This window comes from Xenia sp. Carnegie-2017, unplaced genomic scaffold, assembly GCF_021976095.1.
Source record: "Xenia sp. Carnegie-2017 unplaced genomic scaffold, XeniaSp_v1 HiC_scaffold_14, whole genome shotgun sequence".
In the NCBI taxonomy this organism is placed as follows: Eukaryota; Metazoa; Cnidaria; class Anthozoa; order Malacalcyonacea; family Xeniidae; genus Xenia; species Xenia sp. Carnegie-2017.
Window position 1 is genome coordinate 10,397,079 of NW_025813447.1, and position 69,131 is coordinate 10,466,209.

Sequence of the window (69,131 nt, forward strand, 5' to 3'; positions counted from 1 at the left end):
AATAACGACGAAACGCGAGATGAACATGTTTGAGAGAAACTTTTGAGTGAATAGCTCGAGGAAGTAGAACGCCTCGTAAAACATCAATGAATTAAGATTCTATATGGAAAGACAAATAATTAAAGATTTTGATAAAGCTTCGCAATGAGTTCTTAGACAAGTATGTCATACAACACGTCATGTAGCTTTAGCCGTTTCTGTTTTGTTCTTCATCAATTTTATGTTATCCTGTTCTAGGCAAAATTGTGGTCAAGAAATACGTCAGGAAATATTGCTGTTTTGAAATACAGAAATGATTTTGCTGCATGGATTAAATCAGACAAATATAGAGACTGTGAAATATGACTCTCTACAATCGTTTCTAAGTTTATTTATAATCATTTTGAGCCTGTAATAGAGTGCTTGTTAAGGTTGTTCAATACAAAGTTTATTTGCATACAGTAGAAAGTTCGTCCAATACAAAGTTTATTTCCATACAGTAGAAAGTTCAATCATCACAAAGTTTATTCCATAGCCAGTAGAAAGTTCGTCCAATACAAAGTTTATTTCCCCACAGTAGAAAGTCTGTCCATCACAAAGCTTATTTCCATGTAGTAGAAAGTTCGTCCATCACAAAGTTTATTTCTTTACAGTAGAAAGTTCGTCCATCACAAAGCTTATTTCCATGCAGTAGAAAGTCTGTCCAATACAAAGTTTATTTCCTTACAGGTAGAAAGTTCGTCCTCTATACAAAGTTTATCGAATAAAGTTTAGATGGCATATATTATTGTTATAGCGAATGTGTCTTTAATTTCTATCTTGACCACTGGAAATCCAAGTTTGTTATATATCCAGAAGAAATAAATAAAAATAAGCATGTAGCAGATTACAGAGGTGTGTCTATAATTCCCAAGAGGACAAACGGAGATTCACAAGCTAGCCCCAAATGCGAGATACCAGGAAAACATAGTAATATCAGTACGCCGATATTAATTTTGTTAGATTTAATTGTACTAGTACCCATAATTTTTTCTGCGTTTACGGAGCACGTCACAACTAATTCAATCTTCTTGTGGGTCATTCCCTGTGTCTGCATCGATTTTTGTATTGATGACTCAATTCTGGTTCTCTGCTGTATTCTTCATTTCTTTTGATTTGTGTCTTTTCAGCATTCTATTAAACCATTTCTCTTGATCATGGCTCTTGACGTCCCTCTTTGGCAGTCTTCTGCACTCCCCCTTTATTCTTTTCCACGAAGTCAACAACAAATACATTATCTTTTTACGGACAAACACAAATTGCAGCCCAGAATAAGTATGGAAATGAGGATACCCAGAGGGTTAAAGCAGCAAACACTGGCTTTAGGTGTGATTTGATGTATGAACAATCCTTTATTTAACAAAATGTTTGATATCTGCTCAGGAAGAAATTCTTAATAGGAATGAAATAATAAAAGAGAATGATGAAAACACACATAAATGCAAGTGTGTATTGAGAAGGCATAATTTTAAGTGATGAATATAACTTTGCGTAGTTTTCTTTTTCTTACAAGTATATCATAGAGATTCATACCTTCATCATTTCCCTTTGATGTTTATTCAAACTTTGTGATTTCCAAGTGTTTAATATAACAGCTGTGCAATTGCTATCGGTTTGTGATTGCGTGATGGGCTCCAAGGATTGCAAGATGTATGTCTTATGATCTTTTAAAATGCTTTATATAGCCATTTTGAGTTTCGTACTAACATTGAGAATGTTCTCTGTTGCTTTTGCAAACCAGGCAGGCATTGTTTGAATGTATGAAGAGTTGATCTATATTAACTGCCATGGGTTCACTGTGTGTACTACTAAAACGTGGCTGTTGATTCCTGCAGTAGTCATTGGCATTCTCCTCACGTTTAGTGGATTGTATTTAACCTAGGATTTTAAATTCTGTTTCCGTTAACTGTAAGAACAAATGAAGTTTTAAGTTAAGCTGTGGTTATTCAATCATTCTCACATTTAGTAATCTGGCTTACTTTGTTTGAAGTAAGGTTCTTAAATCAAAAATTCATTGGCTGGCCTAACCACTTTCCATCACAAAAAGAAAATGTGGACGACAATATATTTATCAACTTCTTGTAGTTTTTAAATCAGGCACAACATCTCTAATTTCTTTCATTTTTGTGGGTTGAGGATAACGTTGGGACCTCGAACATTGTAACCGTCGTCTTTCATGTTGAGGCCACACGATGAACCTTTACATAAAATGGCTCCCTGTCCTTGGAATATTTGTGAAGTTTTTGCTGTAAATTGAGACAACTTCATCTTCGAGGGCTGGATATTAAAAAGTTATTATTCAATAAAGTGAACTATATCTTTCAAAACCTGTCGCTATAAAATGAATAATAAAAAGCCATTTGTTTTCCTACCTAATCCATTATTATTTCCCTCCATTAACGTTTTCTTGCTGCATAAGACAAATGTGAAAACCACCCATAATGCCTGGGTGAAAAAGTTGGCAATGTACCTAAACAAGATAAACGTTCAGCTTGTTAAATCAACGAGCCCGTTTCCTCGCTATTTTTACGTTTCGTATAAAGTGCTAGGATTGCGTGTTTTATTAAAGCAAAAAAAGCGTTTCCAGAGAGGTTTGTTCTGATCAATTTAATATTTATACTAATTTTGTTTGTCCGAGGTGATTCAAGTCAGTGATCTAACATTAATCTGTCAAATAAAGTATTCTTGGCTTAGCAATGAAAATTCTGTCAATTGATATCTATTACGGTATATTTATTAAGCTCTACAATCATAGTTTACGACTGTCAATTGCAAAGCATTTTACGTACCCATTTTTCAGATTCTGGTTCACTCTAAGATACAACTGAGTAAGTTTTTCTTGTTACTTAACACTCCCCACAAATCTGTTTATGCCTGATTGTATTGTTACAAAACGCCTTATTTTATACCGTACTTAATTGTATCAAAGGTATGCCGACTCCCATGGTTAACCCACTGAAAAAAATTTTTTTTTCTCGTCGAAGGACATCCTTTGACTGATTTAGTACTTGGTAGGAAGCTATGTACTGCTCGAACAAACCTTTTCCTTTTGTGGGCGAATTGCTGCAGCTACATAATTATGATGATTCATGTACGGCTCCGGAAATTGTTAATTGTTTAATATTGCTGTATTTAAAATAATCATGCATTGTTCAGCTTAATAATTCTAAAAATGTTTAGGAGCCGTTTGTTACTTTGAATTTTTGTCGGTATTGTCTGGGCCATTCGAAGGTTGAAGAATTGGGAGGCTTCATTCATGTATGCATATATATAAATTATAACATGCCTGCAAGTGAATATGAACTTAATTATCGATCTTCCTACGACCATGATGGTAATAATAACCATTGCCTTTTACGTTCTTTTATATTATGGAACCACATTAAAAATATAGAATGTGTAATTGCATCTAAAAATGTAAAATTCGACATTAATCCTCCGCGAGCACTTCAACGGAAGCCTGATGTTTGAAAGAGCATGTTCATATCAATATTGGCGGGAAGAGGCTTCTATTTGCCACTCTGTTTGTTTGGAATGTGATGCTAATTAAGTGGACTTTCTAAAGATCACTTTGTATTAAATTCTTCGGTGGTCTGAATTGTTCTCCCACAAAATATATTTGGAGAATTCCTTACCAAATTAAAAGAATCGATGATACAATTGAAGTGAGACGGATGTAGTAATGTGTTAAAGCAATTCTATTATCTCGCTTGTATGAGCTCGATCAAGATTGAAAATATTAAGAATTCTGTTTCTGTTCATTCTCATTTTGTCTATTTTGGTTTGACCGCTATAGTTCCGAATATTTCTGCAGATTGAATCTAACTGAAACATGTGTGTGAAGTCAACGTGAAAAAATATTTAAATGCATGGTTAGAAAGTTTGAAATGTGGTGTATCACCCGTAGGTAGACCGGAATGGTCATTATTGCACATTTTGATTTAATTTTTCTCACTCATGGTAGTGGTGAAGGTTTTAGGTGCGGTGTGTTATGCAACCATTTAATTGCAAATTAATCTGCTAATAATTAGTTCTCTCCGATACGTCGTTAATAGAAACATTTTACTTCTGTTTAATGCACTATAGAGGCTATTTATGTTGATGATTATTTCATTAGTGAAAAGGCTTTAATTTTTCTTATCATTTTGAACGTTTTAAATGTACAATGAAGTTAAATATAAATTCTGGCAATATGCTATTGTATGAATGTGAAAAGATGTATTTTATGTCGATTGAAGCAAAAAATTAACAAAAAATGCATTTAAATACACCTTAATAAAATTTTTCAGTTTATTTTCAATAGCAAGTGCATGTTATTGGTCAACTGCATACCAACATATCTTGACGACGATCTGTAAAAATTCTGGCTTCCGTAGCGACTATTTTCTCTTTTCCTGTAAGTTTTTCCCATGGATGATGCTGCTATGGTTTGCCAAATAGTTTATCACAACAAATTCAGCTCGCGGGGCGATGGTCATAATAATGATAATTTCGTATCATTTCTAATTTTGAAAACATTTGTCACACCCTATTTGTTTTTTCAGAATGCGCTTGTTTAACATTGTCAACACATATTGCATGTCTTTTTCCTTTTCGTATGAACAATTATTATTCCTGCCGCTGCTGCTAGCTTATGTACATTATGTTTTCTTTTACTTATGCTGTTAACCTTGCTTTACAGTAATAGTTATATTTCATATTGGCTTGTTGTATGTCCTAAATCATGATCAAAATTTTTCTCTGGCTTGTTTCCTACTTTCTTTATACGATATTTCAACCAACTTTCCGCTGAAAGATTGTTATATGCAGTGCGGTGTTCATATCAAGATATATCTTCATTTCAACTTTCCGCTCCTGTAAGTTTTATAGACATGCGCCCACTCAATTAGAGAGTTATATATAATTATATAATTATTTTGAAGGATGTTCCTGCATTTTTGTTGCCCTGTTGTCAATCATATAAAATGTAGATACTGTCGACGTTTGTTGAACAAGCTACTACTTTACACTTCGTCCCAAACAAAGCTTTTGTTTGCATGAGCCGAAGCGGTAAAGAGATCCTAATTAGTTAAATATTGTCATCTGTGATATTGTGTTGAACAAACAATCCAAGCGCGTGCGTTTAGGCAAATAACATGGTTGTTTTCGCCAGGCGCTATGTATGATTGTCGTAATGAACACGAATCGCTTTCCGCTCGGCAAGTCTCTCGCTACTATTTTAAATAATCGCTATAATGGCACTCGAAGCATTTAGAAAAATTCCAACGACTTGAACTTAAGCTGAGAAAAAGCCAAACTCGACTTGGATTTTCTTACGACATGCAGAAAGCGCTCTGTGATACCAAGATTCCTGTCGTTCAAAGTAGCTAGTCATCGTTTACAAAACTCTAGCGCTTATCGCCAATGCAAAATAAACTCCTTCAAGAAGAAATAAACGGAAACACGCTCGCATACGCGTCCTCTCAGCACAACTAACACAAGCACACTCCAACCTGGCGTTACTAATCTCCAAAATTGACTTTATACACCTTAAGAATGTCTCCGATCGTGAAAATTCAAGAAAACTAATGCAACATCAACATATCCAAAATCGCAAACTTTTCCGTGTCACATCCAAACATGACAACAACATCCCAATCGACCCTGATAAAGTGGTGTTCAACTTCTCAAACCACCTCATTACTGACAGAGAGAAGAAATCCTTTCAAAAGGCTTAAACTTTTCCGTCCCACCGAAAATGTTAAACATTTGCACCTTCCTAACACCTTTAGAAAACTCTACAACCGCCTTAAACGAGAACCTGTTAATGAATCATCCGGATTTTTCCAGACTCGATCAAATGCAAATTAAAGACATTGCCCATCCAGGTTTCCAAAGTTACAGCCCACCACCTTTCCTATACTCACAAGAAGACTTGAACATTTTAAATAGTTTAAAAAACGACAGAACTATCCTCATCACTAAGCCTGACAAAGGAAATGGCATCGTAATACTTAACAAAGACGACTACATAAAGAAAATGACACACTCTTATCTGACACAACAAAGTTTCAACTTCTTGATGGAGATCCAGTAAAAGTCACTTTACAACGAGAAAATCAAGTGAAGTCTTTATTAAAAAAGTTGAAAGATGCTAAATCTATCGGCCAAGAAACTTACAAAAAACTTTACCCTACTGGTTCACGAATAGGTATATTGTATGGTCTTCCTAAAATACATAAATGTAACATCCCTCTCAGACCCATTCTTTCCTCCATTAATCACTATTCGTATAAACTAGCAAAGTTTTTTATCCCACTCCTAAAACCCTTCACTACAAGCAACTTTATCATCAAAACTCCTTCTCTTTGTCGAAGAAATCGTAAACTGCGAAATCAACTCCAGTAATTTTGTCCTTGCTAGTTTTGATGTCGTATCCCTATTTACTAACATACCTGTTGACGAAACCATCCGCATAATATCCAATAGCATTTTTAACAACCACAAGTACTTCAACGGACTCACTGCAACAAATTTGAAAACTACTCTCTAGCTGTTAAGAACTGTCACTTTATCTTTAACGGGAAAATGTACCAGCAAATTGATGGTGTGGCTATGGGCAGTCCATTGGGCCCTCTCTTTGCTGATATATTCATGTCCTCTCACGAACAATCCTGGCTTAATAAATGTCCTTCTTCATTCAAACCACTACTTTACCGACGCTAAGTTGACGACTGTTTTTACTTTTCATCCCTCCGATCACGTCCCTCTCTTTCTTGACTATCTGAACCGAGAGCACCCTAACATCACATTCACAGCTGAAATCGAACAAAACAGAAAACTATTATTTCTTGACATTGACATCTCTCGAGAGCAGATGAGTGGAAGCCCGTGACCAATGGTCGAGAGATCTCACTCTTTGAGGTTTTGCAATGAGCCAGTGCAAACATGTAAAACATCTTTTTATAAATTAACAGTAATGCAAAACAGATAAATATTAAAAAAAACTTCTAATTCATTCTCTATATATATTCATGATTGATTTGCAAATTATCGTTGATTGATTATTTGCAAATTATTTTTGATTGAATTTATTGAATAAGCTCTGGTCGGATGCAAAGGCTAATGCAAATTGCAAACTCGGCAAGAGACCAATCAGCGCATGCATTTTCTTGTTCTTATCGTACAATTGATATTACTCAAAAATCCCCTCACTTCGGGGAGTAGACAAGTATGCAGGATAAGAGGTGCATTCCCCCCGTGACTGTATGGTGAAATAATAAAAATTTGCTTAAACAATGAAGTGAAAAGCTTATGGAATAGCATTAATCTTTTTTGTGGGAATTAAGTTCGGGGTGTGCTATAACGTAATATTATGTATGTTTTCACTTACCTACACGCCTTTCTCTGTTGTATTGAAAGACTGTTAAATTGGTGGAGCATTTACACTTGGTGTGATTATGTAAAATGTATTCGTAATATTTAAACATCAGTGAGTCTCTCAGTACGATGCCTATCTTTTGCCATCTCACTGGTTTCGACGGATAGTGAGTTTGTGAATATTCTGCACAGCGGTGTATTTTGATGAAATATGGTCCGAAGCCTTGAGGGGGGGCTTCGTCAAATTTGTCACTGTATATGGACATAACATCTTCCTGAGGTTCACACGTTTTCTTGGCTGGAAATATAAGTACATATTAATTTGGCTTGTCTGTGGACGAACAATTTTCAATTGTGAGAAACCAAATGAAAAATGTAAAACGACTATTTCATTATACAATCAGTAAATTCAACATGTTTAGTTTTGTATGTTTACCTGCTGCTGCACAGAGCTGGCATAGTGTTAAAACAATAACATAAACTTCCTTTTTACTTCTTAAAAAATATCGATCTGTGATGAAAGATAAAAGCGCAATCAGTACCTGATGCAAAATATATTAAAACTGCCAATTGATTAGTATGATTTTATTAAATTCGCAACCAAAGGCATAAACGCATTTATGAATTTAAAATTACAGCTATCATTTACTTTGCTCAACTATGAAATATTTTATACAATTGATAAGCCATTTTGTAAGTCATACTAAAACTAGCGTCTATTTTGAACGCAACATACTGGAGATGGTACAGTGTTAAAAGTATTTTTTTAGCAATGCAATGAATGTTGCTCTCAAATGAGCGTCTTACAAAGAGTGATAAAGAACAAAGACGCAAATGTAAACATCAGGTCATTGGAGGTCAAGAGTGGCGTGAATTATTCTTATCTTTTTTATATCAATAATCAATATACATATATTATTTGATCATTCGATATATTCATCAACAATTTGTTTAAGAGATGCAGGGATTCAAAATGATATTTCACCCTATTGGCCCTATTGTCCTTTGTAACTTCCCGTAATGATATTTTTTAATGTCATTTAGTTAACTTTTTAGGGCATAGTTTACAAAAAAAATTTTAAATGTTTTGTATCCATATTTCCTGCGCTGTTGAACCATGTACATATCAAATCGTATGTGAAAAAAATTGACCCTATGCTATATTCTTAATTCATGTGAACGTCTCTACTCTAGGTTCATTTAAAGAATTTTGTGGAATTACTTCAACAGAGATTCTTTGACACCGAGGACTTTGTCAAACATAATGCTTCATGATTGGGAGAGAGGTCATTATTGTAACAAATTTTATAGCTAAATTGAATACGAAAAAACGGTTGAATAAATTGGTAATGGCAATCAGCATGGTATACAACAAACAATCGTGCTGTTTATTTCAACAATTTTTTTTATACAATGCTGTTTCTTTGTTTAATTAGCGCAATTGCGCAACGCGGCAGCGAGTTGTTGCAGAATTTAAAACAATATGTAATCTATACATTGTATGCATCGACGACACATAGTTTTGGCTACTATACAAGGTTAACACTACTCGATGGTGCTTTAAAATCGGCGCATAAATAGTCATCAGGAAGTGTATACGATAAATTTGACCTAGTAATACTTATTCATCATGCAATTAGAAATACAAATAGAATATATAACTTACCCATTTTGCTTGCAGAAAAATTGCCTGATCGTTTTTTGCAAATCGTCTTTCTTTTCGATGTAAGCAACTGTTCGTTGACTTTTGAACACTTGTAAATGATTTATGGTGTTTGCGTTTTTTATATTTATAATGATGCAAGACTTGTTTTTCACTGCATGGTGAACCGCACTTTATTTTGTTGGGTTAACCATTTCCTTTTGACAAATAATGGTGCAGCAGAAGGATGAATACTCTTTAGGTTATTTTGATACACTGTATTGCGCTGTTGAGGTTAGCATTCTTTCATAACTTATTTACGCAACAACACGCAATGCAAGAAAAATAAAAATAATGCTTTTATTGATTTCTGTAAAGTAAAATAGATCAAGTCGTAAAACTTTTTTAATGCTCGAAGGTTCATGTAGGTTCATGAAAAATACAGTGGAAGTTGTCCCACCCCAAGTTCTTCAGAAACGCATGCGTGATCGCACCTAACACGCCTTAAAACTTGCTATTTTTTATAAATGTCCGGAGTTGTTTTTGACGACTTCTGGTGGGTTTTAATTAGCATGATGTAAAGTGACTTGGGTATTTTATATTTTCCCAGTTGTTTTGATAGGAAAACGTTCAACGGCTAATTGATTTCATATTAATTGATGTCATCACATCATGTGTGTACAATAAATCTACTTTACAGATACAGTTTCCATAGGCGTACGGGCACATATTTTTAGGGGGAGCTGGACTAAATTTGCCCGAATTATATGACGTCATATGACGTATGACGTCATAGATATTCTTATGTTGTCTCTGGCCATCTCAATTAATAAGCTAAAATCATTACAATTTGCTAAGAGGATGCTACGAAAGTAACTACATTTTATTTGATATTTGAAATTTTGTCATATATAACACTAGACGCAGAAGAAATTTAGTTAGTTAAATGTGCGACGATCTAAGACTAAAAGAAATAAAATTTACGATTACGTCGTTGTCCAAAAATGTTAATTATCTTTTCCATGTCGTTCTTTAAAGTACTATTTGCATAGGCTCTTTCCACATTGATTAGGGCAATGCTGTTTAACCGTTTTTGACCAATTGTACTTCGAAGATAGGTTTTTTAAGCGACGAAGAGCGCTAAAAGATCTTTCTGCTGAGCAGGATGTTGCCGGGATCGCGGCCAGAATCGAAAATACTTTGTAAGCCACAGGCAGGACTTCATGAACACCATTTTCGAACATTCTCTTAACAATTTTGGCAGCGTTTTCTCTCTCAGCACAAGGGAAATCAACGTCAATATTCTCAAAGACATTTTTCTCGCTACTAAGAAGCTCACTGTCGATACCATAGAAGTGTGATACCAACTCAACATTCGCCGTGGTTGGAGACCTGTTGAACACAATATCTGCAAGTGCCAATAGGACCTCTTGATCACTACCTTCAAATCTTGATTTCATCTCCGCCACAATCTTGTCAATGCTTAGGTAGTAGCATGTGATACGATAGTAATCTTTTTCTGTTCGATTTTCCACTTCTGCATTTACTTCAGCCATTTCACCGACGAGAGCTTGAGCCGCCGTGACGGCTGTTGGAATCTTGGTACTTTTGCATCTTTGAAATTGAATTCTGTACCTTCAATTTGCTCCTTAATTTTGTGTGCTATGATTTCAGCCCGTGACCATAACAGTTCGAAATTTTCGAGGGAACGACATCCAATTAATGTCTTAATCACGCCATCAACACTCTTCTTTGCTGTGGCGACATCCATTTGCTTTCCTTGTAGGTACCTGCTCAAACCATCGGTGTTAGATAAAATAACCTTTAATACCATCAAACCAAAAACGAACCGAAAGTCGCAAATCGAGTTAAGTAGCGAATTGCTGTCATTGTAGGTCTTCGGATCGCGATCTTTTGAGAGTGTAAGGAGAACCTCGATGATCTTAGGTAATTGGTTTACTACTGCTTTACAGCTGCCCAACGACAAGACCATCTAGTAGCACTCTGCGATTTAATAGTCAGTGTAATATCTTCGTCCTCATCTTCGACCTTGATGTCATTGAAGATGGAGTGGCGTTTGGGACTTCCTTCCAAGAAATTATGGAGACTCTGGATCACACCTAAAGCTTTCTGAAGTGGCTCAATTGTAGTCATCGTATCTTGTAGCGCCAAGTTAAGCCGATGCCCATGGCAGTGAACATAGATGCTAAGAGGTGAGCACTCCTTCATGCGTGCAGCAAGTCCTTTGCGAGGGCCACTCATATTTGCAGCGCCATCAAAGCATTCTGCGACAATGTTTTCCAATGTCAACTCTAGCCTGCCAATGGCTGTCTTTAACAGCTCATACAATACTTCTCCTTCCGTAGATTTGGTTGAATAGAAACCAGTGAATGTCTCTTTGGTTTCGCCATTGAAAACATATCTGAGGAAAAGAGATAATTGCTCTGTTCGACTGATGTCTGCCGTTTCATCGACAACTATTCCGTAGTAGTCGCTACTTCTTGCTTCTTCTGCTATCCTCTCAAGCATGACACTTGCTACTATTTCCAGTAGTTCATTTTGAATAGCAGGGGATGTCCACTGAGCATGTGTCTGCAGCTGGCTTTGAAGTTTAGATTTCAGCCAAGGCAAATCGTTGCATCTTATGCAAAGTAACTCGAGAAAGTTTCCTCTATTTATATCAGATATCTCCCATATATCACCCCGAATCTCTTCATGACCTCTAATTGCAACATTTTGTTGTGCAGTGTACATCAAAGATTGTATGATTACTTTTAAGTATTGTCTGTTAATAGCAACCTGGTCCTGGTGTGCACTATTCAGCTGTTGTAGTACGGAGGTTTTCTTTCTTTCCATTGCTTTAAACTGGAGCCATCTTGTCATGGATCTGACGTGGTTCTCACTCTTGCCATGTTTTGCCAGCTTTGACGACTTCTTCCAATTTGTAAGCACAAATGAAGTATTCTTCCCAAATTCTTTACAGGCAAAACAAACGCATGCATCTTTATCCACTTCGTAACTAATCCATGGATATTTCTTGTACCATTCAGGCTGAAATCGTCGCACAAATGTTTCACTGCCGAATTTTCGTGCAGGATATTCACCTAATATAGGCTGTTTTGGGGCGTGCAAGGTGGAAATCTCTTCTTCATTCATACTGTTAAGGAAACCTTTCTAGTCTGTTCATTTAGAACAGATGCTGTTGAATCTAAATCTTGTATTGCTGTTGTGTCTAGAGTGTTAGACGTCGTCGTTGATTCTGGTGTTGCAACGCGTTGTATATTTTGATTTAAGTTAAATTCTTCGATGAACAGTGCGTCACTGGAAGTAAGATTTTCATTATCCGTGACCGTATTCAATTCTTTATTTTCTCTGAACTGCGTCAGTGGATTTAATTCATCAACATCAATAAACGTTCTCATTGGTTCCGTTTGGTCTTCGCTTATGGGCTCCTTCAAATTAATCTCAGGTAGATTTTCCTCAAAAGACCCAGTGGCTGCTAAATCTTTACTAGCACTCGATTCTGTTTCCTGTAAGGTTAGGTTATCATCCTTGGTTGTCATGTTACTTTTTACAAAGAAACCACTGATCTTTGACTGCGATAAATCCGATGAATCCATCACTCGATGACACTTAACTTTTTCATTATTGTGAACTCGTCGAAAGTGGACCTCCTTATAATCACTGTCAATTTCCTTGCTGCATTCCTCGCACCAAACGCGATGTCGATACGGTCGTTTACGAGACGCCATATGTACGCTTTATTAGAGCTTGGCTACTAAATGTTTTCCCCTTGTGGATAATAGTTTCCTTGAACAACAATCATAGAGTGAATGGCACTAATCTAATCAATGGAATGGACAGTGCCTCTCCATACGAAGCCTAATTTTCATGCAAAAATTAAAAATCACTTTTGGGGATCGCAGCGATTGTTAATCTATATATTAATGTATAACGGATAGCGTGGGGAGACGATTTTCGCAATTTCAAGACATTTCAAGACTTTTACTGACCTCAGCCCTTTTATAAATGGAGAACGTTATGTGGATAAATTTAATACCAAAAGCTTTGCTCTGATTGAAAATATCGGCGTTCGTGTTCGTTTAAAAGTTGTAAACACCGAATATATTCGTCGCAATATCGCTAGTAAATAGACCGATTTCTCGTGACGTAATTTGTTTATATTATAATGGGGCGGATGTAAAATTCTCCTATTATGTCTCAAGAAAATTTTGCACCCAATCACTTTACGCGATTTTTATTTTACCTCCTGAAATTTAAGTAATTTAAACAATTTAAAACCATCCATTAAAAGACCGTTCACGCTCAAGAACCGAAGCAGTTTATGATCTAGAAATGATGTAGATTAATATTGAAAATTTAAAAACTGTAGTAAGTATCTTGCCAGAATATCATGTAAATGCTTGCCCGAATACACAAATTCTCGAGAAATTGGGGGGGCTGCAGCCCCCCCAGCCCACCCCCCCCGTACGCCTATGACAGTTTCTCCAGTCTTTATCAATGTATGATTGCTATACAGTACATTCAATCACAAGCGTTCTTTTACTTTATTCTTCCAAGCTTAAGGAATAAAATTTTGATAATTTAGCCCGTTATAGATAAGAAAAAGAAATAGTGTGAGCGAGAGCTGTCAATAATTTAGAAAAACCTTTTTCAAAACAACAAATAGTTTTGACCGTGTAGTATAGACCGTATGGTCCATGACGATTATATAGAATGATCTGAAGATCATCATCGCTCTAAGGCATTTTTCTAGAAAATATATATACAGAAAATAGGATTTTCCTCATTTAACTGCAATGGTTCTTAGTACTTCGTTGTTGGTTCTTTCCTTAAAATATTGAAACTAATAAAGTACATTCGTAGGTGTGAATTTAACTGTAACGTATTGTCAAAACTGAAATAATTGCGAGAGGGAATTGCGAAACGGCACAAGTGCGCTTCCGATTGTGTTAAACAGTGTTTTTAATTAGCCTATAATTGACGTAGTTACATGAAGCAAAGCTCAAAGGTTACTGTTTTACGTGCAGCACAGTGGCCTTTGTTGCGTTTAGTTGGGTTATTTTTGTGGCCTAGTCAGCCCTTGGGTTTGGTCTTGCGATGTAAACTTCAGATCATTATCAGTGTTTATTTCTTTGAAGTCTTTATTGTTTCTACGATGAGTAAACATCTAAACGTTGGTGATAAATTTGCGTTCTATAAATACACAAAATTGATCACTAATCCGGAGCCTAGTACTCGGCTATAATTGACATATTTGTCGGAGATTGGATTAAGGATCAGTTTCGCGTATTATAGAACACGTGATTATTACCGAAATATTTGCAAGAGTAAATAAACGGCCTAAGATAAATTTCAATAGTTGAACGTATTTTACATTGATTTGTCTTTACATGTCATGGTTGTAGCAAACATTAAACAGAGGAGAATCATTTATTTTTAAACTCCCTTTATTATACGATAAGTGAGAACAAAGTAAACCACATTCCATCCTATCCCCAAATTTGGTAGTTTTAACACAAGTTTGATTGAGAACTTTTGTTTACTGGGAAATCGGGAAGTTTTATATGCATTAAAACCGCCGATTTTTACGACTTTTGGCATATGTGTGAACCACAAGGGAGCATGTTGTTGAATTTCAACATTTCTTGCCGGTGACCTCATGAGGAAGTTATTTGTTTTTTTATAGAATCTCGTGGCGAAAGAATGCCAAAAATCCACGCCACTCTGTGAATTACCGTCTCTTGTTTATTAAGGTATGTAGTTTTGAATTTACCTGTAAATTGATCTACCAAATGTCTTCATCTGGTTCATTTAAGTTTCAATGCCAATATTTACCAAAATTTCGTTTTTACCGGAATTGTTTTTGCTACTGGGAAGAATATACGCGTAGCTGTGCCTTTCGTGTTGGAATGCTTCTGACTGAAGCCCAGTGCAAACAAAGTTAACATATAGATCCAGCATTTTTGGATACTACATATTGACTTCGTTAGAATCAATTTTTTGTGTGTAATGTTAGGTAGTGCTAAAATTGTGTTGAGGTTAAACAAGTCCATAATTTTCAATCTGCAACATTGGTCACATAAATGCTGACTGTAATTTGAAAGTCGATGAAAAATTGTTGCTGGAAGTTTTAATTATCGGGGTATGTGGTGGGATGTGTTTGAAGACACACTGAAAGAGTTGGTCCTATAATGGCATAGGTAGTTCCTGCGATTAGGAAGGGGGATGAGGCATATTCACATGTGCATGCAATAAATAATGCGTATATCGATAGAACTGAAGGCAGAACTTTTACGTGTGAATATTGCCCCACCCTACCTCCACCCCTTTATTATCAAGCTGGCTGTGCCACTGATGATATAGTTTGAATTTACTGGGACCTACAGTCTTATATTCTCAAACAAGCCGTTTTGATACAAAAAAAACACACTGGCGGAAGAGACTATACTTACTTCGATGAATTGCGTAAGATTAAAAGATTGTTCTTTAAATTTGGATGTTTTTTCAAAACTGGGGAGATAGGAGTAGAGATTTTTCGTAATGACAATCAACACGATGCATTTATAAGCGGTAACAACAGACGATTGACGACAATTGTAAGCTGGTGCTTAGCTATTTAGTTGAATCAAACATAATGGCGTGGATTAAAAGAAAGGAATGGAGTGTGTACCTACTATTGTTTTGTCATCCGAATGTTCTGCATAACTGCATAACTGCATAATTGAGGATGAGTCATTTGCCACAACGCATTTCATCATTTGAAGCATTCTGTTTCAAGAAGTCCATTTGACCTTGAAAATCAAAGAGAAATTGCTTAGAATTCCCGAATTAATTGAGGTGAAATATCGACATTTGCGAATGAGGATTATTTGGATGAGAAGAAATATTTTATGGAAGCGAACGGCCTGGTTTTATATTTCTTCTGCAATCTTCTTTTCATGTCTTTCCAGCAGTATCTGCTCATTTCTTTCGAAAGAATAGCTCTTCGAAGTTTGTGAAGGCAAAGAGATGGTAGGATGGTGTGGTTTTAAATTTCTTTGCGGCAATTTTTTTCCTGTCTTTCCAGAATCATATCTTATCGTGATTTGCTAAAACAACGAGATAATAGGAAGGTGACGTTTCAAATTTCAAAGGCGATTTTCTGCTAATGATATTCCAGAAGAATATCTCTTTGCTAAAACAAAGAGATGAATATCTCTTTGCTAAAACAAAGAGATGATGGTGTGGCGTGGTTTTGATTACAACGGCGATTTTCTTTTTTTGTATTTCCAGCATCATATATGTCATAGGATCATGTAATTTTTGAATTTTCACCGCAATTTTGTCTCATGTCTTTCCAACAGCAGAATCTTTTCAAGGTTTTCTAAAGCAAAGCACATTTTACTCTTCTTTTTTTTGGCGTCATGATATAAAAATAGTTCAATGATACAAGAATAGTTCAAAGTATCATTTTTGTGTCTTTTAACTGGCGAAATACTAAGAACTCTTGCAATTATTTCCCTTTTTGTATTTGAGGTAGAATGTTTTGCAAGAGGATTTGGAGTACTCATGTTAGTACTTATTGCGGCTTCTTTGTATTATTAGACGTAGTGGGTGTATTTTGACTAATTTCTTTCTTTCGTGCTCGGTTTCCGTTCATATCGATGACTCGACATTTAGTACTTCAAGGACTGCCTTCCCTTTTTAGAATGAATTTTTAATTTGTTCGCTCTATTTTTACATTTTTGTAATGCGTTTTACTTTTCCTAATTTGGTCAAACAGTGAAACCCCGCCTTATGGTCTGTCGTTAATACGGTTATATGACGGTCGTATTTCTATACAAGCAAAACACTGGTGTATTTTATAACAAACAACCGTTTAATACGACCAACCTGTCAGTACTGTCCACGGGTGCATTGTGAAGTCCCATTTTAAATACGGTCAATTGAAATAATAATTGTGTTAATTGACGGAAATGGAGCATATGGTACATGTTGAAAACAATATAAAAAAAATTACATCGTATAATTGTTTATAATGTTAATTGTACATTTAAATCTCTCGAAGAGGACTTAAAACAAAAGAATAAATATGCAAGCTTCTTTTAACTTCGTTTAGCTTTTAAATTTTTACAGTAACTTCTGCTTTTTTCTTGCTTCAATACTGGCTGATGAATTACTCTTAGAGCCTGATTATATGGAGGCGAGCTGGCCCGGATAGCGTGCTAGCCCTATGATTTCAAGGGACTGAGAGAGGCCAGAACTTCAAGGTTAAAAATTACAACTGTGTTTGCAAAGCGCCACACGTTATTCCTGTTGTAATTCGATAATTCGGGCAAATTGGTATTTTTAATTTTAAATGTTTTGGGTAGTTATTAAATCAGAATATTGTGAAATTGCTTGAGATGATTTGTCTGATGTCAAGTATTAAATCTTTTCCAAAATCATTTAACGTTTGGCTGAGTCCCGGCTACCGGGATCATGTTATCAGCCCCTTAGTGTTCAAAGAGTTCTTAGGGCGTAGTTATTAGTTGCGATTTTTGTATGAGATGGTGGCATTATAATTTTCAAATAAACTATTTAACATATCTTTGATGACGTTACGCTTTTATACGGCCATTTTAAAATCCGGGGCTAAATTCTACAACCATTTGAAAACTTCCATTAAACCGCGCAGTCGAAACAAGTTCAAAAATTGTGAACAGCGTGAGGAAAATGGTGTTGAATTCTCAATGATGTTGAAATGTTACGCAAAATTTTATCGACGCATCTGATGCAAATGAGAGAATTTTTTTTCGGAAGAATGAAAACAATTAAAGATCTTCCTGTTGGTTTTGTTGATACGGATTCAGAGATATAATATTGTCCAAAAATATGAATGATCGCAATGGCAAAAGATAAGAAAAAATACGAGAAAAACTTTAATCGAGCTCAAGGAAAATATTTTGTATTATAATGTCACTAATGTGATCTTCATTCTGACGAAGAACAAACGCCCTGAGAGTGATGAATGTTTAATGATGAGAGTGGTGAGGGTTAAGACGAAGACCAAGGATAATGCGCTTATAGTTAGTGGTAGGATCAATTTAAGATGTTATTGCGGAAAACGGAGTTTAACACGAGAAGTATACTCAAGCTGTTACTTAAGCAGCAAAATATGTTGAAAGTGAAAAGCTTGGCAACGAATGACTTTGAATCGAAGAACTTGTCGTGATGACACAGAGAAAACTTGTTCAGTCACTAATTGTTGAAAAAAATGAATTGCATAATGTGTTGAATTGAATTAAGGCAGGCTAACAGCCGTAGAGAATTTCATGGTGTGGCGGCTCTAGCGTTGGTAAAAGTACTGTACAAAGCTCTAACTAGATAAATAAATTATAGCCAGAAAATTATTCTGACGATGTCAGTTTTCCAGAAGTACCTCCAACAAGCAAAGCTGCCTTTAACACAAGAGGGAATACACTCCATTTCGCATTTAAGATTCTTGTAAACACGAGATTTGATTACTTCACACTAAGTATAAATATTGGAACCAAATAAAATTTTGGCGATCTTAGTATTATAACTGTTGATGACTTGTTTCAATATTATGTATATTTCCTCATTGGATGTTTGAGGATTAACACATGTTTATCGCATAAGCAACCGAACACCGGTCAAGGCTTCAAGTATTGAGCTTCAAGAGAAGATAAGGACCTCGCTAGAATTTTAAATTGCATCATGACATTAACATTTTAATATTGTAAGAAGAGATTATCTAGTATAGGGCCATATAGCAATGATGTGACTGTTGATGAACATGATCACGACGTTTTTTATTTTCATTAATCCAGAAACGAGAAAGTCTACTCAAAAGAAATTGACATTGAACTTGGCGATTTATTACAAGACATTAAGGTTTTTTCTAAAGCATGGAACAACTCCTCTCAAATGGAGGTAGTTCTCCATTTGTGCAAAAAAATTGTCTGACAGCAAAGTCCTCATTTTTCGATGGTATAACTAATTGTGCTGAATGTCAACTAAAAAAGTAAATTACCAAGTAATAGGTTCACTAATGCCAAGTATTATGTACGAGTTTTATTTCAAGAAGAGCGTATAATCTGGAGATACGTTCAATAAAGACTTAATGTTGTCGAGATAATCACCATCCGGAGTTAGTACAAGGTTGTTAGGGGGGAGGGTAGTATTGTTATCACTTAGTATTTGTTGGGGATATTGTTGGCGGTTGCAAGAGTACGACTGCAGCTGTTCTGTTGCTTTAATTTTGAAACCTTTATTGAAACATTGATTTATTTTTTATACTTATAAACTTTTTGTGAATTTCTATTATTTCCATCCTGCATTAAACAATAACACCAACTAAATTACTTGATCTTTATGTTCACTTCACAAATTCGTATACTTTCCTCTCCACTTCCAAAATGCTGAATTATTGGGACTGTTGTGTTGTGCTCCAGAGATGGCAAGATATATGTTCCCTGACGACTTGAAATTGGATTGAACCATCTATGCTATTTGTATTGACAATCTTCATTTTCTCTGTTGCTTTGCAACCAGGCAAGCATTGAGTGAATGGGATAAAGAGATAATGTAAAAGAACCTTTATATATTCACTGTGCAGATGAAAACGAGGTTGTGGATGCTTGCAATAGTCATTACATGTTCTCACGTTTGGTGGATTGTATTTTACTTTTGTTGTAAATTCTGTTTCGTTAACTGTAAACACAAAAGGAAAAGCGTTTCAAATTTAGATCTCAGTTTAAATTTTAATTAAATACAGAAGTCCTTACTTTCGTTTGAAGATAGATTCTTGTGTTGATCAAAGTTCAAGGCTGTTAAGTTTGTACTCATGTAACAAGAAGTGTGATTATATACAATATATTTGTAAAATTTTGTGTAGTTTTTTAAATCAGGAACGACAATCTCGACTTCTGTCAATGTCATAGGTTGGGGCCAACATAATGAACATATAGGATTTTTTTCTTTTTCGATGATACATCGTTGAACTTTAACATAATATGGCTGCCTGTCCTTGGGAATGTCAGTGAAGTTTTCATTATAAATTGAGACAACTTCTTCCTTGAGGACTATAAATATAGAAAATGAATATTAACGTTAACTTTTTTTCATCATAATTCAAATCATTATTTGTTTTTGTACCTGGTTTATTGTTAGTAGTCTTGTTCTCTGTTTTACTATGCACATTCTTGCTCATGAACACCCCACATATTATACATGTAAATTTGAATTTGTTAAAGACACCTAAAGAAGACTAAGATTGTTTTTCAGAAAATTCATCGTTTAATGCTCATTACTACACACGTGAACTGCTCATTTTATGAAGCATTTATTTTATCGTGAAATATTAACATTGACCATGCCAATTTCATTATGTTTAAAGCCGTCGTTTTTGTACCTAGTGCAGGATATTCACATCTCCCATTCACCAAATTTAAAAAGATAAACAAGCTTCATTTATCAACGAGTACACATTGTTGTTATGCATACAATAATATGAAAAGCATCTTAAGACTGACCATATTATTTTATGTTTGATTCTAGGAAGTTTAATTTCATAGACTTCATATTTTATTGTACCTAATCCATGGTTTCTTCCATTCACCTTTTCGCTTATTTCAAAAACAAAGACCACGAACATTACCCAAGTATATATTAAGTTTTCAAAGATACCTTAAAAAGACAAAGCTTGGTCATACATAAAAAATTGTGTCTATACACGCCTCTTATATTACATAATTATGTATTTCAAATTCGCATTACAGGTTCAATGAAAGATTTTTTATAATTAATGACTTGGTAAAGCACGAACTTTTAAATTCGATGATCAAGGTAGTCTGTTTTACTCACCCATAGTTTGCTCTATGATATTTGCAGAGTTGAACGTTACTTACAATGAGCAGGCATGTAACTCTTACGTAAAAACAATCGCAGTTGTTTTTGTTATGAGTGGCAGTGCTCGTACGTGTCATGAAACTTAATCAGCTCTTTAATGCACGTCAGCACAGCAGGCCATCTTAAGAGGTTTGAGAGTGAGGGGTCAAGAATCAATCATAACCAGGTGAAAAACGACTGTGAGAGCACGCAACAGCAAGCAGGAAAGCTAAATTAATGAAGGAGCGAAATTTTCGTATTGGAACCAAATAAAATTTTGGCGATCTTAGTATTATAACTGTTGATGACTTGTTCCAATAATATATATATTTCCTCATTAGATATTTGAGGATTAACACATGTTTATCGCATAAGCAACCGAACTCCGGTCAAGGTAGTTCTCCATTTGTTCCATACTAAAAAAAATGCAAAAAATTGTCTGGCAGCAAAGTCATCGTTTTGATGGATGTTAACTAAATTGGATGTATAACTAATTGTGCTGAATGTTAACTAAAAAAGTAAATTACCAAGTAATAGGTTCACTAATGCCAAGTATTATGTACGAGTTTTATTTCAAGAAGAGCGTATAATCTGGAGATACGTTCAATAAAGACTTAATGTTGTCGAGATAATCACCATCCGGAGTTAGTACAAGGTTGTTAGGGGGGGAGGGTAGTATCGTTATCATTTAGTATTTGTTGGGGATATTGTTGGCGGTTGCGAGAGTACGACTGCAGCTGTTCTGTTGCTTTAATTTTGAAACCTTTATTGAAACATTCATTTATTTTTTATACTTATAAACTTCTTGTGAATTTCTATTATTTCCATCCTGCATTAAACAATAGCACCAACTAAATTACTTGATCTTGATGTTCACTGCACAAATTCGTATACTTTCTTCTCCACTTCCAAAATGCTGAATTATTGGGACTGTTGTGTTGTGCTCCAGAGATGGCAAGATATATGTTCCCTGACGACTTGAAATTGGATTGAACCATCTATGCTCTTTGTATTGACAATCTTCATTTTCTCTGTTGCTTTGCAACCAGGCAAGCATTGAGTGAATGGGATAAAGAGATAACGTAAAAGAACCTTTATATATTCACTGTGCAGATGAAAACGAGGTTGTGGATGCTTGCAATAGTCATTACATGTTCTCACGTTTGGTGGATTGTATTTTACTTTTGTTGTAAATTCTGTTTCGTTAACTGTAAACACAAAAGGAAAAGCGTTTCAAATTTAGATCTCAGTTTAAATTTTAATTAAATACAGAAGTCCTTACTTTCGTTTGAAGGTAGATTCTTGTGTAGATTAAAGTTCAAAACTGTTAAGGTCATTTCCCAGTAACAAGAAGTGTGATTATATACAATATATTTATAAAATTTTGTGTAGTTTTTTAAATCAGGAACGACAATCTCGACTTCTGTCAATGTAATAGGTTGGGGCCAACAAATTCCACATGTAGGAATTTTATCTTTTTCCATGACACAACGTTGAACTTTAACATAATATGGCTCCCTGTCCTTCGGAATGTCAGTGAAGTTTTCATCATAAATTGAGACAACTTCTTGCTTGAGGACTATAATTATAGAAAATGAATATTAACGTTGACCATGCCATTTTCATTATGTTTAAAGCCGTCCTTTTTGTATCTAGTGCAGGATATTTCTATCTCCTATTCACGAAATTTAAAAAGATAAACAATCTTGATTTATGAACGAGTACACATTGTTGTTATACATACAATAATATGAAAAGCATTATTAACATTCACCATATTATTTTATGTTTGATTCTATGAAGTTTAATTTCATAGACTTCATATTTTATCGTACCTAATCCATGGTTTCTTCCATTCACCTTTTCGCTTATTTCAAAAACAAAGACCACAAACATTACCCAAGTATATATTAAGTTTTCAAAGATACCTTAAAAAAACAAAGCTTGGTCATACATAAAAAATTGTGTCTATACACGCCTCTTATATTACATAATTATGTATTTCAAATTCGCATTACAGGTTCAATGAAAGATTTTTTATAATTAATGACTTGGTAAAGCACGAACTTTTAAATTCGATGATCAAGGTAGTCTGTTTTACTCACCCATAGTTTTCTCTATGATATTTGCACAGTTGAACGTTACTTACAATGAGCAGGCATGTAACTCTTACGTAAAAACAATCGCAGTTGTTTTTGTTATGAGTGGCAGTGCTCGTACGTGTCATTGAAACTTAATCTGCTCTGCACGTCAGCACAGCAGGCCATCTTAAGAGGTTTATGAGAGTGAGGGGTCAAGAATCAATCATAATCATGTGAAAAACGACTGTGAGATCACGCAACAGCAAGCAGGAAAGCTCAATTAATGAAGGAGCGAAATTTTCGTATGTTTGTCATACGAAATCAATCGATAGTAGGAAACTAGGTGTTAAAATTAAGGCATGTAAAGTTCAAAAATCTGCTCTAAACACGAAAGGTCATAAAAAATTGAAATTTGCATTTTCGTTATTACAGAATGTCTTTACATGTTTGTAAATGTAGATCGTCCAGGTTGGTATAGTCCTGAGAAGGACTGTTTTTGTTGTTGTTGACCATTTGTTGCTGTTGACATTTACTTTGGTTCAAACCATTTACTTTATTACAGAATGTCTTGTTGAATCAATCGTCGCCATATTCATCCGCAAGCAGAATAAATCAGCTTGCTAGCATGAATTTGCTGCGACAAATAGAGAAAAGCTGTACTTTCCTTTAGTATAATAAGAAAACATATTCCGAATAAAATGTTCATGTTTTAATCAATATTTGAGAAAACAATCCGATGATGAATTGTAATAAATTGAAATATTACTGTGTAAAAACTGTCTTGTTTGTTTCTTAAGTATTGAGTTTTGATCTTTTATTCGAGGAAGTTTTTATTATACTTTATAAATTGTCGGCTGGTAATGGATTTTGTATAATCTCAGAACAACTATTCTTTCTATTTACGAAACTTACCAGCATTTGGACTTTGCTGGGGTTTTTTCATTTGTGAAAGTCGTCCACAGATATCAAAATTGCGAAATGAATCTTGTGTGGTATGGTCATGGCAACAGCGTTAAATTGATTCTTTTTCTGTTTTAAGTTAAACTTCCAATAATCCCTGCTCTGACCTAGAGGTTTTGGACGCCAAAATTGACCGTCTGTTAGGAAAGAGAGATCGAGAGATGTTTGAATGTGAAAAGGGCAAAACAGATCAGCCAGCTTGGGTATGAAGAATTACATAATTCCTTGAACGCGGAAAAATGATAAACTCATGTGATTACTAATAAGGGAATTCAAAAAAAAAGTAAAGCTTTGAATGTAGTTTTAGTGAACGCTAATACCTGTCACATTTTATAGACTATAGACCCATTGCATGTGACGTCACAATCCCGTTGACGTTACATCTGGAGGACAAGCAAACGCGACCTGTAAATAACAAAGCAATATTATTGTTAAGGATGGTTAACTTTTGCGTAATTTATGGCTGTTCGAAGCGTGCTGATAGGGATAAGGAATTAGGTTTTTATCGCATACCAGCTGTGAAATCCAATGCAAGCAAAATATTGCAAGATTTACTCAAGGAACGTCGTTCTTTGTGGCTTCGAAGAATTCGTCGGGCAGACATTGATGATTATAAAAACAGTAAATTATAGAAACAGATGATTATAAAAACAGACATTGATGATTATATGAAACAGTACTGTCAGCAGTGACCCAATCGACCTTGACAACCCATCTTGTAGACGAAGAACACGGAGTCATATCAGCCACATCTGCTTGATTGTCAGAATCAGAATCGAACACCAAATATTCACAAAGAGAACTGAGTTTGGATAAAATAACTGCAATGAAGAGCGAGATAAATCGCTTGACCCAAGAAAATCTTGAGTTAAAAAACAAGATAAGTGACATGACGCTTGACGAGAAATCCTTCTTAAATGATGACGAAAAAGTCCTCTTTTACACTGGTCTGCCAAATTGGACGATGTTGTCGGCAACACTGGAAGTGGTACGCCCCTACCTTTATGCATTCTCCCAAATGTTCTTTGTCACCATTTAGGCAGTTGCTTTTAAGAGTTATGAAACTGCGACTTAATTTAACTGGTGTAGATTTGGTTTATCGATTTGGAAACATCAACAAGGAAACTGTATCAAGAATTTTCTTACAAGTAATTGCTCTTTATAATTGATTAAGCCCTCTTATTTTATGGCCTGATAAGGAAGCCTTAAGAAAGACCTTGCCCATGGATTTTAGAAAACACTGCCCTAAATGTGTTGCCATCATTGATTGCTTTGAGATTTTTTTGGATTGTGCATTAAATCCTCTTGTGAGGGCACAAACTTACTCATCCTACAAGTACCACAACACGATTAAGTACTTAATTGCTGTCACTCCCCCAGTGTACAATAAGCTTTGTTTCCAGTGGCTTGGAGGAAGAGTCAGTGACAAACATTTGACTGAGAACAGTGGTCTCCTTGATAAGCTCTTACCTGGAGATGTAATCTTAGTTGATAAAGGCTTTGATATCCAGGAGTCAGTTGGTTTGTACTGTGCAACTATCAAGATGCCAGCTTTTACTAAGGGTAAAAAAACAGCTCAGTGGCATTGAAGTTGAACAAACCAGAAGAATTGCTAATGTGAGGATTCATGTGGAAAGAGTGATTGGAAACATTACAAAGAAATATGCACTTCTGAGTTCAACTCAGCCAATTGATTTTGTCAATTCTAAAGAAAATGAGCCCAATACGATTGACAAAATAGTTACTGTTAGCTGTGCACTAATTAACATTTGTGATTCTGTCTTACCTTATGACTAAATAATATCTTTTAAAAGATTTTGCATGCATACACTTAAAATTGTACTAATAATATTCATAAAACATTTGATTTCATTATATTTCATTTATTCAATTTTTCGGTCTTCAGTACCATTTTCCATTTAATTCCGGAAGGAGTCTCCTCAACACAAATTTCTTTGCTGCCTCTATCTTCCTTTCTAGAAATTCGTTATTTTGCAAGATTCGTTCAACAAACAAGTCTTTCTCTGTCCACACAACAAAATCACAGTAGCTCAAACCTGTGCATGACAACTGAGCCATAACCTAAAAAAGTGAATTTCTATGCATTAAGCTTGTTAAAGGAATTTATGAAAACAAGTCTTTTTCTGTCCACACAACAAAATCACATTAGCTGAAACCAGTGCATGACAACTGAGCAATAACTTAAGAAAGTGAATTGCTATACATTAAGCTTGTTAAATGAAATTAGAATAATTTACAAATGTACTTGATAGTAATACGCATGAATTCTTTTAAGTTGTTTTGTGTCATCACTTTTTACTTCAATGCAAAACAACCTGTCATCTGTTGAAGTTTCAATTGTCTCATCTTTATGGCAAAATGGACACTATCAAAACAATATCAACAGGCGATGTAATTATTATGTTGACCTTTCCCCCATGAAACATAGACACAATGAATAACAAACCTTTATTTCACAAATCCCATTGCCACAACATTGGCAAGAGACAAGTCCATCATGAGAGGCACCAAGAGATCCATGGGTCAAATGAATCCAGAATCCACTGTTTGTTACTGAAACATTTTCATGAATTGTGTTTACTCATTTCTGATATTTGTCTCTTGCCACCTCTTCATGCTGGAGTCCCATCTTGTTGCTGCAGTTGAAAATTTCTTCGGCTCTGGATAGCAAATACTTGTGATCAGACACTTGGAAGGTGAAGCTCTGTTGGTGCGACAAGCAGCTTTGAGCTATAAGCAAGCAATAATTGTCATATTTTTCCACCAACACTTCACGCACCCATCCATTCACAAAATTTTGATAACTACCAAGACTCTTATGGTTTTTTAACTGCTCTTTCGTGCAAAGACTGACCGAAAATAATAAATACATGCCAACATGAATGTAGCTGACAGCAGGCCACAGATCGATATAGTCGAGCCATTGATTTTTTGGTATTTCGTACGGATCATCTCCATTGCAATGTCCTAATTTCATTTTGTAACGCGCTTTACTATCCTTACACTGAATATTTTCTATATATCCAGGCAAAAAACCTTTTTTTGACATAGAAAGCGCTGACTTTATTTTACTAGCCATATTAACATATAAAGCGTGCACATGTGCTTGTCCTCCAGATGCTCCCCCAGCAACAATTGCTAAGGCGTGCGTGACGTCACTGCAAAAGGTCTATATATGGGCATAAACGTCATTTTAGCGTCATTTTTACGACGTTATGTATGACAAGTCGTGTTTGCTAAATTTTTCTAATTTTTAATGAATAACATGCACTTAGGAAACTTATAGATTTGACAATGGTTTGCCCTGTCAGAATTGAATACGCGTGTATGCTAATAAATAACGACGAACATGTTTGAGAGAAACTTTTAAGTGAATAGCTCGAGGAAGTAGAACGCCTCGAGAAAAACATCAATGAATTAAGATTCTTATATGGGAAAGACAACAAGTAAAGATTTTTGATAAAGCCGCACGAGTTCTTAGACAAGTATACAGTTCATACAATACGTCAATGTAGCTTTCAGCCGTTTCTTGTTTTGTTCTTCTTCATCAATTTTTATGTTATCCTGTTCTAGGCAAAAATTGCGGTCAAAGAAATACTCTATTGTACGATGTGTGTTCCATGATCTTTTTACACGTAATAAAGCCTGTTTTGAATATTGTTGTAACACTGAAAATGTTCTCTGTTGCATTGCACCCAGGCAGGCATTGGTTGAATAGAATGAAGAGTTGAAATACATCATCAACTATAAGTTCACCGTGCAAAGGAAAACGAGGCTGTGGATTCTTGCAGTAGTCATTACATCCTTTTACGTTTGGTGGATTGTATTTAACTTTAGATTTATCTTCTATTAGTATAAGCTATGTCTATTCAAGGTCATTCTCACATTCAGTAATCCGGCTTACTTTCGTTTGAAGTAAGGTTCTTGTGTAAATCAAAGTTCATTGCCGGTCCTGAACTCTTCTTCCAATGACAAGAAATGTAATCGTTGACAATATATTTATAAAACTTCTTGTATTTTGAATCAGGAACGGTAATCTCAATTTCGTTCATTTTTTGTGTTGAGGATAATGTTTGTCACATGGCACATAGGAACCCGTTGGACCGTCATTGACGGCGACGAACCTTTACATAAAATGGCTTCCTGTCTTAGGGAATATTTGTGAAGTATTTGATGTGGATCAAGACAACTTCATCTTCAAGTGCTAAATATTGATAAAAGACATTAATATTCTTGACAACATTTTATATATAACAAGTATAATATATATGGATGAAAAAATACACCAGCATACATAGGTTTATTCGAATTCTCTGTTACGCAAACGATACTATGACAATGATGCATATGATTGACAACACATAGCAAAAAAGCAGAACAGCATATCCTGCCTAAAATAAAAAAAATCTAGAGATATTTATAGTAAAGACAATGACATCACCTCTTAAAGTATAGTGTTTTGTCGACACAAATATCTGTCGCAATAATATCTGCTAACATCTTTACGATAGTAATGTTGCGAGAAAAAATAGGTATGTATATTATTTCCAACATGTCTGTTTTTTTTAACAGAAATGGTTTTGCTGCATGGATTAAATCAGACAAATATAGAGACCGTGAAATATGACTCTCTACAATCGTTTCTAATTTTATTTATAATGATTTTTGAGCTTATAATAGAGTGCTTGTTAAAGAGTTGTTCAATACAAAGCTTATTTCCATACAGTAGAAAGTTCGTCCAATACAAAGTTTATCGAATAAAGTTTAGATGGCATATATTATTGTTATAGCGGAATGTTTTGCCTTAATTTCTATCTTGACCACAGGAAAATTCAAGTTTGTTATATAACCAGAAGAAATAAATAAAAAATAAGCATGTAGCAGATTACACAAGGTGTGTCTATAATTCTCAAAATGGACAAACGGAGATTTACAAGCTACTTCAAATGCGAGATACCAGGAAAACATAGTTATATCAGTACGCTGATATTAATTTTGTTAGATTTAATTGTATTAGTACCCATAATTTTTCTGCATTTACGCTGACCACGTCACAACTAATTCAAGTCTTGTTCTTGTGGGGTCATTTCCTGTGTCTGCATCAATTTTTATTGATGACTCAGTCTGGTTCTCTGTATTCTTCATTTCTTTTGATTTGTGTCTTTTCAGCATTCTATTAAACCATTTCGATCATGGTTTGACGTCTTCTTATGCAATCTTCGCACTCTTTATTCTTTCCACAAGTCATCAACAAATACATTATTCCTTTTTTACGACAACACAAATTGCAGTCCAGAATAAGTATTGAAATGAGGACAATTGAGAGGACGAAAGCAGCAAACATCATTTTAGGTGATGTGATGTAGAGGAACAATCCTTTATTTAACAAAATGTGTTTGATATCTGTGAAGAAATTTTAATAGGAATGAAATAATAAAGAGAATAATGAAACATAAATGCAAGTGTGTACAAGAAGTATACTTCTTAAGTGATGAACATAACTTTGCGTAGTTTTTTCTTACAAGTATATCATAGAGATTCATACCTGCATCACTTCCCCTTTGATGTTTATTCAAACGTTGTGATTTCCAAGTGTTTAATATAACAGCCAGTAAATTGCTATCGGCTGGTAATTGCGTAGATGGACTCCAAGGATTGCAAGATGTATGTTTTATGATCTTTAAATGCTTATAGAAGCCATTTTTGAGTTTCGTGCTAACATTTAGAATGTTCTCTGTTGCTTTGCAACCAGGCAGGCATTGTTTGAATGGTATGAAGAGTTGATGAATATTAACTGCCATGGGTTCACTGTGTACATTAAAACGTGGCTGTTGATTCTTGCAGTAGTCATTACATCCTCTCACGTTTGGTGGATTGTATTTAACCTTAGATTTAAATTCTGTTTCGTTAACTGTAAGAACAAAATGAAGTTTTTAAGTTAAGCTGTGGTTATTCAACGTCATTCTCACATTCAGTAATCTGGCTTACTTTCGTTTGAAGTAAGGTTCTTGTGTAAATCAAAATTCATTGGCTGGCCTGACCACTCCTTCCAGTAACAAGAAATGTGATCGTAGACAATATATTTATAAAACTTCTTGTAGCTTTTTAAATCAGGCACAACAATCTCAATTTCTTTCATTTTTGTGGGTTGAGGATAACGTTCGGGACCTGGAACATTGTAACCGTCGTCTTTCATGTTGAGTACACATCGATGAACCTTTACATAAAATGGCTCCCTGTCCTTGGGAATATTTGTGAAGTTTTTGCTGTAAATTGAGACAACTTCATCTTCGAGGGCTGGATATTAAAAAAGTTATTATTCAATAAAGTGAACTATATCTTCAAAAACCTGTCGCTGTGTAAATGAATAATAAAAGTCATTTGTTTTCCTACCTAATCCATTGTTTCCTCCATTAACGTTTTGCTGCATAAGACAAATGCGAAAACCACCCATAATGCCTGTGAAAAGTTGGCAATGGTACCTAAACGAGATAAACGTTCGCTTGTTAAATCAAAGAGCCCGTTTCCTCGCTATTTTACGTTGTATAAAGTTAGATTGCGTGTTTTATTAAAGCAAAAAGCGTTTCACGAGAGGTTTGTTTCGATCAATTTAATATTTATACTAATTTTGTGTGTCCGAGGTGATTCAAGTCAGTGATCTAACATTAATCTTGTCAAATAAAGTATCTTTATTAGCAATGAAAATTTTGTCAATTGATATCTATTACGGTATATTTATTAAGCCTACAATCATAGTTACTACTGTCACAATTGCAAAGCATTTTTACGTACCCATTTTTTTCAGATTCTGGTTCACTTCAAGATACAACAAACAAGTAAGTTTCTTTTCTTGTTACTTAACACCTCACAAATCTGCTGTTTATGCCTGTTTGTATTGTTACAAAATGCTGCCTTATTTTATACCGTACTCAATTGTATCAAAGGTATGCTTGACCTCCCATGGTTAACCGCACCGAAAAAAAATTTTTTTCTCGTCGAAGGACATCCTTCGACTGATTTAGTACTTGGTAGGAAGCTATGTACTGCTCGAACAAACCTTTCCTTTTGTGGGCGAATTGCTGCAGCAACATAACTATGATGATTCATGTACGCTCCGAAATTGTTAATTGTTTAATATTACTGTATTTAAAATAATCATGCATTGTTCAGCTTAATAATTTTGTAATGTTTAGGAGCCGTTTGTTACTTTGCATTTTGTCGGTATTGCCTGGGCCATACGAAGGTTGAAAATTGAGAGGCTTCATTCATGTATGCATATATAAATTATAACATGCTCATATGAATGTGAACCTCCTTAATTATCGATCTTCCTACGACCATGATGGCACAATAACCACCGCTTTACGTTCTTATATGAACTAAATTAAAAATATAGAATGTGTACTGCATCTTAAACTGTGTAAAATTCGACACATTAATCCTCCGCGAGGCACTTCAACGGAAGCCTTGATGTTTGAAAGAGCATCTTCACATCAATATTATGGGAAGAGGTTTTTATTTGCCACTCTTGTTTGTTTGGAATGTGATGCTAATTAAGTGGGACTTTCTAAGATCACTTTGTATTAAATTCTTCGGTGGTCTGAATTGCTCTCCCACAAAATATATTTGGAGAATTCTTTACCAAATTAAAGAATCGATGATACAATTGAAGTGAGACGGGATGTAGTATTTACCAAATTAAAGAATCGATGATACAATTGAAGTGAGACGGGATGTAGTAATTGTGTGAAAAGCAATTTATTATTATCTCGTTTGTATGAGCTCGATCAAGATTGAAAATATTAAGAATTCCTGTTTCGTTCATTCTCATTTTGTCTATTTTGGTTTGACCGCCATAGTTCCGAATATTTCGCAGATTGAATCTAACTGAAACATGTGTGAAGTCAACGTGAAAAAATATTTAAATGCATGGTTAAGAAAAAGTTTAGAAATGTGGTGTATCACCCGTGGGTAGACCGGAATGGTCATTATTGCACATTTTTGATTTAATTTTTCTCACTCATGGTAGTGGTCAAGGTTTTTAGGTGCGGTGTGTTATGCAACCATTTAATTGCAAATTAATCTGCTAATAATTAGTTTCTCTCCGATACGTCGTTAATAGAAACATTTTACTTCTGTTTAATGCACTATAGAGGCTATTTATGTTGATGATTATTTCATTAGTGAAAAAGCCTTTAATTTTTCTTATCATTTTGAACGTTTTAAATAAAATAATGAAGTTAAATATAAATTCTGGCAATATGCTATTGTATGAATGTGAAAAGATGTATTTTTATGTCGATTGAAGGTAAATTGGACAAAAAATGCATTTAACACATCTAATAAAATTTTTCAGTTTATTTTCAATAGGAAGTGCATGTTATAATGGTCAACTGCATACCAACATATCTTGACGACGATCTGTAAAAATTTGGCCGTAGCGACTATTTCTTTCTCTTTTTCTGTAAGTTTTTCCCATGGATGATGCTGCTATGGTTTGCCAAATAGTTTATCACAACAAATTAGCTTCGCGGGGCGATGGTCATAATAATGATAATTTTGTATCATTTCTAATTTTGAAAACATTTGTCACACCCTATTTGTTTTTTCAGAATGCGGCTTGCTTAACATTGTCAACACATGTTGGGTATGTTTTTTCCTTTTTCGTATCAACAATTATTTTGTCTGCTGCTGCTGCTAGCTTATGTACATTATGTTTTTCTTTTACTATGCTGTTAACGTTGCTTGTTAGTTATATTTCATGTAAAATCATGATCAAAATAGTTTCCATACTTGTCTTTATACGATATTTCAACCAACTTTCCGCTGAAAGATTGTTATATGCAGTGCGGTGTTCATATCAAGATCATATCTTCATTTAATTTCAACTTTCCGCTCCTGTAAGTTTTATAGACATGCGCCCACTCAATTAGAGTTATATATAATTATATAATTATTTTGAAGGATGTTCCTGCATTTTTGTTGCCCTGTTGTCAATCATATAAAATGTAGATACTGTTCGACGTTTGTTGAACAAGCTACTACTTTTTACACTTCGTCCCAAACAAAGCTTTTGTTTGCATGAGCCGAACGGTAAAGAGATCCTTAATTAGTTAAATATTGTCATCTGTGATATTGTGTTGAACAAACAATCCAAGCGCGTGCGTTTAGGCAAATAACATGGTTGTTTTCGTCAGGCGCTATGTATGATTGTCGTAATGAACACGAATTCGCTTTCCGCTCGGCAAGTCTCTCGCTACTATTTTAAATAATCGCTATAATAATGGAGCACTCGAAGCATTTAGAAAATTCCAACGACTTGAACTTAAGCTGAGAAAAGCCAAACTCGACTTGGATTTTCTTACGACATGCAGAAAGCGCTCTGTGATACCAAGATTCCTGTGGTTCAAAGTAGCTAGTCGTCGTTTACAAAACTCTAGCGCTTATCGCCAATGCCAAAATAAACTCCTTCAAGAAGAAATAAACGGAAACACGCTCGCATACGCGTCCTCTCAGCACAACTAACACAAGCACACTCCAACCTGGCGTTACTAATCTCCAAAATTGACTTTATACACCTTAAGAATGTCTCCGATCGTGAAAATTCAAGAAAACTAATGCAACATCAACATATCCAAGATCGCAAACTTTTCCGTCTCACATCCAAACATGACAACAACATCCCAATCGACCCTGATAAAGTGGTGTTCAACTTCTCAAACCACCTCATTACTGACAGAGAGAAAAATCCTTTCAAAAGGCTTAAACTTTTCCGTCCCACCGAAAATGTTAAACATTTGCACCTTCCTAACACCCTTAGAAAAACTCTACAACCGCCTTAAACGAGAACCTGTTAATGAATCATCCGGATTTTTTCCAGACTCGATCAAATGCAAATTAAAAGACATTGCCCACTCAGGTTTCCGAAGTTACAGCCCACCACCTTTCCTATACTCACAAGAAGACTTGAACATTTTAAATAGTTTAAAAAACGACAGAACTATCCTCATCACTAAGCCTGACAAAGGAAATGGCATCGTAATACTTAACAAAGACGACTACATAAAGAAAATGAACACACTCTTATCTGACACAACAAAGTTTCAACCTCTTGATGGAGATCCAGTAAAAGTCACTTTACAACGAGAAAATCAAGTGAAGTCTTTATTAAAAAAGTTGAAAGATGCTAAATCTATCGGCCAAGAAACTTACAAAAAACTTTACCCTACTGGTTCACGAATAGGTATATTGTATGGTCTTCCTAAAATACATAAATGTAACATCCCTCTCAGACCCATTCTTTCCTCCATTAATCACTATTCGTATAAACTAGCAAAGTTTTTTATCCCACTCCTAAAACCCTTCACTACAAGCAACTTTATCATCAAAACTCCTTCTCTTTGTCGAAGAAATCGTAAACTGCGAAATCAACTCCAGTAATTTTGTCCTTGCTAGTTTTGATGTCGTATCCCTATTTACTAACATACCTGTTGACGAAACCATCCGCATAATATTCAACACATTCACAACTCACATTCAAACGGAACATCACTTCACAGCTGAAATCGAGACATTTGAAGCAGACTACTCTCTCTAGGTGCAATTAAACGAACTGTAATGCACTAAATATTATTCTTTAACATGGGAAATTATCGTATTGAGCAAATTGATGGTGTCTGGTCGGATGCAAAGGCTAATGCAAATCAAACTCGGCATTGGGCATTTTCCTTATCGTACAATTGATATTATTCAAAAATGCAAGTATTATATATCATGTCCTCTCACGAACAATCCTGGCTTAATAAATGTCCTTCTTCATTCAAACCACTACTTTACCGACGCTAAGTTGACGACTGTTTTTTACTTTTTCATCCCTCCGATCACGTCCCTCTCTTTCTTGACTATCTGAACCGAGAGCACCCTAACATCACATTCACAGCTGAAATCGAACAAAACAGAAAACTATTATTTCTTGACATTGACATCTCTCGAGAGCAGATGAGTGGAAGCCCGTGACCAATGGTCGAGAGATCTCACTCTTTGAGGTTTTGCAATGAGCCAGTGCAAACGCGTAAAACATCTTTTTATAAATTAACAGTAATGCAAAACAGATAAATATTAAAAAAAACTTCTAATTCATTCTCTATATATAGTCATGATTGATTTGCAAATTATCGTTGATTGATTATTTGCAAATTATTTTTGATTGAATTTATTGAATAAACTCTGGTCGGATGCAAAGGCTAATGCAAATTGCAAACTCGGCAAGTGACCAATCAGCGCATGCATTTTCTTGTTCTTATCGTACAATTGATATTATTCAAAAATCCCCTCACTTCGGGGAGTAGACAAGTATGGGCAGTCCATTGGGCCCTCTCTTTGCTGATATATTCATGTCCTCTCACGAACAATCCTGGCTTAATAAATGTCCTTCTTCATTCAAACCACTACTTTACCGACGCTAAGTTGACGAGTGTTTTTTACTTTTTCATCCCTCCGATCACGTCCCTCTCTTTCTTGACTATCTGAACCGAGAGCACCCTAACATCACATTCACAGCTGAAATCGAACAAAACAGAAAACTATTATTTCTTGACATTGACATCTCTCGAGAGCAGATGAGTGGAAGCCCGTGACCAATGGTCGAGAGATCTCACTCTTTGAGGTTTTGCAATGAGCCAGTGCAAACGCGTAAAACATCTTTTTATAAATTAACAGTAATGCAAAACAGATAAATATTAAAAACTTCTAATTCATTCTCTATATATATTCATGATTGATTTGCAAATTATCGTTGATTGATTATTTGCAAATTATTTTGATTGAATTTATTGAATAAGCTCTGGTCGGATGCAAAGGCTAATGCAAATTGCAAACTCGGCAAGAGACCAATCAGCGCATGCATTTTCTTGTTCTTATCGTACAATTGATATTACTCAAAATCCCTCACTAGTACAAGTATGCAGGATAAGAGGTGCATTCCCCGTGACTGTATGGTGAAATAATAAAATTTGCTTAAACAATGAAGTGAAAAGCTTATGGAATAGCATTAATCTTTTTTGTGGGAATTAAGTTCGGGGTGTCCTATAACGTAATATTATGTATGTTTTCACTTACCTACACGCCTTTCTCTGTTGTATTGAAAGACTGTTAAATTGGTGGAGCATTTACACTTGGTGTGATTACGTAAAATGTATTCGTAATATTTAAAGGTCAGTGAATCTCACAGTACGATGCCTATCTTTTGCCATCTCACTGGTTTCGACGGATAGTGAGTTTGTGAATATTCTGCACAGCGGTGTATTTTGATGAAATATGGTCCGAAGCCTTGAGGGGGCTTCGTCAAATTTGTCACTGTATATGGACACAACATCTTCCTGAGGTTCACACGTTTTCTTGGCTGGAAATATAAGTACATATTAATTTGGCTTGTCTGTGGACGAACAATTTTCAATTGTGAGAAACCAAATGAAAAATGTAAAACGACTATTTCATTATACAATCAGTAAATTCAACATGTTTAGTTTTGTATGTTTACCTGCTGCTGCACAGAGCTGGCATAGTGTTAAAACAATAACATAAACTTCCTTTTTACTTCTTAAAAAATATCGATCTGTGATGAAAGATAAAAGCGCAATCAGTACCTGATGCAAAATATATTAAAACTGCCAATTGATTGGTAGGATTTTATTAAATTCACAACCAAAGGCATAAACGCATTTATGAATTTAAAATTACAGCTATCATTTACTTTGCTCAACTATGAAATATTTTATACAAATTGATAAGCCATTTTGTAAGTCATACTAAAACTAGCGTCTATTTTGAACCCAACATACTGGAGATGGTACAGTGTTAAAAGTATTTTTTAGCAATGCAATGAATGTTGCTCTCAAATGAGCGTCTTACAAAGAGTGATAAAGAACAAAGACACAAATGTAAACATCAGGTCATTGGAGGTCAAGAGTGGCGTGAATTATTCTTATCTTTTATATCAATAATCAATATACATATATTATTTGATCATTCGATATATTCATCAACAATTTGTTTAAGAGATGCAGGGATTCAAAATGATATTTCACCCTATTGTCCCTATTGTCCTTTGTAACTTCCCGTAATGATATTTTTTAATGTCATTTAGTTAACTTTTTAGGGCATAGTTTACAAAAAAAAATTTAAATGTTTTGTATACATACTTCCTGCGCTGTTGAACCATGTACATATCAAACCGTGTGTGAAAAAAATTGACCCTATGCTATATTCTTAATTCATGTGAACGTCTCTACTCTAGGTTCATTTAAAGAATTTTGTGGAATTACTTCAACAAAGATTCTTTGACACCGAGGACTTTGTCAAACATAATGCTTCATGATTGGGAGAGAGGTCATTATTGTAACAAATTTTATAGCTAAATTGAATACGAAAAAACGGTTGAATAAATTGGTAATGGCAATCAGCATGGTAGACAACAAACAATTGTGCTGTTTATTTCAACAATTTTTTTTATACAATGCTGTTTCTTTGTTTAATTAGCGCAATTGCAAAATGCGACAGCGAATTGTTGCAGAATTTAAAACAATATGTAATCTATACATTGTATGCATCGACGACACATAGTTTTGGCTACTATACAAGGTTAACACTACTCGATGGTGCTTTAAAATCGGCGCATAAATAGTCATCAGGAAGTGCATACGATAAATTTAACCTAGTAATACTTCTTCATGGTGCAATTAGAAAAACAAATAGAATGTATAACTTACCCATTTTGCTTGCAGAAAAATTGGTTGATCGCTTTTTGCAAATCGTCTTTCTTTTCGATGTAAGCAACTGTTCGCTGACTTTTGAACACTTGTAAATGATTTATGGTGTTTGCGTTTTTTATATTTATAATGATGCAAGACTTGTTTTTCACTGCATGGTGAACCGCACTTTATTTTGTTGGGTTAACCATTTCCTTTTGACAAATAATGGTGCAGCAGAAGGATGAATACTCTTTAGGTTATTTTTGATATACTGTATTGCGCTGTTGAGGTTAGCATTCCTTCATAACTTATTTACGCAACAACACGCAATGCAAGAAAAAAAATAATGCTTTTATTGATTTCTGTAAAGTAAAATAGATCATGTCGTAAAATTTTTTTTAATTCTCGAAGGTTCCTGTAGGTTCATGAAAAAATACAGTGGAAGTTGTCCCACCCCAAGTTCTTCAGAAACGCATGCGTGATCGCACCTAACACGCCTTAAAACTTGCTATTTTCTATAAATGTCCGGAGTTGTTTTTGACGACTTCTGGTGGGTTTTAATTAGCATGATGTAAAGTGACTTAGGTATTTCATATTTTCCCAGTTGTTTTGATAGGAAAACGCTCAACGGCTAATTGATTTCATATTAATTGATGGTTGTCATCACATCATGTGTGTACAATAAATCTACTTTACAGATACAGTTTCTCCAGTCTTTATCAATGTATGATTGCTATATAGTACATTCAATCACAAGCGTTCTTTTACTTTATTCTTCCAAGCTTAAGGAACAAAATTTTGATAATTTAGCTCGTTATAGATAAGAAAAAGAAATCGTGTGAGCGAGAGCTGTCAATAATTTAGAAAAACCGTTTTCTAAGGAACAAAGAGTTTTGACCGTGTAGTATAGACCGTGAGGTCCATGACGATTATATAGAAAGGTCTGAAGATGATCATCACTATATGGCCTTTTTCTAGAAAAATATATATAGAAAATAGGATTTTCCTCATTTAACTGCAATGGTTCTTAGTACTTCGTTGTTGTTTCTTTCCGTAAAACATTGAAACTAATAAAGTACATTCGTAGGTGTGAATTTAACTGTAACGTATTGTCAAAACTGAAATAATTGCGAAAGGGAATTGCGAAACGGCACAAGTGCGCTTCCGATTGTGTTAAACAGTGTTTTTAATTAGCCTATAATTGACGTAGTTACATGAAGCAAAGCTCAAAGGTTACTGTTTTACGTGTAGCATAGTGGCCTCTGTTGCGTTTAGTTTGGTTATTTTTGTGACCTAAGTCAGCCCTTGGGTTTGGTCTTGTGATGTAAACTTCAGATCATTATCAGTGTTTATTTCTTTGAAGTCTTTATTGTTTCTACGATGAGTAAACACCGAAACGTTGGTGATAAATTTGCGTTCTATAAATACACAAAATTGATCACTAATCCGGAGCCCAGTACTCGGCTATAGATGACATATTTGTCAGAGATTGGATTAAGGATCAGTTTCGCGTATTATAGAACACGTGATTATTACCGAAATATTTGCACGAGTAAATAAACGGCCTAAGATAAATTTCAATAGTTGAACGTATTTTACATTAATTTGTCTTTACATGTCTGTTTTTGTGGTTGTAGCAAACATTAATCAGAGGAGAATCATTTATTTTTAAACTCCCCCTTTATTATACGATAAGTGAGAACAAAGTAAACCACATTCCATCCTATCCCCAAATTTGGGAGTTTTAACACAAGTTTGATTGAGAACTTTTGTTTACTGGGAAATTGGGAAGTTTTATATGCATTACAATCGCCGATTTTTACGACTTTTGGTATATGTGTGAACCACAAGGGAGCATGTTGCTGAATTTCAACATTTCTTTCGGGTGACCTCATGAGGAAGTTATTTGTTTTTTTTATAGAATCTCGTGGCGAAAGAATGCCAAAAATCCACGCCACTATTTGAATTACCGTCTCTTGTTTATTAAGGTATGTAGTTTTGAATTTACCTGTTAATTGATCTACCAAAAGTCTTCATCTGGTTCATTTAAGTTTCAATGCCTATATTTACCAAAATTTCGTTTTTACCGGAATTGTTTTTGCTACTGGGAAGAATATACGCGTAGCTGTGCCTTTCGTGTTAGAATGCTTCTGACTGAAGCCCAGTGCAAACAAAGTCAACATATAGATCCAGCATTTTTGGATACCACATATTGACTTCGTTAGAATCAATTTTTTGTGTGTAATGTTAGGTAGTGCTAAAATTGTGTTAGGTAGTGCTAAAATGCTGACTGTAATTTGAAAGTCGAGGAAAAATTGTTGCTGGAAGTTTTAATTATCGGGGGGTATGTGGTGGGATGTGTTTGAAGACACACTGAAAGAGTTGGTCCTATAATGGCATAGGTAGTTCCTGCGATTAGGAAGGGGGATGAGGCATATTCACATGTGCATGCAATAAATAATGCGTATATCGATAGAACTGAAGGCAGAACTTTTACGTGTGAATATTGCCCCACCCTACCTTCACCCCTTTATTATCAAGCTGGCTGTGCCACTGATGATATAGTTTGAATTTACCGGGACCTACAGTCTCATATTCTCAAACAAGCCGTTTTGATAAAAAAAAAACACACTGGCGGAAGAGACTATACTTACTTCGATGAATTGCGTAAGACTAAAAGATTGTTGTTTAAATTTGGATGTTTTTTCAAAACTGGGGAGATAGGAGTAGAGATTTTTCGTAATGACAATCAACACGATGCATTTATAAGCGGTAACAACAGACGATTGACGACAATTGTAAGCTGGTGCTGGCTATTTAGTTGAATCAAACATAATGGCGTGGATTAAAGGAAAGGAATGGAGTGTGTACCTACTATTGTTTTGTCATCCGAATGTTCTTATCGACTATTTCCTTGCACATAACTGCATAATTGAGGATGAGTCATTTGCCACAACGCATTTCATCATTTGAAGCATTCTGTTTCAAGAAGTCCATTTGACCTTGAAAATCAAAGAGAAATTGCTTAGAATTTCCGACTTAATTGAGGTGAAATATCGACATTTGCGAATGAGAATTATTTGAATGAGAAGAAATATTTTATGGAAGCGAACGGCCTGGTTTTATATTTCTTCTGCAATCTTCTTTTCATGTCTTTCCAGCAGTATCTGCTCATTTCTTTCGAAAGAATAGCTCTTCGAAGTTTGTTCAGGCAAAGAGATGGTAGGATGGTGTGGTTTTAAATTTCTTTGCGGCAATTTTCTTCTTATGTCTTTCCAGAATCATATCTTATCGAGATTTGCTAAAACAACGAGATAATAAGAAGGTGAGGCTTCAAATTTCAAAGGCGATTTTCTGCTAATGATATTCCAGAAGAATATCTCTTTGCTAAAACAAAGAGATGAATATCTCTTTGCTAAAACAAAGAGATGATGGAGTGGCGTGGTTTTGATTACAACGGCGATTTTCTTCTTTTGTATTTCCAGCATCATATATGTCATAGGATCATGTAATTTTTGAATTTTCACCGCAATTTTGTCTCATGTCTTTCCAACAGCAGAATCTTTTCAAGGTTTTCTAAAGCAAAGAGCATTTTTACTCTTCTTTTTTGGCGTCATGATACAAAATAGTTCAATGATACAAGAATAGTTCAAAGTATCATTTTGTGTCTTTAACTGGCGAAATACTAAGAACTCTTGCAATTATTTCCCTTTTTGTATTTGAGGTAGAATGTTTTGCAAGAGGATTTGGAGTACCCATGTTAGTACTTATTGCGGCTTCTTTGTATTATTAGACGTAGTGGGTGTATTTTGACTAATTTCTTTCTTTCGTGCTCGGTTTCCGTTCATATCGATGATTCGACATTTAGTACTTCAAGGACTGTCTTCCCTTTTTAGAATGAATTTTTAATTTGTTCGCTCTATTTTTGCATTTTTGTAATGCGTTTTACTTTTCATAATTTGGTCAAACAGTGAAACCCCGCCTTACGGTCTGCCGTTAATACGGTTATATGACGGTCGTATTTCTATACAAGCAAAACACTGGTGTATTTTATAACAAACAACCGTTTAATACGACCAACCTGTCAGTACTGTCCACGGGTGCATTGTGAAGTCCCATTTTAAATACGGTCAATTGAAATAATAATTGTGTTAATTGACGGAAATGGAGCATATGGTACATGTTGAAAACAATATAAAAAAATTACATCGTATAATTGTTTATAATGTTAATTGTACATTTAAATCTATCGCAGAGGACTTAAAATAAAAGAATAAATATGCAAGCTTCTTTTAACTTCGTTTAGCTTTTAAATTTTTACAGTAACTTCTGCTTTTTTCTTGCTTCAATACTGGCTGATGAATTACTCTTAGAGCTTGATTATATGGAGGCGAGCTGGCCCAGATAGCGTGCTAGCCCTATGATTTCAAGGGACTGAGAGAGGCCAAAACTTCAAGGTTAAAAATTACAACTGTGATTGCAAACGCCACACGTTATTCCTGTTGTAATTCGATAATTCGGGCAAATTGGTTGTTTTAATTTTAAATGTTTTGGGTAGTTTTTAAATCAGAATATTGTGAAATTGCTTGAGATGATTTGTCTGATGTTAAGTATTAAATCTTTTTCAAAATCATTTAACGCTTGGCTGAATCCCGGCTACCGGGATCATGTTATCAGCCCCTTAGTGTTCAAAGAGTTCTTAGGGCGTAGTTATTAGTTGCAATTTTTGTATGAGATGGTGGCATTATAATTTTCAAATAAACTATTTAAAATATTTTTGATGACGTTACGCTTTTATACGGCCATTTTAAAATCCGGGTTTCAAATTCTACAACCATTTGAAAACTTCCATTAAACCGCACAGTCGAAACAAGTTGAAAAATTGTGAACAGAGTGAGGAAAATGGTGTTGAATTCTCAATGATGTTGAAATGTTACGCAAAATTTTATCGACGCATCTGATACAAATGAGAGAATATTTTTTTCGGAAGAAGTAATCGAGCAAAACAGAGTTTAACACGGGAAGTATACTCAAGCTGTTACTTAAGCAGCAAAATATGTTGAAAGTGAAAAGCTTGGCAACGAATGACTTTGAATCGAAGAACTTGTCGTGATGACGTAGAGAAAACTTGTTCAGTCACTAATTGTTGAACAAAATGAATTGCATAATGTGTTGAATTCAGTTAAGGCAGTAAAACTGGCGGCTCTAGCGTTGGTAAAAGTACTGTACAAAGCTCTAACTAGATAAATGAATTATGACCAGAAAATTATTCTGACGATGTCAGTTTTCCAGAAGTACCTCCAACAAGCAAAGCTGCCTTTAACATAAGAGGGAATACACTCCATTTTGCATTTAAGATTCCAGTAAACACGAGTTTTGATTACTTCAAACTAAGTATAAATATTGTAACCAAATAAAATTTTGGCGATCTTAGTATTATAACTGTTGATGACTTGTTCCAATATTATGTATATTTCCTCATTAGATATTTGAGGATTAACACATGTTTATCGCATAAGCAACCGAACTCCGGTCAAGGTAGTTCTCCATTTGTTCCATACTAAAAAAAATGCAAAAAATTGTCTGGCAGCAAAGTCATCGTTTTTGATGGATGTTAACTAAATTGGATGTATAACTAATTGTGCTGAATGTTAACTAAAAAAGTAAATTACCAAGTAATAGGTTCGCTAATGCCAAGTATTATGTACGAGTTTTATTTCAAGAAGAGCGTATAATCTGGAGATACGTTCAATAAAGACTTAATGTTGTCGAGATAATCACCATCCGGAGTTAGTACAAGGTTGTTAGGGGGGGGAGGGTAGTATCGTTATCACTTAGTATTTGTTAGGGATATTGTTGGCGGTTGCGAGAGTACGACTGCAGCTGTTCTGTTGCTTTAATTTTGAAACCTTTATTAAAACATTGATTTATTTTTTATACTTATAAACTTTTTGTGAATTTCTATTATTTCCATCCTGCATTAAACAATATCACCAACTAAATTACTTGATCTTTATGTTCACTGCACAAATTCGTATACTTTCTTCTCCACTTCCAAAATGCTGAATAAATGGGACTGTTGTGTTGTGCTCCAGAGATTGCAAGATATATGTTCTTCAATGACTTCAAACTGGTTTGAACCATATAGGGTTTGTGTTTTGATGTTCGTTGTGTTTTTTGTTGCTTTGCAACCAGGCAAGCATTGAGTGAATGGGATGAAGAGATAATTTAAAAGAACCTTTGTATATTCACTGTGCAGATGAAAACGAGGTTGTGGATGCTTGCAATAGTCATTACATGTTCTCACGTTTGGTGGATTGTAGTTTACTTTTGTTGTAAATTCTGTTTCGTTAACTGTAAACACAAAAGGAAAAGCGTTTAAAATTTAGATCTCAGTTTAAATTTTAATTAAATACAGAAGTCCTTACTTTCGTTTGAAGGTAGATTCTTGTGTAGATTAAAGTTCACGGCTGTCATGTTCTTTTCCAGGTAACAAGAAGTGTGATTATATACAATATATTTGTAGAATTTTGTGTAGTTTTTTAAATCAGGAACGACAATCTCGACTTCTGTAAATGTGATAGGTTGGGGCCAACAATCTACACATTTAGGAAGTTTATCTTTTTCGATGACACATCGTTGAACTTTAACATAATATGGCTCCCTGTCCTTCGGAATGTCAGTGAAGTTTTCCTCATAAATTGAGACAACTTCTTGCTTGAGGACTGGAACTATAGAAAATGAATATTAACGTTGACTATGCCATTTTCATTATGTTTAAAGCCGTCGTTTTGTACCTATTGCAGGATATTTCCATCTCCCATTCACGAAATCTAAAAGATAAACAATCTTGATTTATGAACGAGTACACATTGTTGTTATACATACAACAATATAAAAAGCATTATTAACATTCACCATATTATTTTATGTTTGATTCTATGAAGTTTAATTTCATAGACTTCATATTTTATTGTACCTAATCCATGGTTTCTTCCATTCACCTTTTCGCTTATTTCAAAAACAAAGACCACGAACATTACCCAAGTATATATTAAGTTTTCAAAGATACCTTAAAAAGACAAAGCTTGGTCATACATAAAAAATTGTGTCTATACACGCCTCTTATATCACATAATTATGTATTTCGAATTCGCATTACAGGTTCAATGATAGATTTTTTATAATTAATTACTTGGTAAAGCACGAACTTTTAAATTCGATGATCAAGGTAGTCTGTTTTACTCACCCATAGTTCGCTTTATGATATTTGCAGAGTTGAACGTTACTTACTATGAGCAGGCATGTAACTCTTACGTAAAAACAATCGCAGTTGTTTTTGTTATGAGTGGCAGTGCTCGTACGTGTCATGAAACTTAATCAGCTCTTTAATGCACTTCAGCACAGCAGGCCATCTTAAGAGGTTTATGAGAGTGAGGGTTCAAGAATCAATCATAACCATGTGAAAAACGACTGTGAGAGCACGCAACAGCAAGCAGGAAAGCTAAATTAATGAAGGAGCGAAATTTTCGTATTGGAACCAAATAAAATTTTGGCGATCTTAGTATTATAACTGTTGATGACTTGTTCCAATATTATGTATATTTCCTCATTGGATATTTGAGGATTAACACATGTTTATCGCATAAGCAACCGAACTCCGGTCAAGGCTTCAAGTATTGAGCTTCAAGAGAAGAGAAGATAAGGACTTCGCTAGAATTTTAAATTGCATCATGAAAAGAATAATTAATGAAGCTGACATTAACATTTTAATATTGTAAGAAGGGATTATCTAGTATAGGGGGATATAGCAATGATTTGACTGTTGATGAACATGATCACGATGTTTTTTATTTTCATTAATCCAGAAACGAGAAAGTCTACTCAAAAGAAATTGACATTGAACTTGGCGATTTATTACAAGACATTAAGGTTTTTTTCTAAAGCATCGAACGACTCCTCAAAAATCACGAGGTAGTTCTCCATTTGTTCCATACTAAAAAAAATGCAAAAAATTGTCTGGCAGCAAAGTCCTCGTTTTGATGGATGTTAACTAAATTGGATGTATAACTAATTGTGCTGAATGTTAACTAAAAAAGTAAATTACCAAGTAATAGGTTCGCTAATGCCAAGTATTATGTACGAGTTTTATTTCAAGAAGAGCGTATAATCTGGAGATACGTTCAATAAAGACTTAATGTTGTCGAGATAATCACCATCCGGAGTTAGTACAAGGTTGTTAGGGGGGAGGGTAGTATCGTTATCATTTAGTATTTGTTGGGGGTATTGTTGGCGGTTGCGAGAGTACGACTGCAGCTGTTCTGTTGCTTTAATTTTGAAACCTTTATTGAAACATTGATTTATTTTTTATACTTATAAACTTTTTGTGAATTTCTATTATTTCCATCCTGCATTAAACAATAGCACCAACTAAATTACTTGATCTTGATGTTCACTGCACAAATTCGTATACTTTCTTTTCCACTTCCAAAATGCTGAATTAAGGGGACTGTTGTGTTGTGCTCCAGAGATTGCAAGATTTATGTTCTTTAATGACTTCAATCGGGTTTGAACCATCTATGGCATATGTATTGACAATCTTCATTGTCTCTGTTGCTTTGCAACCAGGCAAGCATTGAGTGAATGGGATAAAGAGATAATTTAAAACAACCATTGTATATTCACTGTGCAGATGAAAACGAGGTTGTGGATGCTTGCAATAGTCATTACATGTTCTCACGTTTGGTGGATTGTATTTTACTTTTGTTGTAAATTCTGTTTCGTTAACTGTAAACACAAAAGGAAAAGCGTTTCAAATTTAGATCTCAGTTTAAATTTTAACTAAATACGGAAGTCCTTACTTTCGTTTGAAGATAGACTCTTGTGTAGGTTAAAGTTCAAAGCTGTCGTTTCCCAGTAACAAGAAGCGTGATTATATACAATATATTTATAAAATTTTGTGTAGTTTTTTAAATCAGGAACGACAATCTCGACTTCTGTCAATGTCATAGGTTGGGGCCAACATAATGAACATGTAGGAACATTATCTTTATCGTTGATACATCGTTGAACTTTAATATAATATGGCTCCCTGTCCTTGGGAATGTCAGTGAAGTTTTCATCATAAATTGAGACAACTTCTTGCGTGAGGACTATAATTATAGAAAATGAATATTAACGTTGACCATGCCATTTTCATTATGTTTAAAGCCGTCCTTTTTGTACCTAGTGCAGGATATTTCCATCTCCCATTCACGAAATTTAAAAAGATAAACAATCTTGATTTATGAACGAGTACACATTGTTGTTATACATACAATAATATGAAAAGCATTATTAACATTCACCATATTATTTTATGTTTGATTCTATGATGTTTAATTTCATAGACTTCATATTTTATCGTACCTAATCCATGGTTTCTTCCATTCACCTTTGCGCTTGTTTCAAAAACAAAGACCACGAGCATTACCCAAGTATATATTAAGTTTTCAAAGATACCTTAAAAAGACAAAGCTTGGTCATAAATAACAAATTGTGTCTTTACACGCCTCTTATATTATATAATTATGTATTTCAAATTCGCATTACAGGTTTAATGAAAGATTTTTATAATTAATGACTTGGTAAAGCACGAACTTTTAAATTCGATGATCAAGGTAGTCTGTTTTACTCACCCATAGTTCGCTCTATGATATTTGCAGAGTTGAACGTTACTTACAATGAGCAGGCATGTAACTCTTACGTAAAAACAATCGCAGCTGTTTTTATTATGAGTGGCGGTGCTCGTACGTGTCATGAAACTTAATCAGCTCTATAATGCACGTCAGCACAGCAGGCCATCTATTTATGAGAGTGAGGGTTCAAGAATCAATCATAATTCAGCTCTAATTCAGCTTTAATGTCATGAAACTTAATCAGCTCTATAATGCACGTCAGCAGCCCATCTATTTATGAGAGTGAGGGTTCAAGAATCAATCATAATCATGTGAAAAATGAGTTCATGCAACAGCTCAAACAATGTATGTAAATGTATGTATGTATGTATGTATGTACGTATTTTCGTATGTATGAGCAGGCATGTAACTCTTACGTAAAACAATCGCAGCTGTTATGAGTGGCGGTGCTCTACGTGTCATGAATTAATCAAAATGCACGTCATCTATTCATGAGAGTGAGGGTTCAAGAATCAATCATAATCATGTGAAAAATGACTGTTAGAGCACGCAACAGCCAGCAGGAAAGCTCAATTAATGAAGGAGCGAAATTTTCGTATCTTAGTTTTTCTCTTTATCGCCATATCATCGGTAGGAAGGTGTTAGTTGAGCTAGGTCCTCTGTTTATAATTTGTCAACAACATCAATCGATAGTAGGAAACTAGGTGTTAAAATTAAGGCATGTAAAGTTCAAAAATCTGCTCTAAACACGAAAGGTCATAAAAAATTGAAATTTGCATTTTCGTTATTACAGAATGTCTTTACATGTTTGTAAATGTAGATCGTCCAGGTTGGTATAGTCCTGAGAAGGACTGTTTTTGTTGTTGTTGACATTTACTTTGGTTCAAATCATTTACTTTATTACAGAATGTCTTGTTGAATCAATCGTCGCCATAATTCATCCGCAAGCAGACAGAATAAATCAGCTTGCTAGCATGAATTTGCTGCGACAAATAGAGAAAAGCTATACTTTCCTTTAGTATAATAAGAAAACATATTCCGAATAAAATGTTCATGTTTAACTCAATATTTGAGAAACAATCCGATGATGAATTGTAATAAATTCGAAATATTACTGTGTAAAAAAACTGTCTTGTTTGTTTCTTAAGTATTGAGTTTTGGACCTTTTATTCGGAGGAAGTTTTTTATTATACTTTATAAAATTGTCGGCTGGTAATGGATTATGTATAATCTCAGAACAACTATTCTTTCTATTTACGAAACTTACTAACATTTGGACTTTGCTGGGGTTTTTTCATTTGTGAAAGTTTGGTATTGTCATGGCAACAGCGTTAAATTGATTCTTTTTCTGTTTCGAGTTAAACTTCCAATAATCCCTGCCCTGACCTAGAGGTTTTGGACGCCAAAATTGACCGTCTGTTAGGAAAGAGAGATGGAAAGATGTTTCAATGTGGTAAGGGCAAAACAGATCAGCCGGCTTGGGTATGAAGAATTACATAATTCCTTGAACGCGGAAAAATGATAAATTCATGTGATTACTAATAAGGGAATTCAAGAAAAAGTAAAGCTTTGAATGTAGTTTTAGTGAACGCTAATACCTGTCACATTTTATAGACTGTAACATTTCATAGACTATATATGGGCATAAACGTCATTTTAGCGTTATATTTAACGACGTTATGTATGACAAGTCGTGTTTGCTAAATTTTTCTAATTTTAATGAATAACATGCACTAAGGAAACTTATAGATTTGACAATGGTTTGCCCTGTCAGAACTGAATACGCGTGTATGCTAATAAATAACGACGAAACGACGATCATGTTTGAGAGAAACTTTTGAGTGAATAGCTCGAGGAAGTAGAACGCCTCGAGAAAAACATCAATGAATTAAGATTCTTATATGGGAAAGACAACAATTAAAGATTTTTGATAAAGCTGCACGAGTTCTTAGACAAGTATACAGTTCATACAACACGTCAATGTAGCTTTCAGCCGTTTCTTGTTTTGTTCTTCATCAATTTTTATGTTATCCTGTTCTAGGCAAAAATTGTGGTCAAAGAAATACGTCAGAAATACTGTGTTTTTTTTTCGACAGAAATGATTTTGCTGCATGGATTAAATCAGACAAATATAGAGACCGTGAAATATGACTCTCTACAATCGTTTCTAATTTTATTTATAATCATTTTTGAGCCTGTAATAGAGTGCTTGTTAAAGAGTTGTCCAATACAAAGTTTATTTGCATACAGTAGAAAGTTCGTCCAATACAAAGTTTATTTCCATACAGTAGAAAGTTCGTCCAATACAAAGTTTATTTCCATACAGTAGAAAGTTCGTCCAATACAAAGTTTATTTCCTTACAGTAGAAAGTTCGTCCAATACAAAGCTTATTTCCATGTAGTAGAAAGTTCGTCCAATACAAAGTTTATTTCCTTACAGTAGAAAGTTCGTCCAATACAAAGCTTATTTCCATGCAGTAGAAAGTTCGTCCAATACAAAGTTTATTTCCTTACAGTAGAAAGTTCGTCCAATACAAAGTTTATCGAATAAAGTTTAGATGGCATATATTATTGTTATAGCGGAATGTTTTGCCTTAATTTCTATCTTGACCACAGGAAAATTCAAGTTTGTTATATATCCAGAAGAAATAAATAAAAAATAAGCATGTAGCAGATTACACAAGGTGTGTCTATAATTCCCAAAATGGACAAACGGAGATTTACAAGCTACTTCAAATGCGAGATACCAGGAAAAACATAGTTATATCAGTACGCTGATATTAATTTTGTTAGATTTAATTGTACTAGTACCCATAATTTTTCTGCATTTACGCTGACCACGTCACAACTAATTCAAGTCTTCTTGTGGGGTCATTCCCTGTGTCTGCATCGATTTTTATTGATGACTCAGTCTGGTTCTCTGTATTCTTCATTTCTTTTGATTTGTGTCTTTTCAGCATTCTATTAAACCATTTCGATCATGGTTTGACGTCCTCTTATGCAGTCTTCGCACTCTTTATTCTTTCCACAAGTCATCAACAAATACATTATTCCTTTTTTACGACAACACAAATTGCAGTCCAGAATAAGTATTGAAATGAGGACAATTGAGAGGACGAAAGCAGCAAACATCATTTTAGGTGATGTGATGTAGAGGAACAATCCTTTATTTAACAAAATGTGTTTGATATCTGTGAAGAAATTTTAATAGGAATGAAATAATAAAGAGAATGATGAAACATAAATGCAAGTGTGTACGAGAAGTATACTTCTTAAGAGATGAATATAACTTTGCGTAGTTTTTTCTTACAAGTATATCATAGAGATTCATACCTTCATCACTTCCCCTTTGATGTTTATTCAAACTTTGTGATTTCCAAGTGTTTAATATAACAGCCAGTAAATTGCTATTGGCTGGTAATTGCGTAGATGGACTCCAAGGATTGCAAGATGTATGTCTTATGATCTTTAAATCCTTATAGGAGCCAGTTTTGAATTGCGTTCTTACATTTAGAATATTCTCTGTTGCTTTGCAACCAGGCAGGCATTGTTTGAATGGTATGAAGAGTTGATCTATATAAACTGCCATGGGTTCACTGTGTACATTAAAACGTGGCTGTTGATTCTTGCAGTAGTCATTACATCCTCTCACGTTTGGTGGATTGTATTTAACCTTAGATTTAAATTCTGTTTCGTTAACTGTAAGAACGAAATGAAGTTTTTAAGTTAAGCTGTGGTTATTCAACGTCATTGTCACATTCAGTAATCTGGCTTACTTTCGTTTGAAGTAAGGTTCTTGTGTAAATCAAAGTTAATTGGCTGGCCTGACCACTCCTTCCAGTGACAAGAAATGTGATCGTAGACAATATATTTATAAAACTTCTTGTAGTTTTTTAAATCAGGCACAACAATCTCAATTTCTTTCATTTTTGTGGGTTGAGGATAACGTTCGGGGCCTGGAACATTGTAACCGTCGTCTTTCATGTTGAGTACACATCGATGAACCTTTACATAAAATGGCTCCCTGTCCTTGGGAATATTTGTGAAGTTTTTGCTGTAAATTGAGACAACTTCATCTTCGAGGGCTGGATATTAAAAAAGTTATTATTCAATAAAGTGAACTATATCTTCAAAAACCTGTCGCTGTGTAAATGAATAATAAAAGTCATTTGTTTTCCTACCTAATCCATTGTTTCCTCCATTAACGTTTTTGCTGCATAAGACAAATGCGAAAACCACCCATAATGCCTGTGAAAAGTTGGCAATGGTACCTAAACAAGATAAACGTTCGCTTGTTAAATCAAAGAGCCCGTTTCCTCGCTATTTTTACGTTGTATAAAGTTAGATTGCGTGTTTTATTAAAGCAAAAAGCGTTCACGAGAGGTTTGTTTCGATGAATTTAATATTTATACTAATTTTGTGTGTCCGAGGTGATTCAAGTCAGTGATCTAACATTAATCTTGTCAAATAAAGTATCTTTATTAGCAATGAAAATTTTGTCAATTGATATCTATTACGGTATATTTATTAAGTCTACAATCATAGTTACTACTGTCACAATTGCAAAGCATTTTACGTACCCATTTTTTCAGAATCTAGTTCACTTCAAGATACAACAAACAAGTAAGTTTCTTTTCTTGTTACTTAACACCTCACAAATCTGCTGCTTATGCCTGTTTGTATTGTTACAAAATGCTGCCTTATTTTATACCGTACTCAATTGTATCAAAGGTATGCTTGACCTCCCATGGTAACCGCACCGCAAAAAAAATTTTTTCTCGTCGAAGGACATCCTTCGACTGATTTAGTACTTGGTAGGAAGCTATGTACTGCTGGAACAAAGCTTTCCTTTTGTGGGCGAATTGCTGCAGCAACATAATTATGATGATTCATGTACGCTCCGAAATTGTTAATTGTTTAATATTACTGTATTTAAAATAATCATGCATTGTTCAGCTTAATAATTTTGTAATGTTTAGGAGCCGTTTGTTACTTTGCATTTTGTCGGTATTGCCTGGGCCATACGAAGGTTGAAAATTGAGAGGCTTCATTCATGTATGCATATATAAATTATAACATGCTCATATGAATGTGAACCTCCTTAATTATCGATCTTCCTACGACCATGATGGCACAATAACCACCGCTTTACGTTCTTATATGAACTAAATTAAAAATATAGAATGTGTACTGCATCTTAAACTGTGTAAAATTCGACACATTAATCCTCCGCGAGGCACTTCAACGGAAGCCTTGATGTTTGAAAGAGCATCTTCACATCAATATTATGGGAAGAGGTTTTATTTGCCACTCTTGTTTGTTTGGAATGTGATGCTAATTAAGTGGGACTTTCTAAGATCACTTTGTATTAAATTCTTCGGTGGTCTGAATTGCTCTCCCACAAAATATATTTGGAGAATTCTTTACCAAATTAAAGAATCGATGATACAATTGAAGTGAGACGGGATGTAGTAATTGTGTGAAAAGCAATTTATTATTATCTCGTTTGTATGAGCTCGATCAAGATTGAAAATATTAAGAATTCCTGTTTCGTTCATTCTCATTTTGTCTATTTTGGTTTGACCGCCATAGTTCCGAATATTTCGCAGATTGAATCTAACTGAAACATGTGTGAAGTCAACGTGAAAAATATTTAAATGCATGGTTAAGAAAAAGTTTAGAAATGTGGTGTATCACCCGTGGGTAGACCGGAATGGTCATTATTGCACATTTTTGATTTAATTTTTCTCACTCATGGTAGTGGTCAAGGTTTTTAGGTGCGGTGTGTTATGCAACCATTTAATTGCAAATTAATCTGCTAATAATTAGTTTCTCTCCGATACGTCGTTAATAGAAACATTTTACTTCTGTTTAATGCACTATAGAGGCTATTTATGTTGATGATTATTTCATTAGTGAAAAAGCCTTTAATTTTTCTTATCATTTTGAACGTTTTAAATAAAATAATGAAGTTAAATATAAATTCTGGCAATATGCTATTGTATGAATGTGAAAAGATGTATTTTATGTCGATTGAAGGTAAATTGGACAAAAATGCATTTAACACATCTAATAAAATTTTCAGTTTATTTTCAATAGCAAGTGCATGTTATAATGGTCAACTGCATACCAACATATCTTGACGACGATCTGTAAAAATTTGGCCGTAGCGACTATTTCTTTCTCTTTTTCAGTAAGTTTTTCCCATGGATGATGCTGCTATGGTTTGCCAAATAGTTTATCACAACAAATTAGCTTCGCGGGGCGATGGTCATAATAATGATAATTTCGTATCATTTCTAATTTTGAAAACATTTGTCACACCCTATTTGTTTTTTCAGAATGCGGCTTGCTTAACATTGTCAACACATATTGGGTATGTTTTTTCCTTTTTCGTATCAACAATTATTGTCTGCTGCTGCTGCTAGCTTATGTACATTATGTTTTTCTTTTACTATGCTGTTAACGTTGCTTTACAGTAATAGTTATATTTCATATTCCGGCTTGTTGCATGTCCTAAATCATGATCAAAATTTTTCTCTGGCTAGTTTCCATACTTGTCTTTATACGATATTTCAACCAACTTTCCGCTGAAAGATTGTTATATGCAGTGCGGTGTTCATATCAAGATCATATCTTCATTTAATTTCAACTTTCCGCTCCTGTAAGTTTTATAGACATGCGCCCACTCAATTAGAGTTATATATAATTATATAATTATTTTGAAGGATGTTCCTGCATTTTTTTGTTGCCCTGTTGTCAATCATATAAAATGTAGATACTGTTCGACGTTTGTTGAACAAGCTACTACTTTTTACACTTCGTCCCAAACAAAGCTTTTTGTTTGCATGAGCCGAACGGTAAAGAGATCCTTAATTAGTTAAATATTGTCATCTGTGATATTGTGTTGAACAAACTATCAAAGTGCGTGCGTTTAGGCAAATAACATGGTTGTTTTCGTCAGGCGCTATGTATGATTGTCGTAATGAACACGAATTCGCTTTCCGCTCGGCAAGTCTCTCGCTACTATTTTAAATAATCGCTATAATAATGGAGCACTCGAAGCATTTAGAAAATTCCAACGACTTGAACTTAAGCTGAGAAAAGCCAAACTCGACTTGGATTTTCTTACGACATGCAGAAAGCGCTCTGTGATACCAAGATTCCTGTCGTTCAAAGTAGCTAGTCGTCGTTTACAAAACTCTAGCGCTTATCGCCAATGCAAAATAAACTCCTTCAAGAAGAAATAAACGGAAACACGCTCGCATACGCGTCCTCTCAGCACAACTAACACAAGCACACTCCAACCTGGCGTTACTAATCTCCAAAATTGACTTTATACACCTTAAGAATGTCTCCGATCGTGAAAATTCAAGAAAACTAATGCAACATCAACATATCCAAGATCGCAAACTTTTCCGTCTCACATCCAAACATGACAACAACATCCCAATCGACCCTGATAAAGTGGTGTTCAACTTCTCAAACCACCTCATTACTGACAGAGAGAAGGAAATCCTTTCAAAAGGCTTAAACTTTTCCGTCCCACCGAAAATGTTAAACATTTGCACCTTCCTAACACCCTTAGAAAAACTCTACAACCGCCTTAAACGAGAACCTGTTAATGAATCATCCGGATTTTTTCCAGACTCGATCAAATGCAAATTAAAAGACATTGCCCACTCAGGTTTCCGAAGTTACAGCCCACCACCTTTCCTATACTCACAAGAAGACTTGAACATTTTAAATAGTTTAAAAAACGACAGAACTATCCTCATCACTAAGCCTGACAAAGGAAATGGCATCGTAATACTTAACAAAGACGACTACATAAAGAAAATGAACACACTCTTATCTGACACAACAAAGTTTCAACCTCTTGATGGAGATCCAGTAAAAGTCACTTTACAACGAGAAAATCAAGTGAAGTCTTTATTAAAAAAGTTGAAAGATGCTAAATCTATCGGCCAAGAAACTTACAAAAAACTTTACCCTACTGGTTCACGAATAGGTATATTGTATGGTCTTCCTAAAATACATAAATGTAACATCCCTCTCAGACCCATTCTTTCCTCCATTAATCACTATTCGTATAAACTAGCAAAGTTTTTTATCCCACTCCTAAAACCCTTCACTACAAGCAACTTTATCATCAAAACTCCTTCTCTTTGTCGAAGAAATCGTAAACTGCGAAATCAACTCCAGTAATGTTGTCCTTGCTAGTTTTGATGTCGTATCCCTATTTACTAACATACCTGTTGACGAAACCATCCGCATAATATCCAATAGCATTTTTAACAACCACAAGTACTTCAACGGACTCACTGCAACAGAATTTGAAAACTACTCTCTAGCTGTTAAGAACTGTCACTTTATCTTTAACGGGAAAATGTACCAGCAAATTGATGGTGTGGCTATGGGCAGTCCATTGGGCCCTCTCTTTGCTGATATATTCATGTCCTCTCACGAACAATCCTGGCTTAATAAATGTCCTTCTTCATTCAAACCACTACTTTACCGACGCTAAGTTGACGACTGTTTTTTACTTTTTCATCCCTCCGATCACGTCCCTCTCTTTCTTGACTATCTGAACCGAGAGCACCCTAACATCACATTCACAGCTGAAATCGAACAAAACAGAAAACTATTATTTCTTGACATTGACATCTCTCGAGAGCAGATGAGTGGAAGCCCGTGACCAATGGTCGAGAGATCTCACTCTTTGAGGTTTTGCAATGAGCCAGTGCAAACGCGTAAAACATCTTTTTATAAATTAACAGTAATGCAAAACAGATAAATATTAAAAAAAACTTCTAATTCATTCTCTATATATATTCATGATTGATTTGCAAATTATCGTTGATTGATTATTTGCAAATTATTTTTGATTGAATTTATTGAATAAGCTCTGGTCGGATGCAAAGGCTAATGCAAATTGCAAACTCGGCAAGAGACCAATCAGCGCATGCATTTTCTTGTTCTTATCGTACAATTGATATTACTCAAAATCCCTCACTTCGGGAGTGGACAAGTATGCAGGATAAGAGGTGCATTCCCCCCGTGACTGTATGGTGAAATAATAAAAATTTGCTTAAACAATGAAATGAAAAGCTTATGGAATAGCATTAATCTTTTCGGTGGGAATTAAGTTCGGGGTGTGCTATAACGTAATATTATGTATGTTTTCACTTACCTACACGCCTTTCTCTGTTGTATTGAAAGACTGTTAAATTGGTGGAGCATTTACACTTGGTGTGATTATGTAAAATGTATTCGTAATATTTAAACGTCAGTGAGTCTCTCAGTACGATGCCTATCTTTTGCCATCTCACTGGTTTCGACGGATAGTGAGTTTGTGAATATTCTGCACAGCGGTGTATTTTGATGAAATATGGTCCGAAGCCTTGAGGGGGGGGGGCTTCGTCAAATTTGTCACTGTATATGGACACAACATCTTCCTGAGGTTCACACGTTTTCTTGGCTGGAAATATAAGTACATATTAATTTGGCTTGTCTGTGGACGAACAATTTTCAATTGTGAGAAACCAAATGAAAAATAAAGAACGACTATTTCATTATACAATCAGTAAATTCAACATGTTTAGTTTTGTATGTTTACCTGCTGCTGCACAGAGCTGGCATAGTGTTAAAACAATAACATAAACTTCCTTTTTACTTCTTAAAAAATATCGATCTGTGATGAAAGATAAAAGCGCAATCAGTACCTGATGCAAAATATATTAAATCTGCCAATTGATTGGTAGGATTTTATTAAATTCACAACCAAAGGCATAAACGCATTTATGAATTTAAAATTACAGCTATCATTTACTTTGCTCAACTATGAAATATTTTATACAAATTGATAAGCCATTTTGTAAGTCATACTAAAACCAGCGTCTATTTTGAACCCAACATACTGGAGATGGTACAGTGTTAAAAGTATTTTTATAGCAATGCAATGAATGTTGCTCTCAAATGAGCGTCTTACAAAGAGTGATAAAGAACAAAGACACAAATGTAAACATCAGGTCATTGGAGGTCAAGAGTGGCGTGAATTATTCTTATCTTTTTTATATCAATAATCAATATACATATATTATTTGATCATTCGATATATTCATCAACAATTTGTTTAAGAGATGCAGGGATTCAAAATGATATTTCACCCTATTGGCCCTATTGTCCTTTGTAACTTCCCGTAATGATATTTTTTAATGTCATTTAGTTAACTTTTTAGGGCATAGTTTACAAAAAAAAATTTAAATGTTTTCTATACATACTTCCTGCGCTGTTGAACCATGTACATATCAAACCGTGTGTGAAAAAAATTGACCCTATGCTATATTCTTAATTCATGTGAACGTCTCTACTCTAGGTTCATTTAAAGAATTTTGTGGAATTACTTCAACAGAGATTCTTTGACACCGAGGACTTTGTCAAACATAATGCTTCATGATCATTGATTAAGGGTCATTATTGTAACAAATTTTATAGCTAAATTGAATACGAAAAAACGATTGAATAAATTGGTAATGGCAATCAGCATGGTATACAACAAACAATCGTGCTGTTTCTTTCAACAATTTTTTTATACAATGCTGTTTCTTTGTTTAATTAGCGCAATTGCACAATGCGACAGCGAATTGTTGCAGAATTTAAAACAATATGTAATCTATACATTGTATGCATCGACGACACATAGTTTTGGCTACTATACAAGGTTAACACTACTCAATGGTGCTTTAAAATCGGCGCATAAATAGTCATCATGAAGTGCATACGATAAATTGAACCTAGTAATACTTCTTTATGGTGCAATTAGAAAAACAAATAGAATGTATAACTTACCCATTTTGCTTGCAGAAAAATTGGTTGATCGTTTTTTGCAAATCGTCTTTCTTTTCGATGTAAGCAACTGTTCGCTGACTTTTGAACACTTGTAAATGATTTATGGTGTTTGCGTTTTTTATATTTATAATGATGCAAGACTTGTTTTTCACTGCATGGTGAACCGCACTTTATTTTGTTGGGTTAACCATTTCCTTTTGACAAATAATGGTGCAGCAGAAGGATGAATACTCTTTAGGTTATTTTTGATATACTGTATTGCGCTGTTGAGGTTAGCATTCCTTCATAACTTATTTACGCAACAACACGCAATGCAAGAAAAAAAATAATGCTTTTATTGATTTCTGTAAAGTAAAATAGATCATGTCGTAAAATTTTTTAATTCTCGAAGGTTCCTGTAGGTTCATGAAAAATACAGTGGAAGTTGTCCCACCCAAGTTCTTCAGAAACGCATGCGTGATCGCACATAACACGCCTTAAAACTTGCTATTTTTTATAAATGTCCGGAATTGTTTTTGACGACTTCTGGTGGGTTTTAATTAGCATGATGTAAAGTGACTTGGGTATTTTATATTTTCCCAGTTGTTTTGATAGGAAAACGCTCAACGGCTAATTGATTTCATATTAAATGATGGTTGTCATCACATCATGTGTGTACAATAAATCTACTTTACAGATACAGTTTCTCCAGTCTTTATCAATGTATGATTGCTATATAGTACATTCAATCACAAGCATTCTTTTACTTTATTCTTCCAAGCTTAAGGAACAAAATTTTGATAATTTAGCTCGTTATAGATAAGAAAAAGAAATCGTGTGAGCGAGAGCTGTCAATAATATAGAAAAACCTTTTTCAAAACAACAAATAGTTTTGACCGTGTAGTATAGACCGTATGGTCCATGACGATTATATAGAAAGATCTGAAGATCATCATCGCTCTAAGGCCTTTTCTAGAAAAATATATACAGAAAATTGGATTTCATTTAACTGCAATGGTTCTTAGTACTTCGTTGTTGGTTCTTTCCGTAAAACATTGAAACTAATAAAGTACATTCGTAGGTGTGAATTTAACTGTAACGTATTGTCAAAACTGAAATAATTGCGAGAGGAATTGCAAACGGCACAAGTGCGCTTCCGATTGTGTTAAACAGTGTTTTAATTAGCCTATAATTGACGTAGTTACATGAAGCAAAGCTCAAAGGTTACTGCTTTACGTGCAGCACAGTGGCCTTTGTTGCGTTTAGTTGGGTTATTTTTGTGGCCTAGTCATCCCTTGGGTTTGGTCTTGCGATGTAAACTTCAGATTATTATCAGTGTTTATTTCTTTGAAGTCTTTATTGTTTCTACGATGAGTAAACACCAAAACGTTGGTGATAAATTTGCGTTCTATAAATACACAAAATTGATCACTAATCCGGAGCCTAGTACTCGGCTATAAATGACATATTTGTCAGAGATTGGATTAAGGATCAGTTTCGCGTATTATTGTGTCACCCGCATGCTCTTATCGACTATTTCCTTGCACATAACTGCATAATTGAGGATGAGTCATCTGCCACAACGCATTTCATCATTTGAAGCATTCTGTTTCAAGAAGTCCATTTGACCTTGAAAATCAAAGAGAAGTTGCTTAGAATTTCCGAATTAATTGAGGTGAAATATCGACATTTGCGAATGAGGATTATTTGAATGGGAAGAAATATTTTATGGAAGCGAACGGCCTGGTTTTATATTTCTTCTGCAATCTTTTTTTCATGTCTTTCCAGCAGTATCTGCTCATTTCTTTCGAAAGAATAGCTCTTCGAAGTTTGTTAAGGCAAAGAGATGGTAGGATGGTGTGGTTTTAAATTTCTTTGCGGCAATTTTCTTCCTATGTCTTTCCAGAATCATATCTTATCGACATTTGCTAAAACAACGAGATAATAGGAAGGTGACGTTTCAAATTTCAAAGGCGATTTTCTGCTAATGATATTCCAGAAGAATACCTCTTTGCTAAAACAAAGAGATGAATATCTCTTTGCTAAAACAAAGAGATGATGGAGTGGCGTGGTTTTGATTACAACGGCGATTTTCTTCTTTTGTATTTCCAGCATCATATATGTCATAGGATCATGTAATTTTTGAATTTTCACCGCAATTTTGTCTCATGTCTTTCCAACAGCAGAATCTTTTCAAGGTTTTCTAAAGCAAAGAGCATTTTTTACTCTTCTTTTTTTTGGCGTCATGATACAAAAATAGTTCAATGATACAAGAATAGTTCAAAGTATCATTTTTGTGTCTTTTAACTGGCGAAATACTAAGAACTCTTGCAATTATTTCCCTTTTTGTATTTGAGGTAGAATGTTTTGCAAGAGGATTTGGAGTACCCATGTTAGTACTTATTGCGGCTTCTTTGTATTATTAGACGTAGTGGGTGTATTTTGACTAATTTCTTTCTTTCGTGCTCGGTTTCCGTTCATATCGATGACTCGACATTTAGTACTTCAAGGACTGTCTTCCCTTTTTAGAATGAATTTTTAATTTGTTCGCTCTATTTTTACATTTTTGTAATGCGTTTTACTTTTCCTAATTTGGTCAAACAGTGACACCCCGCCTTACGGTCTGCCGTTAATACGGTTATATGACGGTCGTATTTCTATACAAGCAAAACACTGGTGTATTTTATAACAAACAACCGTTTAATACGACCAACCTGTCAGTACTGTCCACGGGTGCATTGTGAAGTCCCATTTTAAATACGGTCAATTGAAATAATAATTGTGTTAATTGACGGAAATGGAGCATATGGTACATGTTGAAAACAATATAAAAAAATTACATCGTATAATTGTTTATAATGTTGATTGTAAATTTAAATCTCTCGCAGAGGACTTAAAACAAAAGAATAAATATGCAAGCCTCTTTTAACTTCGTTTAGCTTTTAAATTTTTACAGTAACTTTACAGTAACTTCTGCTTTTTTCTTGCTTCAATACTGGCTGATGAATTACTCTTAGAGCCTGATTATATGGAGGCGAGCTGGCCCGGATAGCGTGCCAGCCCTATGATTTCAAGGGACTGAGAGAGGCCAAAACTTCAATGTTAAAAATTACAACTGTGTTTGCAAAGCGCCACACGTTATTCCTGTTGTAATTCGATAATTCGGGCAAATTGGTTGTTTTAATTTTAAATGTTTTGGGTAGTTTTTAAATCAGAATATTGTGAAATTGCTTGAGATGATTTGTCTGATGTCAAGTATTAAATCTTTTCCAAAATCATTTAACGTTTGGCCGAGTCCCGGCTACCCTGATAATGTTATCAGCCCCTTAGTGTTCAAAGAGTTCTTAGGGCGTAGTTATTAGTTGCAATTTTTGTATGAGATGGTGGCATTATAATTTTCAAATAAACTATTTAACATATTTTTGATGACGTTACGCTTTTATACGGCCATTTTAAAATCCGGGTTTCAAATTCTACAACCATTTGAAAACTTCCATTAAACCGCGCAGTCGAAACAAGTTCAAAAATTGTGAACAGAGTGAGGAAAATGGGGTTGAATTCTCAATGATGTTGAAATGTTACCAAAATTATATCGACGCATCTGATACAAATGAGAGAATATTTTTTTCGGAAGAAGTAATTGAGCAAAACGGAGTTTAACACGGGAAGTATACTCAAGCTGTTACTTAAGCAGCAAAATATGTTGAAAGTGAAAAGCTTGGCAACGAATGACTTTGAATCGAAGAACTTGTCGTGATGACGTAGAGAAAACTTGTTCAGTCACTAATTGTTGAACAAAATGAATTGCGTAATGTGTTGAATTCAGTTAAGGCAGGCTAACAGCCGTAAAGAATTTCATGATGTGGCGGCTCTAGCGTTGGTAAAAGTACTGTACAAAGCTCTAACTAGATAAATAAATTATGACCAGAAAATTATTCTGACGATGTCAGTTTTCCAGAAGTACCTCCAACAAGCAAAGCTGCCTTTAACATAAGAGGGAATTCACTCCATTTCGCATTTAAGATTCCTGTAAACACGAGTTTTGATTACTTCACACTAAGTATAAATATTGTAACCAAATAAAATTTTGGCGATCTTAGTATTATAACTGTTGATGACTTGTTCCAATAATATGTATGTTTATCGCATAAGCAACCGAACTCCGGTCAAGGTAGTTCTCCATTTGTTCCATACTAAAAAAATGCAAAAAATTGTCTGGCAGCAAAGTCATCGTTTTTGATGGATGTTAACTAAATTGGATGTATAACTAATTGTGCTGAATGTTAACTAAAAAAGTAAATTACCAAGTAATAGGTTCGCTAATGCCAAGTATTATGTACGAGTTTTATTTCAAGAAGAGCGTATAATCTGGAGATACGTTCAATAAAGACTTAATGTTGTCGAGATAATCACCATCCGGAGTTAGTACAAGGTTGTTAGGGGGGAGGGTAGTATCGTTATCACTTAGTATTTGTTGGGGATATTGTTGGCGGTTGCGAGAGTTACGACTGCAGCTGTTCTGTTGCTTTAATTTTGAAACCTTTATTGAAACATTCATTTATTTTTTTTTATACTTATAAACTTCTTGTGAATTTCTATTATTTCCATCCTGCATTAAACAATAGCACCAACTAAATTACTTGATCTTGATGTTCACTGCACAAATTCGTATACTTTCTTCTCCACTTCCAAAATGCTGAATTAATGGGACTGTTGTGTTGTGCTCCAGAGACTGCAAGATATATGTTCCCTGACGACTTGAAATTGGTTTGAAGCATCTAGGAATACTGTATTGACAATCTTCATTTTCTCTGTTGCTTTGCAACCAGGCAAGCATTGAGTGAATGGGATAAAGAGATAATGTAAAAAACCATTGTATATTCACTGTGCAGATGAAAACGAGGTTGTGGATGCTTGCAATAGTCATTACATGTTCTCACGTTTGGTGGATTGTATTTTACTTTTGTTGTAAATTCTGTTTCGTTAACTGTAAACACAAAAGGAAAAGCGTTTCAAATTTAGATCTCAGTTTAAATTTTAATTAAATACAGAAGTCCTTACTTTCGTTTGAAGATAGATTTTTGTGTAGATTAAAGTTCAAGGCTGTTAAGTTCATTTCCAGTAACAAGAAGTGTGATTATATACAATATATTTATAAAATTTTGTGTAGTTTTTTAAATCAGGAACGACAATCTCGACTTCTGTCAATGTCATAGGTTGGGGCCAACATAATGAACATGTAGGAACATTATCTTTATCGTTGATACATCGTTGAACTTTAATATAATATGGCTCCCTGTCCTTCGGAATGTCAGTGAAGTTTTCATTATAAATTGAGACAACTTCTTGCTTGAGGACTGGAACTATAGAAAATGAATATAAACTTTGACCATGCCATTTTCATTATGTTTAAAGCCGTCGTTTTTGTACCTATTGCAGGATATTTCCATCTCCCATTCACGAAATCTAAAAAGATAAACAATCTTGATTTATGAACGAGTACACATTGTTGTTATACATACAATAATATGAAAAGCATTATTAACATTCACCATATTATTTTATGTTTGATTCTATGAAGTTTAATTTCATAGACTTCATAATTTATTGTACCTAATCCATGGTCTCTTCCTTTCACCTTTTCGCTTATTTCAAAAACAAAGACGACGAACATTACCCAAGTATATATTAAGTTTTCAAAGATACCTTAAAAAGACAAAGCTTGGTCATACATAAAAAATTGTGTCTATACACGCCTCTTATATCACATAATTATGTATTTCAAATTCGCATTACAGGTTCAATGAAAGATTTTTATAATTAATGTAGCATAACTTTTAAATTCGATGATCAAGGTAGTTGTTTTACTCACCCATAGTTCGCTCTATGATATTTGCAGAGTTGAACGTTACTTACAATGAGCAGGCATGTAACTCTTACGTAAAAACAATCGCAGTTGTTTTTGTTATGAGTGGCAGTGCTCGTACGTGTCATGAAACTTAATCAGCTCTATAATGCACGTCAGCAGCAGGCATCTTAATCATCATTATGATTGTTCATGACATGTACGAGCACTGCATCATAACAAAACAACTGCAATTGTTTTACGTAAGAGTTCATGCTGCTCATTGTAAGTAATGTTCAACTCTGCAAATATCATAGAGCGAACTATGGGCGAGTAAAACAGACTACCTTGATCATCGAATTTAAAAGTTCGTGCTTTACCAAGTCATTAATTATAGAAAATCTTTCATTGACGTTTATGAGAGTGAGGGGTCAAGAATCAATCATAATCATGTGAAAAACGACTGTGAGAGCACGCAACAGCAAGCAGGAAAGCTAAATTAATGAAGGAGCGAAATTTTCGTATGTTTGTTTTTCTCTTTATCGCCATATCATCGGTGTGAAGGTGTTAGTTGAGCTAGGTCGTCTGTTTATAATTTGTCAACAACATCAATCGATAGTAGGAAACTAGGTGTTAAAATTAAGGCATGTAAAGTTCAAAAATCTGCTCTAAACACGAAAGGTCATAAAAAATTGAAATTTGCATTTTCTTTATTACAGAATGTCTTTACATGTTTGTAAATGTAGATCGTCCAGGTTCGTATAGTCCTGAGAAGGACTGTTTTTGTTGTTGTTGACATTTACTTTGGTTCAAATCATTTACTTTATTACAGAATGTCTTGTTGAATCAATCGTCGCCATAATTCATCCACAAGCAGAATTACTCAGCTTGCTAGCATGAATTTGCTGCGACAAATGGAGAAAAGCTATACTTTCCTTTACTATAATAAGAAAACATATTCCGAATAAAATGTTCATGTTTAACTCAATATTTGAGAAACAATCCGATGATGAATTGTAATAAATTCGAAATATTACTGTGTAAAAAAACTGTCTTGTTTGTTTCTTAAGTATTGAGTTTTGGACCTTTTATTCGGAGGAAGTTTTTTATTAAACTTTATAAAATTGTCGGCTGGTAATGGATTTTGTATAATCTCAGAACAACTATTCTTTCTATTTACGAAACTTACCAGCATTTGGACTTTGCTGGGGTTTTTTCATTTGTGAAAGTCGTCCACAGATATCAAAATTGCGAAATGAATCTTGTTTGGTATGGTCATGGCAACAGCGTTAAATTGATTCTTTTTCTGTTTTAAGTTAAACTTCCAATAATCCCTGCTCTGACCTAGAGGTTTTGGACGCCAAAATTGACCGTCTGTTAGGAAAGAGAGATGGAGAGATGTTTGAATGTGGAAAGGGCAAAACAGATCAGCCGGCTTGGGTATGAAGAATTACATAATTCATTGAACGCGGAAAAATGATAAATTCATGTGATTACAAATAAGGGAATTCAAAAAATAGTAAAGCTTTGAATGAGAACTGTTATTGTTCTTTTCAACATACCATTCTATTTTAAGTTCCAATTAATGAGGAAGCTTGAAAAGGTAAGGGATAGTATGATTTACCAATGAAATCGTTGGATTTGATGAAATTTTCTTAGGCGTAGTTGGAGTAGGAAGGACACCGTTGAAAATAGGAAGCACCATCGCTATAATTATGGGTTTGAAGATTTTCGTAAATAAAAGAAAAAATGTATACAATTCGACTCCAAAAATCTTGTAGAAATGTAGACGAGAGTACCAGGAACACATAGATACCAAATATAGATAATCCACGATAGATTTAAGAGCTAAAATTTTCGAATGAAGACGAGCGCTTGATAAACAAAACAATCGCCGATCGCACCAATTTATAAACTATGATTTCTCGGCGAAAAATAAACCAATTTCAGCGAATAAACTCTTGAAATGATTGCTAGACTTTTAGCTACAAGATTATACCATAAAGTAAGGCCAATGAACAATTTTGAAGGAAGAAGATCAAAATTTCGAAGAGCACCGCCGGAAAATTCAATGGCCTTGCATTTTTGGCCTTGCTATGGCAAGATATCAGGCCGTGTAATTTGAGTAGGCCATGGTGCAGGATATTTCCATCTCCCATTCACCAAATTTAAAAAGATAAACAAGCTACATTTATCAACGAGTACACATTGTTGTTATACATACAATAATATGAAAAGCATTATTAACACTGACCATATTATTTTATGTTTGATTCTAGGACGTTTAATTTCATAGACTTCATATTTTATTGTACCTAATCCATGGTTTCTTCCATTCACCTTTTCGCTTATTTCAAAAACAAAGACCACGAACATTACCCAAGTATATATTAAGTTTTCAAAGATACCTTAAAAAGACAAAGCTTGGTCATACATAAAAAATTGTGTCTATACACGCCTCTTATATCACATAATTATGTATTTCAAATTCGCATTACAAGTTCAATGAAAGATTTTTTATAATTAATGGCTCGGTAAAGCACGAACTTTTAAATTCGATGATCAAGGTAGTCTGTTGTACTCACCCATAGTTTGCTCTATTATATTTGCAGAGTTGAACGTTACTTACAATAAGTAGGCATGTAACTCTTACGTAAAAACAATCACAGCTGTTTTTGTTATGAGTGGCGGTGCTCGTACGTGTCATGAAACTTAATCAGCTCTATAATGCACGAATGTTTTATGAAGTGCGGTATTTGAAATTAAATCAAGATATGATCTTCGCACTTTGCTGGACAATTTAAGGAATCGTCACACGTAAACATGAGCCCAACAATATTGACCTGCTCACTACTGTGTGACTTCATAGCTCAGTAGGTCAGAGCACTGCACCGGCACCGCAGAGGTCATGGGTTCGAATCCCGTTGAGTCACCTGATTTTTCAGGTCCTGAGACGATTGCTTAAATTGTCCAGCAAAGTGCGAAGATCATATCTTGATCTATAATGCACGTCAGCACAGCAGGCCATCTATGAGAGCGAGGGTTCAAGAATCAATCATAATTCAGCTCTAATTCAGCTTTAATGTCATGAAACTTAATCAGCTCTGTAATGCACGTCAGCACAGCAGGCCATCTATTTATGAGAGTGAGGGTTCAAGAATCAATCAAGAATCAATTGCATATCCCATGTGGCTATTATTGTAGACACTGCCATCACTCTGCCTTCCACTATCCCCAATATCAACAAGAGTGAATTTATATGTTGCTTCGCAAACGGCCAACAAAACTATACTGTGATTTTTCTTGTAATTGAAGTATCCAGATGCCAAGCCTGCAGGTGCAAACATAACAACATGTTTCCCATCAATTGCACCAATGCAGTTTGGAAAATTCCACCGGTTCTCGAATTCTTTGGCAATATTATTCCATTCATTTTCAGTTCTTGGAGCTTTTATGTATTTTTTGTTCAGACAACCTATTCCACAGGGCATCACAAGTTTCATTGATGATTCTCCCAACAGTGGTGGAACTCATTCGATAGTTGGCACTTATTGTTGTATGTGCATCACCAGTAGTAAGATATCGTAAAGTTATTGAAAGTCGTTCATCTGGACCAATAGGTTCACGCATTTTTGTCGTACATTTTGTATGATCACTAGCTACGTATCCAAAAAGTTTCTCATATGTTTTTGGAGACATACGAAAATATTTGAAGAACATTAGTTGATCGTAGAGCTTGAGATCTTTCACAAGATTGTAATATTCACCTTTCTCCTTCCGTTCCTCGTAAAGCCGTCGGACCCAGAACCTTCTTTTTTGTTTTTTTCACAAGCCTAGCATTTTTCTTCTACACCAAAGATATCGAAATAAATGTTTTCTGCGGAGCAATAACAAAAGTCGTAAATTTATTGCAGCCATGATGCTCAGTAAAAGTACTGTACAAAGCTCTAACTAGATAAATAAATTATAGCCAGAAAATTATTCTGACGATGTCAGTTTTCCAGAAGTACCAACAAGCAAAGCTGCCTTTAACATAAGAGGGAATACACTCCATTTCGCATTTAAGATTCTTGTAATCATGACATTTGATTACTTCACACTAAGTATAAATATTGGAACCAAATAAAATTTTGGCGATCTTAGTATTATAATTGTTGATGACTTGTTCCAATATTATGTATATTTCCTCATTGGATATTTGAGGATTAACACATGTTTATCGCATAAGCAACCGAACTCCGGTCAAGGCTTCAAGTATTGAGCTTCAAGAGAAGAGAAGATAAGGACTTCGCTAGAATTTAAATTGCATCATTAAAAGAATAATTAATGAAGCTGACATTAACATTTTAATATTGTAAGAAGAGATTATCTAGTATAGGGCGATATAGCAATAATGTGACTGTTGATGAACATGATCACGACGTTTTTTATTTTCATTAATCCAGAAACGAGAAAGTCTACTCAAAAGAAATTGACATTGAACTTGGCGATTTATTACAAGACATTAAGGTTTTTTCTAAAGCATGGAACGACTCCTCTCAAATGGAGGTAGTTCTCCATTTGTGCAAAAAAATTGTCTGACAGCAAAGTCCTCATTTTTCGATGGTATAACTAATTGTGCTGAATGTCAACTAAAAAAGTAAATTACCAAGTAATAGGTTCGCTAATGCCAATTATTATGTACGAGTTTTATTTCAAGAAGAGCGTATAATCTGGAGATACGTTCAATAAAGACTTAATGTTGTCGAGATAATCACCGTCCGGAGTTAGTACAAGGTTGTTAGGGGGTAGGGTAGTATCGTTATCACTTAGTATTTGTTGGGGATATTGTTGGCGGTTGCGAGAGTACGACTGCAGCTGTTCTGTTGCTTTAATTTTGAAACCTTTATTGAAACATTGATTTATTTTTTATACTTATAAACTTTTTGTGAATTTCTATTATTTCCATCCTGCATTAAACAATAACACCAACTAAATTACTTGATCTTTATGTTCACTGCACAAATTCGTATACTTTCTTCTCCACTTCCAAAATGCTGAATTATTGGGACTGTT

General features: G+C 34.6%; 7 protein-coding genes and 9 long non-coding RNA genes across 24 annotated transcripts in view; 2 read left to right on the forward strand and 14 right to left on the reverse strand.

The window, feature by feature from the left end:
• Window positions 1–6,747: 6,747 nt before the first annotated feature.
• Window positions 6,748–7,889, reverse strand: LOC124435605. Its single transcript, XR_006945080.1, has 3 exons — window positions 7,814–7,889; window positions 7,391–7,675; window positions 6,748–6,815 (listed from the first exon to the last, which is right to left on the reverse strand). It is a non-coding gene; the product is annotated as an uncharacterized LOC124435605 (long non-coding RNA).
• A 3,089-nt stretch (window positions 7,890–10,978) lies between these two features.
• On the reverse strand, window positions 10,979–12,175 carry LOC124435246 (zinc finger MYM-type protein 1-like). The gene has a single exon (XM_046985186.1). The coding sequence runs from the start codon at window positions 12,173–12,175 to the stop codon at window positions 10,979–10,981; it is 1,197 nt and encodes a 398-aa protein (XP_046841142.1).
• Window positions 12,176–19,279: 7,104 nt separating this feature from the next.
• Window positions 19,280–20,997, reverse strand: LOC124435566. 2 transcript variants are annotated; one of them, XM_046985569.1, is made up of 5 exons: window positions 20,891–20,997; window positions 20,621–20,713; window positions 20,183–20,284; window positions 19,813–20,109; window positions 19,280–19,738 (listed from the first exon to the last, which is right to left on the reverse strand). In XM_046985569.1, exons 1-5 carry the CDS (start codon window positions 20,892–20,894, stop codon window positions 19,452–19,454), a joined length of 783 nt encoding a protein of 260 aa, XP_046841525.1. In that variant the 5' UTR covers window positions 20,895–20,997; the 3' UTR covers window positions 19,280–19,451. The 2 variants fall into 2 exon arrangements, with proteins under 2 accessions (XP_046841525.1, XP_046841526.1); XM_046985570.1 differs by lacking the exon at window positions 20,183–20,284 and having other exon boundaries at window positions 20,891–20,991.
• A 666-nt stretch (window positions 20,998–21,663) lies between these two features.
• LOC124435569 lies at window positions 21,664–23,953 on the reverse strand. Of its 2 annotated transcripts, none has more exons than XM_046985574.1 (4): window positions 23,908–23,953; window positions 22,750–22,842; window positions 22,197–22,493; window positions 21,664–22,122 (listed from the first exon to the last, which is right to left on the reverse strand). In XM_046985574.1, exons 1-4 carry the CDS (start codon window positions 23,936–23,938, stop codon window positions 21,836–21,838), a joined length of 708 nt encoding a protein of 235 aa, XP_046841530.1. In that variant the 5' UTR covers window positions 23,939–23,953; the 3' UTR covers window positions 21,664–21,835. The 2 variants fall into 2 exon arrangements, with proteins under 2 accessions (XP_046841530.1, XP_046841531.1); XM_046985575.1 differs by lacking the exon at window positions 23,908–23,953 and adding an exon at window positions 23,020–23,090.
• A 1,671-nt stretch (window positions 23,954–25,624) lies between these two features.
• On the reverse strand, window positions 25,625–26,755 carry LOC124435635. Its single transcript, XR_006945111.1, has 2 exons — window positions 26,423–26,755; window positions 25,625–26,037 (listed from the first exon to the last, which is right to left on the reverse strand). It is a non-coding gene; the product is annotated as an uncharacterized LOC124435635 (long non-coding RNA).
• Window positions 26,756–28,608: 1,853 nt separating this feature from the next.
• On the reverse strand, window positions 28,609–32,717 carry LOC124435554. 2 transcript variants are annotated; one of them, XM_046985545.1, is made up of 5 exons: window positions 32,378–32,717; window positions 30,370–30,458; window positions 29,965–30,273; window positions 29,522–29,887; window positions 28,609–29,352 (listed from the first exon to the last, which is right to left on the reverse strand). In XM_046985545.1, the coding sequence occupies exons 2-5, from the start codon at window positions 30,428–30,430 to the stop codon at window positions 29,153–29,155; spliced, it is 936 nt and encodes a 311-aa protein (XP_046841501.1). In that variant the 5' UTR covers window positions 30,431–30,458; window positions 32,378–32,717; the 3' UTR covers window positions 28,609–29,152. The 2 variants fall into 2 exon arrangements, with proteins under 2 accessions (XP_046841501.1, XP_046841500.1); XM_046985544.1 differs by having other exon boundaries at window positions 28,609–29,379.
• Window positions 32,718–35,092: 2,375 nt separating this feature from the next.
• LOC124435607 lies at window positions 35,093–36,323 on the reverse strand. The gene is made up of 2 exons (XR_006945083.1): window positions 36,094–36,323; window positions 35,093–35,535 (listed from the first exon to the last, which is right to left on the reverse strand). It is a non-coding gene; the product is annotated as an uncharacterized LOC124435607 (long non-coding RNA).
• Window positions 36,324–43,018: 6,695 nt separating this feature from the next.
• On the forward strand, window positions 43,019–45,936 carry LOC124435632. Its single transcript, XR_006945108.1, has 2 exons — window positions 43,019–43,262; window positions 45,394–45,936. It is a non-coding gene; the product is annotated as an uncharacterized LOC124435632 (long non-coding RNA).
• Window positions 43,620–47,509, reverse strand: LOC124435567. Of its 3 annotated transcripts, XM_046985571.1 has the most exons (5): window positions 47,402–47,509; window positions 47,133–47,225; window positions 46,729–46,876; window positions 44,153–44,301; window positions 43,620–44,078 (listed from the first exon to the last, which is right to left on the reverse strand). In XM_046985571.1, the coding sequence occupies exons 1-5, from the start codon at window positions 47,403–47,405 to the stop codon at window positions 43,744–43,746; spliced, it is 729 nt and encodes a 242-aa protein (XP_046841527.1). In that variant the 5' UTR covers window positions 47,406–47,509; the 3' UTR covers window positions 43,620–43,743. The 3 variants fall into 3 exon arrangements, with proteins under 3 accessions (XP_046841527.1, XP_046841528.1, XP_046841529.1); XM_046985572.1 differs by lacking the exon at window positions 44,153–44,301 and having other exon boundaries at window positions 46,586–46,876; window positions 47,402–47,504; XM_046985573.1 differs by lacking the exons at window positions 43,620–44,078; window positions 44,153–44,301 and adding an exon at window positions 46,053–46,511 and having other exon boundaries at window positions 46,586–46,876; window positions 47,402–47,503.
• LOC124435589 lies at window positions 44,351–45,062 on the reverse strand. 3 transcript variants are annotated; one of them, XR_006945061.1, is made up of 4 exons: window positions 44,920–44,979; window positions 44,704–44,796; window positions 44,522–44,557; window positions 44,351–44,455 (listed from the first exon to the last, which is right to left on the reverse strand). It is a non-coding gene; the product is annotated as an uncharacterized LOC124435589 (long non-coding RNA). The 3 variants fall into 3 exon arrangements; XR_006945062.1 differs by having other exon boundaries at window positions 44,936–44,974; XR_006945060.1 differs by lacking the exon at window positions 44,522–44,557 and having other exon boundaries at window positions 44,351–44,449; window positions 44,974–45,062.
• A 2,178-nt stretch (window positions 47,510–49,687) lies between the features above and the next one.
• LOC124435618 lies at window positions 49,688–50,833 on the reverse strand. Its single transcript, XR_006945094.1, has 2 exons — window positions 50,735–50,833; window positions 49,688–50,592 (listed from the first exon to the last, which is right to left on the reverse strand). It is a non-coding gene; the product is annotated as an uncharacterized LOC124435618 (long non-coding RNA).
• A 5,121-nt stretch (window positions 50,834–55,954) lies between these two features.
• Window positions 55,955–58,616, reverse strand: LOC124435578. Its single transcript, XM_046985588.1, has 4 exons — window positions 58,253–58,616; window positions 57,021–57,095; window positions 56,595–56,882; window positions 55,955–56,022 (listed from the first exon to the last, which is right to left on the reverse strand). Exons 1-4 carry the CDS (start codon window positions 58,254–58,256, stop codon window positions 55,985–55,987), a joined length of 405 nt encoding a protein of 134 aa, XP_046841544.1. The 5' UTR covers window positions 58,257–58,616; the 3' UTR covers window positions 55,955–55,984.
• A 4,141-nt stretch (window positions 58,617–62,757) lies between these two features.
• LOC124435570 overlaps window positions 62,758–69,131 on the reverse strand; it is a 7,924-nt gene continuing 1,550 nt past the window's right edge. Inside the window, exon 5 of one of the 2 annotated variants that reach the window (XM_046985576.1) lies at window positions 62,758–63,218. In XM_046985576.1, coding sequence (XP_046841532.1) covers window positions 63,034–63,218 — 185 coding nt within the window. In that variant the 3' untranslated portion in view covers window positions 62,758–63,033. Of the gene's footprint in view, window positions 63,219–68,945 lie in introns of those variants that run through there. The other variant, XM_046985577.1, reaches the window with a different exon arrangement.
• On the reverse strand, window positions 63,350–64,041 carry LOC124435588. Its single transcript, XR_006945059.1, has 3 exons — window positions 63,938–64,041; window positions 63,662–63,697; window positions 63,350–63,594 (listed from the first exon to the last, which is right to left on the reverse strand). It is a non-coding gene; the product is annotated as an uncharacterized LOC124435588 (long non-coding RNA).
• On the forward strand, window positions 64,399–66,034 carry LOC124435626. Its single transcript, XR_006945101.1, has 2 exons — window positions 64,399–64,597; window positions 65,393–66,034. It is a non-coding gene; the product is annotated as an uncharacterized LOC124435626 (long non-coding RNA).
• LOC124435598 lies at window positions 64,860–66,655 on the reverse strand. The gene is made up of 3 exons (XR_006945072.1): window positions 66,392–66,655; window positions 65,639–65,783; window positions 64,860–65,450 (listed from the first exon to the last, which is right to left on the reverse strand). It is a non-coding gene; the product is annotated as an uncharacterized LOC124435598 (long non-coding RNA).

Bases quoted from the DNA above. Each gene is read 5' to 3' on its own strand.
- LOC124435246 (XM_046985186.1), bottom strand. From the start codon at position 12,175: ATGAATGAAGAAGAGATTTCCACCTTGCACGCCCCAAAACAGCCTATA.
- LOC124435567 (XM_046985571.1), bottom strand. The intron at 46,877-47,132 runs GTACGATAAAAT...CTATAATTATAG, and splicing joins TGGAAGAAACCATGGATTAG to TCCTCACGCAAGAAGTTGTC. The intron at 44,302-46,728 runs ATTGACAGAAGT...CCAACCTATCAC, and splicing joins TGTTGGCCCCAACCTATGAC to ATTTACAGAAGTCGAGATTG.
- LOC124435578 (XM_046985588.1), bottom strand. The intron at 56,883-57,020 runs GTAAACATACAA...TTATATTTCCAG, and splicing joins CCAGCTCTGTGCAGCAGCAG to CCAAGAAAACGTGTGAACCT. The intron at 56,023-56,594 runs GTAAGTGAAAAC...GTTCGATTTCAG, and splicing joins CAACAGAGAAAGGCGTGTAG to CTGTGAATGTGATGTTAGGG.
- LOC124435554 (XM_046985544.1), bottom strand. From the start codon at position 30,430: ATGGGTGGTTTTCGCATTTGTCTTATGCAGCAAAACGTTAATGGAGGA. The intron at 29,888-29,964 runs GTAAGCCAGATT...TTGTTCTTACAG, and splicing joins GAACCTTACTTCAAACGAAA to TTAACGAAACAGAATTTAAA. The intron at 29,380-29,521 runs GTATGAATCTCT...ATTTCTTCACAG, and splicing joins TCAAAGGGGAAGTGATGCAG to ATATCAAACACATTTTGTTA.
- LOC124435569 (XM_046985574.1), bottom strand. From the start codon at position 23,938: ATGAAAAAACCCCAGCAAAGTCCAAATGCTG. The intron at 22,494-22,749 runs GTACGATAAAAT...CTATAATTATAG, and splicing joins TGGAAGAAACCATGGATTAG to TCCTCAAGCAAGAAGTTGTC. The intron at 22,123-22,196 runs GTAAGGACTTCT...TTGTGTTTACAG, and splicing joins GAATCTACCTTCAAACGAAA to TTAACGAAACAGAATTTACA.
- LOC124435566 (XM_046985569.1), bottom strand. The intron at 20,110-20,182 runs GTACAAAAACAA...CTATATTTATAG, and splicing joins GACTACTAACAATAAACCAG to TCCTCAAGGAAGAAGTTGTC. The intron at 19,739-19,812 runs GTAAGGACTTCT...TTGTGTTTACAG, and splicing joins GAATCTATCTTCAAACGAAA to TTAACGAAACAGAATTTACA.